The 72,089-nt window shown below is 32.0% G+C and overlaps 3 protein-coding genes across 3 annotated transcripts in view; 2 read left to right on the forward strand and 1 right to left on the reverse strand.

The window, feature by feature from the left end:
• Positions 1 to 5,173: 5,173 nt before the first annotated feature.
• Positions 5,174 to 24,308, reverse strand: LOC127712699 (serine/threonine/tyrosine-interacting-like protein 1). Its single transcript, XM_052219301.1, has 9 exons — positions 24,074 to 24,308; positions 18,144 to 18,205; positions 16,326 to 16,431; positions 15,914 to 15,982; positions 12,217 to 12,284; positions 10,896 to 11,041; positions 10,243 to 10,340; positions 8,614 to 8,726; positions 5,174 to 7,653 (listed from the first exon to the last, which is right to left on the reverse strand). Exons 1-9 carry the CDS (start codon positions 24,228 to 24,230, stop codon positions 7,522 to 7,524), a joined length of 951 nt encoding a protein of 316 aa, XP_052075261.1. The 5' UTR covers positions 24,231 to 24,308; the 3' UTR covers positions 5,174 to 7,521.
• A 204-nt stretch (positions 24,309 to 24,512) lies between these two features.
• On the forward strand, positions 24,513 to 35,779 carry LOC127712698 (malate dehydrogenase, mitochondrial-like). Its single transcript, XM_052219300.1, has 8 exons — positions 24,513 to 24,650; positions 25,496 to 25,754; positions 28,412 to 28,521; positions 29,271 to 29,396; positions 30,032 to 30,136; positions 31,186 to 31,257; positions 33,931 to 34,083; positions 34,757 to 35,779. Exons 1-8 carry the CDS (start codon positions 24,579 to 24,581, stop codon positions 34,883 to 34,885), a joined length of 1,026 nt encoding a protein of 341 aa, XP_052075260.1. The 5' UTR covers positions 24,513 to 24,578; the 3' UTR covers positions 34,886 to 35,779.
• A 16,858-nt stretch (positions 35,780 to 52,637) lies between these two features.
• The window catches only part of LOC127710829 (malate dehydrogenase, mitochondrial-like), a 19,873-nt gene continuing 421 nt past the window's right edge, over positions 52,638 to 72,089 (forward strand). The window contains exons 1-8 of the mRNA XM_052216791.1: positions 52,638 to 52,744; positions 58,272 to 58,572; positions 59,163 to 59,272; positions 61,670 to 61,795; positions 62,295 to 62,399; positions 63,357 to 63,428; positions 65,508 to 65,660; positions 68,230 to 72,089. The exon at positions 68,230 to 72,089 is cut by the window's right edge and continues 421 nt beyond it. Of these exons, the coding sequence (XP_052072751.1) occupies positions 52,673 to 52,744; positions 58,272 to 58,572; positions 59,163 to 59,272; positions 61,670 to 61,795; positions 62,295 to 62,399; positions 63,357 to 63,428; positions 65,508 to 65,660; positions 68,230 to 68,358 (1,068 nt within the window). The 5' untranslated portion in view covers positions 52,638 to 52,672 and the 3' untranslated portion in view covers positions 68,359 to 72,089. The remainder of the gene's footprint in view (positions 52,745 to 58,271; positions 58,573 to 59,162; positions 59,273 to 61,669; positions 61,796 to 62,294; positions 62,400 to 63,356; positions 63,429 to 65,507; positions 65,661 to 68,229) is intronic.

Below are 72,089 nucleotides of genomic sequence, written 5' to 3' on the forward strand. Positions count from 1 at the left end.
CGCCTGTGAAATATTCACACAACAATCTTGATGTTCATATAAATCAAGTTTGGATGCTTTACTATTCCTTAGCCATCTAATAATTAATTTTCTTGCACTATAACCTTCATATGGGCAAAATTCGCTGAGACCAAAAAAGCGAAACTAAAATCTAACAGTGCATTGCAGCCTACATCATTAACCATATATATGACAGCAAAAAAAAAAAAAAAAATTGGTGACCCCTTAATATTTTCATATTATTTACAGCAATAAAATGAAATTTTGAAACAAAATCTGAGGGCGGATTTTTGAGAAATCGTAAATTCAAGTGAAAACATGTATATGTTTTGTATATATTCTATACATTTATAGACCTATTTCACATTTTTTTAATTGACTGTATCTCTTGAAATATCGCCTAATTATATATAGTTTGCCTTGAGTTAAGATTTCTGTACCGTAATGGTCTATTGTCATCATTGGCACCCGTCTTATTAGATAAACTCAATTCTTCTGATTCAATGAAGGCTATGAAGATCTCACATGTAGTTGTGACGGTTGACATTAAAGTTTTACCCTGAAGACTTCAAAATGGAGAATAACGATAGGCAATGTTGTCAAAACTGAGTGACAGACAATAGGCAATATTTTAATATATTCTTCTGTTTATAATGGCCACAATAAACACTCAAATTTAAAATTTAGTATGGATAGTATAAAGGAAATGTTGGAATTAAAATGGCAATACTTTAACGTGTAAAACATTCAAAGTCAAATTACTGAGAGGGTGGGACCAAATAATCTCTAAGAAATCAAAAGTGCAAATACCAATACTACTGTATACCAAAAATTATTAACCTTCAACTAGTGGCATACCATAAACTGACCTTATCACAAAGTGATACATGTAAACATTGCAAAGTTTCAAAGTCAATAGACCATAACAGAGGTGGCAAGGCTAGATAGATCTTTATGGAAATGAAATAGTGATTCCCCATAAACTGACTTAATCACAAACTAATACAGGTAAATAATGTTAATGTTTCAAAGTCAATAGAATATATACGCCTAAGAGAGCAGACAAACAATCCAAATTGAAATGAGAAGTGCCAATACTTATATAACTGCATACCAAATATCATTTATTTACCACTAAAGGTTCCACATAAACCGACCTAATCATACACTAATGTATGTACATTTAGAAAACGCGTCAAAGTCAATAGATCATGACTGTGGGGGAAAAAAATCTCCTTGGAAATGAAATGTGCATAATACTACTGCATACCAAATATCACTGACCTACCACAGTGGTTCCCCATCAATTAACATAATTACAAATTGATACATTGTTGACGACGCAGCCGGAAACAGCACACTTACTTCTCGTTTTATCGACTTCGTCGAGGCGAGAAGGAAACGGTGAGAGAAACAAAATCAAAATAATCAAGAAATATTAAATATAACACTTTATAAATGTTATGCATCAGAGTCGCTTTTCTAGCTATGTAAACCAGATTGCATGCGATGTCTTGATAAACATACGTAAAGGCAACAGTATAAGTATACCGGTGTTCAAAAGTCATAAATCGATTGAGGGAAAACAAATCCGGGTTACAAACTAAAACCGAGGGAAACACATCAATTATAAGAGGAAAACAAAGGAACAACAGGAACACTGAAGTGCAACAATATGTTATATTTATCTTTTTAATACTGGTTGATAGATCCGTGTTTTTACTCGCTTGGCATGTAATATTAAAAAACTATATTTCGGTTCTAATTCTATATTTTATCAACTACACATATACAGTTATGCTACAAATCTACAACTCCACTCTGTTTGGCTACACGTGCTGTCTTATCTATAAAGTCATGAATATTCATCAGCTATGTAGGCGAGTCAAAATAGTATCATACGCGATAATGACCAGCCAGTACACACTGTATTATGATTTCATTAACCAGTATTACAAAGATAAATATAACATCCCGCCCACAATTTAGAAATTTCTAAAAATTTCTTACTGGTAAATGAAATCTGTATATATAAAAATTATGATTATAAAAAAAAAATCTGAAACAATCTATATGCAAATAAATTGTACTTAAACACACATAAAAAAAAATCAAAAGTTCTCATTAAAGGTTTGAGTTAATAATTCACAAATAGGTTTAAAAATAAATTGACCATCAAACCGGAATATTGAAGATATTGCCGTGGCACAAAATAATAATCTCTTGGTATATTTTTCAGATTTATGTGAATAGAGCTGTAGAGTATATAGAAGAGACAGTCTGTCAAAGAGAAGAACAACTAAAACAGAACTACTAAATTGTGAAACAAAGAAAATTAAACGAGAAGTGTTAAAAGGTTACAAATACTTGTCTTTGCTTTTTGTTGCTAAGACTAATTTTATATGTAGTGTTTTGTAAACTGTTTTCTTTTTTGCTATGGTATTGTCCGGTTTTCTTCGGCTCCTAGTTTTGTATTGTTCCTTTTGGTATCTTCTGTCTGTTTTGTTCTTCGGAGACAAAATATTAACATAAAAATATGGCGATAAAGACCACGGCATTTATTATACAGATTCAAAGGGTCGTATGTGGCTCTTAGAAATAAGAGAAATGGCTACAAAAGTTGGGCAGTATCCTTGTATCCTAAATGTTTTAAAGGATATTCTGTCAGATATTGATTACACTTTAGAGAGAAATGACGACGAGGTTTCAAAAAATAATTACCAATGTCTCCTCTTCTATGTACGATAGAGCAGCCACTATAGAACAGATAGTGAACTCATGGGATAAAGCACTAAGTAATGCATCAAGTTGCATCAAGATGAAATAAGGTAAACGTGTTAACGTAAACTACAGTTGCGTCACTAAATTTGCATAACAAATATATGTTAATTGCAATTTATAATTTTATCAAATCATGTTCAAAGTTTCAAGTTTAAAGTTTTTAAACAGAAGAAATTATTAAAATAAAGACTCCTTTAAGATAAACTTGGGTTCCTTCGTATACCTGGGACCAATAAAAAAAACTAGGAACCAAGTTATTTTGTCTCTCCAAATTTACCTGTAAATGGTTGTTTGAGGAGTATTTATGTTCTATTATAGGTATACTAATTGTCTAACACCTGACGATAGCATTTTGATAACCAAAAAATATACACTTAGGGTTTTTTCAAAACATTTGTCCTTATTGATTTTGATAAAGACATAAGCATGATGGATAGAAAGAGTAGTATTATAAAGGATTGTTATTCTATTTAATTTCCTATTTTTAGGAAACATGCTTTTTTTTTAAATTCACTTTTCCAACAAAATAATTTAGAAACTAATGTTTTATATTTTTTTTTTAAACCGAGATTCGTTAAAAAAAATCATTTCCTGAATTCATATATACAAATACCTTATACTGTAAAACCAAACAGTATAAAAGGGAATAAAAACAAGTAAAGTGTATTGCAGTTTGTTCAGGTAATGCTGTTATACTGTTTCAAGCAGTCACTGAAACTGCAACCTTAATTTAAAAAAAATATAAAGATCTTGGCACTGATTTTGTATTTCTTAAAAATTGGTTTTATTTTTTGTCATTTCCACTAAACACAACTTAATAATTTTCAATCATCCATCTAGTAGGCATAATTTACAGATAAAATATACTTAGTTTAAACAAGAGGCTCCGAAGAGCCTGAATCGCTCACCTGGCATTTTTTGTGTAGATCTTGCATCAATGACGATTTTGCTGTTTAATGTATATTTTAAATATGCCTTTAAAAGATTCTCTCTTTCCATCATTGCTTCTGTGTAACAAAACTAGAGGCTCTAAAGAGCCTGTGTCTCTCACCTGTATCTTCAATAATAGCCACATTTAATTTTAAATGAAGACAGATGTCAAGTGATTGCAATAGCTCAACATGGACCTTTTGGCCAGGTGAGCTAATGAAAGGAATTGATAAATAATTAAAATTTACCATGTTTATATTTCAACATCTAACATATACTTTTGGGGTCAAGAACAGTGTTTTAAGTTGTACATTGATTTGTGTAGTAAATTGTCTGTTGAACTTAAAAGTTTGGTATTTTAGTCAAGTAAGATTGACATTAAAGAGCAGGAGATTCCATTTTTGTGTCAGATTGTTTGTTGCTCAAGATAGTTGTCAATCATGCTGGTATTGCAACTATACTCTCACTGAATAAGTGCTGACATGAAATATCATTAATATGATCATATTCTTTAAATTTAGTTCACTAAAAGAGAGGCCAAAGGTTCCAAAAAGTAAAATAACAAAAATACCAAACTTTGAGGAAAATTCAAAAAGTCCCTAATCAAATGACAAATCAAAAGCTCAAACACATAAGTCAAAAGATAAACTGACAACACCATGGCTAAAAAGGAAAAAGACCAACAAACAAACAAAAGTACACAAAACACAATAGAAAACTAGACTGAGCAACACAAACCTCGCCAAAAACTGTGGGTGATCTCAGTTGCTCCGTAAGGGTAGGCAGATCCTGCTCCATGTGTGGCACCCGTCATGTTGCTCATGTTAGTACAAATCCAGTAATAAGTAATAAATGTTGAATAATGAAAAAAAAGTTTTTTTACCCATAGCCATTGATTGTTTTGGAAATTTTCAGTTTTAATGCTTTTTAACTTCATATTGAATTTCGCCTTCAAACTGTTTTGATTTAAGGGCCTCTGATGAGTCTTACCTAGATGAAACACATGTCTGGCATTCCAAATTATAAACCCTATATCTCTGAGTGATGAAAAAAAAGCTAGACATAAGATTGACAAAACTAACTTAAATAAACTGCTTTAATGTTATAACATCCTTGCCCAATGCACCATCAGGCATAGCAAGGACTAAATAAGTAAGTAAAGATATAACCCATTTTTTATACAATTAATTTGAGCATTTTTATATAAACATGAGAAATATTGGGAATTATATTTCAGTGTGAATAAATTTAGTGGCGAACATGGGTACTTCCTAGTGGATGAGGCAGATGTCTAGGAAAGATTTTTAAACACAGTACCATATCAATTGCCATCAATATTTTTCAAACAAAATACAGGAAGTTTAACCAAAAACACATCATTCAATTCTCAAAAATTAGACATCTCTTAAGAACTTTGACCTAGAATCTAAAAGTTAAAATGAATAAGTTCAATTACAATGAATCAAAGTAAAGAATGATTTTATTGATAATGATTTTAACATTAACTACATGCATATATCACAGATAAACAATCGTCATTATAAAACATGTAAAAATAAAAATAATAATACAATAATCTGTTCAAATTAATTGTTTTCCTGCAAAATGGATTTAAATAAAGTATAATCCATTCTGCAAATTACATGATTACCATCACTCATATATGGTTCAGTGATATTTCCCATTTACAATTTTAAAAGTCATTTAAGAGGGTATGAATGGGATACCCCACAAGACAAATGACGGTCAAATATTTGTCAAAATAACGACATATATTTTACTCCATTTGACCCTAATGGTAGCTACAAAATGAGATTTGACCAATGACGATAAAAAATTAAGGCTCATTTTACACTATAGGTAGCAAAAAATGGACTTTTGACGCTTGACGATAAAGGGCATTCCTACCCTCATTTAAGACCTCACATTAAAAGTAAAGCATATCATAAGACATCATTCTTTCCTAGGTACAGCCAACAAAACATTACATACAAATATAAAACCTAACCTGTCATTTATAAGAAAGTTAAAAGAGAATGAGAATATGTCCATTCCAAAAAATCCTACAAATAACAAAGAAAGACAATATTAAAACAAATATAACAAAAAAAATCTCTAAAAGGATAAATTGAACAAAGACTCTTAACATAAAAAAGAACACATATAGTTAAATTATTACTGAGGTTGGGTCTTGGTTAATCTATCAGATAATTAAAGGGCGTTATATTTCTGTATGGTCAATTTGTATTATCTACCCCCTTGTCTAAACATAGCTCTGTTAGATAAGAAATGTTTATTGAAATAATGCTTTATGGCTACATTTATCTTAAAATTTGTTATAAAATAATGTTGTGTGACCATAGCAATTTTGTCATGACTAAATCTGCATTTTTTTTCAATTGGAATAGGAAAACCTTAATGCAGTCTGGGATGCAAACCCAATTTGTAACAATGTTTCAGTCATTTATGTAACATTGAAAGAAGATTCAGGATAAGGTAAACTTCATGTAAAAATTCAGAAAATAAAATAGTAGGGGTCAAAAGTCCAATAAATCATTGATGAAGCAGACTTCAGTCATTATTTTAAACTCTATGGACAACTGAATTTTGTTCCTAGGGCTTTGCGTCCACAGCGTTATAGCTGAAGGAAACTAGAACTAATGGTAACATTTGGAGGACCTGTAAATGGTCGGAAAAAGACACAGCAATAGCTCTAAGACACCATTTACAAATTCTGTAATCACTGTCTGAACAGCTAAATGGATTTTTTAAATTCATTTTAGATGCAATGAATTTCATAGTACCATGAAAAAACAAGAGCATCATCTATAGGGAAAACAATAGTTCCTTCTTAACTTTATTCTCCACACACATGTTGCAGTATTAGTTATTAGGCTCAGTATACCCACTTTAATACTTTTTTTTAAATCATGGATGCTTACAGACCTATGTAATGTATTAAATATAACATATTATAGGCAGTACAAAACAAAACAAAATACAAATTTTGGCAGCTTATGCTGTATGTAAATGATATTGGCATTTGATATCTAAACTTGACTCAATGAGTGAAAAGCTCTGCAAGTCATTTCACAAAAAAATCTAACAAGTAAAAATATTTGTAGGTCATGAACATTTCAGTATAACTATAACTTAAGATCAATTTTAAATCAGATTTAAAAAAAAAAAAAGAGCCCTGTATTTAGCCATATTTACCAGTATGAATAATCTACAATGGTAAAGGTTAAATTCTGGTATCATTTACCTAGTTTTTAAATGTTTTCTGTAGTAAATGATAAATACAGTCTTCAAGAGTTCCATTATTCATTTAACTTTTTATCAAGCACATAGCATCTTCATAAGTGTACATGAATATATAATTAAGAGACAACTTTACATTTTTTAATATACAGATAATGAACAGCTGATGTATAAATTTACCTTGAGACAAAAAGTACTAGTTATTTTGTAGCTTCTCATTGAAATAAGGTTGTTCACTATTCTCTGAGGGTGACTTTTGTCTTATTTTAGGTTTACTTTAACAAAACAGATAAAAATCTAATTTAGTTTGACAATAAAAACATCCTGTCAGAATAAATTGCTTCAGATCAGGGCAACAGAATTGTATTAAGGTCAAACAACACAGCTATTATGGCTATAGTCTTTTTTCAGTAAAACAAATGTAGGCCTCTTCCTTTTTGTCCCTCAAGGCACAGCAAGACACTATTCACCCATATTGATGTAAATATGTTCCGTCATGATCTCTATTAAATGAATTTTACAAATACTCATTTTGGTGATGTCATGCATTTAATAATTTGGATCATCAATATTTGTTGTCTTTTTGCCAAGTACATCTTGCTCCCATTTAGAAAGTTGTTCTATAAATCCTCTGTACGGTCTTATTGTACTGCTACAACTTAATACCATAGTATATGCTTCCTAAAAATTAAAAACAATTAACATCAATTGGCGTGTAAAAAGGAAACATTTCTTTTCTTTCTTCATAATTAGACAAATATATAAATAGACATAAGAATGGTGAACACCTGTACCAAGAGGTATGCCCTTCTTATTTTTTCATTAACTGTCTACATAAGAGTCAATTAAACTACAAAACTAAATCTTGAGTTTTCAGTTAGGCATGTGCTAAATAGCCCAACAACTCAAGAGTATAATATTTGAAAATCTTCTGGTCTTAAAAATACTGTAAATTCAGAAATTATTGCGTGCATTTATTATTGTGAATTTTGTAAAATGGCCTAAAATGAAAGATTAATTATTGCGATTGCAAGAAAATATTCATACAATTATATGTATCAGATATAAGTGTGTTCTTATTATTGCGATACTCATTCAGATGCATTAATCACACTTATAAAAACCTCGCAATAATTTCTGAATTTACAGTACTTGACATTGTATAAAAGTGTTTATAATAAATTCATCATAGCAAATTTGAATTTGTGATATATTCTTCAATTGTTGGATTTTAATGATAAGACTGAATCTCATACTACTGGATGAAGAAATATAATAGTTTTCAAGGTTAAAAGGTACTAAAGGGAGGTTGTCATAAGATATTGTGTCGCATGCACCTTATACTACTTTTTTATAATTAAAGATCCACAACTCTGGAAAAAAAAAATCAGAAAATTTACAATATGTATTAAGTCTACTGAAGATGCTCGGACACATTGGACCGAGGGTAAAATGGATAACGGTTATTATACCATGATAATTATATTAATTACACATGAGAATAAACCTAGCTTTAGTTTCAATTCCTGAAAGAAAAAAATTAATAGGGTTATATCACTGTTTATCAACACTAAAACAACTTTCCAGAAATAGGGACTCACACAGTCGTTTTTTTTTTGTGCAAGTAATATTATTACATACCTCTAATGTTTTCTTGAAATGGCGCATTAAAAAAGCTACCACAACTGTAACACATCGGCTTATTCCTAAGTTGTCGAATACAAGGACAGCTTCATTCTTTTCTATGTGAGTATCTATAAAAATGATAAAATTATTAATGATTTAAAGGCAAATGCTTAATGTACAAAAAATGTAGATACAAATTCACAAGTTTACAGTTACAGTCAAACCTGCCTTAACGATCACCTCGTTAAAGAGGTCACCTGCCTCTAACGGTCACTTTCAGACACCTCCAAACATTTTCTCTATATAATTTAACTCGTTTCAGCTGTCACCTGTCATACACAGTCAGTGGTTATGTAACTTTTATACAAAATCGTCATTTCAACTTTTAACAACAGTCATTTTAATATTTTTAACTAACTTAATAATCATGAAGAAAAATATATTCCTTCAGTATCAAAGTCAAAATGAAAATCGGAACACGTTTGCAACAGAGCTCACGCAATGGGAGATGAATTCGTGAATTCCTCGTGTTCCACACCTGTCCATTTCCATTAAAAACCATATCGACTTAATTCTCAAAGAATATAAACATACTTCAAAAGTTTTCTTCAAATTTACAGCGCCAGAATCCGCCATTTTTTATTTCACTGCCGCAATTAAGATAACTATACAGATTGAAAACACTTAAACACTTTGCCCCGTTCCTGGCCTCAGGCGATGTCAGAATTGAAATACATATAATTCAAAACCTCAATTTAAAGGTCACCTCTCTTGAGCGCTCACTTTTGATACTTCCCAAGAGTGACTGCTTAATACAGGTTTGACTGTACTTCCAAACCTGACATTCTATATATGATTTAAAATAGAACTTCCAATATCTTTTATCAGTTCTGTTTAGATCTACAAGATTTTTTAAATCCAGATATGTCATTCTTAGGTACCAGTTTTCACTATGTAAAGGTGCTAAACTATGTCCAGACCAACACAATTCATAAAACATTTAATACAGCAAGAGAGGGTCTAAATTTCCATACTGTCTGTTGAATTCAGTTCGATTCTGAACACAACCATGTCCAGATTTTCATCTGTTGACCTCTACAGCTTGTTATTTTTTGTTTCATTGGGTTGCCGTCTCCTTGACATATATCCAACCTCTTTTTTTCTTCATAAACAAGGGAGATAATTCACAAAAGTCATCAACTAAATTGCCTGTAAAACTTATTGAGGCATGTCTGAAATAAGTATTTCATTATTTCTTAAAATACTTTTGAACATTCTCTAATTATATAAAAGGAACTCAGCATGTTTTATTGGCAATTACTCTTTAATTGAGAAATAGTAAGGGCTATTTCACAATTAAACGTATAAGGGGCATGGAAGGCACTTTTTTTATACCCCAACCACCACCTATAAAATAAAGTTTTCGATGTACTTATAACTCTTTCAAAATTCTAAGGAAAATGCAACCACACAATTAATTAATTTCAGTGCCTCCCATCCACTCACCACGATCAATTTTGGAACAGCCCTAAGTAAGCGTTCAGAAGTTTACAATTGGATAGAGGAAAACAATTGAAGATTGTTATATATCCTATCCTCCAAGCATTGTATATAAATGTTGAATACTAGATAACTTCTCCTTACCTATAAACTGACAGGCTGTTTGGAATTTACTATATAAATCAGCATCATTGTCATCTGATACTTGACAGTGTAATAAATGTGGACCAGGCTCTGAAAAACTGGAAATAAAAAAAAAATATATGAATATTGGTTCAAATAAAAACTAAGAAACATTGTTGACTTAAGTTGAGAAAATTCAATTAATATTATTGATGTTTTTTCTGTTTTATCACACAAAATACTAAAGAATAAATTAAGTACACAGCGAAAAATCTCGAATGAATATTTGCTGTAGAAGTCTAACATTATAACTTTGTATATTTATACTGTTGATACATTTTTCTTTGACGGCCTTTTTTACAACTTTAAGGACTGAACCTTCACAAAAAATGTTGTATTTTCAATGATTGCCCATTAAATATTATGTTTTTAAAAAATTATGACCAAATGGTTAAGCATATTTTCGATATTTAAAACATTTTTTAATGATGAAAATTCATCATGTACATTATAATATATATAGATAAGTTGAATTTTTTGTCTCATAGGAGTTCAACTTATGAATTGCTATTATCAAGTTGGATTAATTTATTTTCAAAATAACAATAAATCTATTTAACTGATTACTGATGACCATTGTAAATCAAGCATTTTCATTAAGTGAATGTTCTTACAATGTTTCAGCCTCTACACAACAGTTGACATGGCCTTTGATTTTAAGATCTTTCTGGATGTATTCAGCATTGCCTTGTTTCCAGTTCCCAAAGTACAACAGACCTGGTATAACTTCTATTGGATATGGTTTTATTTCATCCATTTCCTATATATAAAAAAACAGTGTTTTCAGAGTTAAAAGATGACATAAGCCATTTTTAGCAATTAATTTACTGAGTGTTTTTACATAATATAAAAGTGGAAATACCCATCCTTTCTTTTTTCATAAATTTTGTTCAGAACTGTAATAAGGACTGGTGTTTAAAGAATGTACAGTACACAGATCAGAAACACCTCAATCGAAAAGATGGCTTCAGAAAAATAGGGCATATATACATTTGTAATTTCTTTTCATGTATAAATGTTGTTCATTCATTTTATATGTTTGAAAGAAACTAAAAAAGATGTTAATTATGATAAATATTAGAAGATGTGGTATGAGTGCCAACGAGACAACTCTCCATCCAAGTCACAATTTGTTAAAATAAACCATTATAGGTCAAAGTAAAGCCTTTAACATGGAGCCTTGGCTCACAACGAACAGCAAGCTATAAAGGGACCCAAAAAATGACTAGTGTAAAACCATTCAAACGGAAAAACCAACAGTATAATCTATCTAAAAAAAATGAGAAACGAGAAGCACTTATGAACCACATCAACAAACGACAACCACTAAACATAAGGTTCCTGACAATGTCCATAATGGTGTAATATTGTTAAACCTATTCTTTCTGTATTAAGTGATTAAATCATAAGTGTACAGATACAAAAAAAAACCAAGTAAGACGAATCATCAATTGTTAATTATGGTTAGAAGAATTGCTGTTTTTTTTCAGTAGATGTAGAATTTTTCTAGGGTATCTCCTTCTCAAGGACAGTATGAGCCTTTGCTGATTATAGCTCTCTTTTGAAAATATTTGAAGAGCAGGATTATTTCCATTAACTCATAACTTTATACAGCATTGAATGTATTAGAGAATGATCTGTTGTCAAAGTTTGAACTGGATATTTGTGATAATCTTTCATAGCGTAGAATATGGTGCAGTCTACAAGCACTGATTGGTAAATGAAATAATAAAGTTGCATGCAATTAAAAAAAACAAGTGAAACTGTGAGCTACTGCTCACTGATGATACCCCCGCCCAAATACTTGACAGTAATCTTTTTTAAAGCGGGATTATAAAAATTTCTGGGTAAAAAAAATGACTCAAAACTAATGCAATCTGCAGCTTTTTCTATGCTGTGTGTTTAAATTTTCATTCATTAAAGAAAGTTCCTTACCTTAGGCATAAACATTATCTTTTGTGTTCTTAAAAATGGATATAGTTTTGAAAATTCCTCATATCCACCTAAAAAAGAAACATGCATATAGTCAAAGAACTGTTACATTACCCCAAAAAAAGGCTTTTGTAAGTAAAACTCATTTTTAACACTTTTGAGAAAGAAACTTTCACTTGGTTTGGTTTTAAATTCATAGTCAAATCCATTCATCTTCTCATAAATATTAGCTTTTATTTTGCATGAAAACAAGTTAACAGTTTAATCAAATTTATTGTAATTGTTATCAGTATATATAATAAGCATTCTAAAGTGTACAAACTATTTCTATGCGAATGTAGGACAGAAAGTCACAGGACAAAAAGTCACAGACAAAAAGTCACGGACAAAAAGTCACAGGACAAAAAGTCACAATTCAGTTTTGAGATTATTTTTCTTTAAACAAGAAAACACTAATTTAAAAAATAAAAGTTTTGTTTTTTCTTGAACTATTATATACGAAGCAACTTTGTAATTAACATTTATTCAATAAATATCAATAATGATCAAATAATTGTTATGAAAACAAAATGTCAAGGTGGCTTTGTACTTAAATGGCTTCATTGTGCCAAGAAATGGTGTCATCCTGGTTTGCCCACTTTTAATTACATGCATATGTAAACAAAGGGGGAATTGTTGTTTTAACAATTATAGTTTATTTCTGAATTATAGTCATATTTTTTACCTTTTATTTTACCTGTAAAATTTTATAAAAGATACTATATTCTGCTATTAAATCAAGGAAAATGTGCAAAAATATTCTATATTTGATATAGTTTTTAGCAGGAAAATGTATTTAATTTGACAAAAAGAAGGGGAAAAAAATAGGGAAAAATGTGTACAAAAATGTTTATTATTTTTACAATTTATCAACAAATAGTTTTAATTATTGGTACATTTAAAAAAAAAAAAAAAAGTAAAATAACGAGACTAAAGATTAGAATAAATGTCATTTGAATTTCTTTTTATTTATTCAACTTAGTTTTTTCAAATTTTTAATAAATACGCTGTTCTGAAATTTAACATAAAAAAATATCCAATTGATTCTAACAAATAGCTAATTAACAAACTTAAGAAGAGACTCCAACATGCCCACCCCAACATCTACGAGATCATTGAGTTACTGAAGAAGACCCAGGAACTAACAGAATGTAATATTATCCAGTATGCAGCAGGAGGAGCCCGCACACCAAAAAGACGAAGATACAGAGTAATAGACACCAGACTCCTACTACTGAAAGACAGATACCAACAAGGACTCATCAACGTTGTAGACTACTCTGACGCAGCATCCCATCTTCTCCATTTGAACTGAACAACTAAGTGAAATATTGTAATTTGTGACTTTTTAAATATAATGTTTTGTGACTTTTGATGTATATATAAAAGATTGTATTTCCCATCACTATACATATAGAGCCCCAAATTACTTATTTTACCATAGTGCTTTATTTATTTCCTTATGCAATGTATTTATAAACTTGATTCATATATTATATATATTATGTTTGCAATAAAAGAGAACTTGCATTGGTGTATTTATATCATGAAAATCATTCAGAAACTAATGAATTATAAAGACACTTTTATAACTGAATCTCATTGTTTTGTCATTAGTTGTACATGTTTGTTAAATGAATCGATTGAATTGATATTAAATTATTGAGAAAAAAATATTTGATTTATTTATTATTTTTCTATACAAATGAAAATGGAATTACAAAATAAAAAAAATACTTGAATATAAAGAAACACTAATAAACTATATACCTAAGTTGGAACAGACTATACAATTGTATGCTCATTAAACCTTTTGTCTTTTTTGTTTTCTTTACTGATAGATAATTGATATAATTAAAAGTGGGCAAACCAGGAGTAAACCCAAGAAATATATCCTTTGCATGATTAAAATTTAATAAATTTTCATTTATCAAGGCTTATGAACAATTTCCTAAACTTAAAAATGAATATATGTAATAAAAAGAAAATATTTCAAGATCTTTCTCTTATATATTCAAACAATTGTCAACAAATTATTTGTGACTTTTTGTCCTGTGACTTTTTGTCCTGTGACTTTTTGTCCTATCAAATTTGTGACTTTATGTCCTGTGACTTTTTGTCCTGTGACTTTCTGTCCGTTTACCTTTCTATGCTTGGTAACATTGGCTAGAGGTATAGGGGGAGTGTTGAGATCTCAAATAACGTGTTTAACCCCGCCGCATTTTTGCGCCTGTCCCAAGTCAGGAGCCTCTGGCCTTTGTTAGTCTAGTATGTTTTTTTAATTTTAGTTCATTTATTTGTTTTGGAGTTTAGTGTGACGTCCATTTTCATTGAACTAGTACACTTTTTTGTTTAGGGGCCAGCTGAAGCCCACCTCCAGGTGCAGGATTTTCTCGCTGTGTTGAAGACACATTGGTGGCCTTTGGCTGTTTTCTGCTCTTTGGTCGGGTTGTTGTCTCTTTGACACATTCCACATTTCCATTCTCAATTTTATTAGTTACTAACTTGTGATCCTTATCTAATAAACATATGTCTTTTTTTTAAATTGTAAAGGTCTCCACAGAAACCTGTGTCCAGCCTGTCATTGCTGCTGTCAGTGTAAAAGTGTAATGCTGGTTACCAAAAACTTAGTCCATTTATCAGTAAACTACATTAATAAGATTAAAAATAATCACACTTTTTTCCATGAAGGTTTTGTCAATGTTAGTGATGTCTAAAATATGTAATCCCAGACAGCAACTAAATGTTAACCGCATAAAAAATTAGTTCACTTATCAGTGAAATACAATAAGGGAAAATAATTTTTCAAAATTTTAATTCTGACATAACTCTTAATCATAAAAAGAAAATTCAGCCAAAGTTTCATATAATTCTCCAATGGTTTGACAAAATTATGATGTCTAAACAACTTTTAACCTCAAGCTGTATCTAAATGTTTACTAACAAAACAATTGAAGACCTTTTATCAACAAAATATGGAAAAATGCAGAAACAAAATTTGGAAATTTTGTTGTGGCTATTGTATTTTGATCATAAATAAGCAATGTCAAAGTTTGATAAAACTGCTTGAAGGTTTGACAAAGTTATGGATGTCTGAAAAACTTAAACTTAGTTGGAATCTTAATGTTAATTACAAAAAAATAAAGTTCTAAAGGACTTTCATCAATAAAATATGGAAAAAGGAAAAGGAAAAAAAATACCAAATGTTGCTGTGGATACTGTATTTTGATCATAAAAAAAGCTCTGTAAATGTTTCATAAAATTCCATGCAGTTTTACAAAATATTGATGTTTAAAAAACTTTAATCTAAGACTGAATCTAAATGTTACAGATGCCGACAGAATGTAGGATCACTATGTCTCACTTCTACAACAAAATATCGCAGACTAGTCATTAAAGAGATTTATAAATAAAATATGCAACAGCAGTGTGCAAGTAAATAAAGCAGACCTTTCATTAAGAGGGCTTTTCTTGTACTTTTACCCATCTATACTACTGATTAGAGATAAGTGTACATGTACATATACCTCCTGTTTTAAAATAAAACTGTACAAGGTATTCATAGAACATCCTTAAAATTGGAAACCTGTTCACAAAAATGATAATTATATTCCTGTAAAGGGAGATAATTTGTATACGTCACTTTAATAAATGTAATTACCTTTTAAGATTTTCACTTTATTTCTGCTGCCATTATCCCACATTCTCATACCACAAAGTAAAGCAGGAGCTAAAACATAGGTTTAAAAAGAAAAAGAAATATGTATGTATGTGAGACAAGGATATGCTTTCCTCAAATGAAAATATTCCTAATATATTTTAACATAGATTTTCCCATCACTCATAAAATTTTTTGTTTTGGAATTTATTTAAAAATAAATATTTTAATTAAGCACCCAAATCACTAGCACATCAATAATGAAATAAAAAAGGACAAATGCCACTATTATTCAGTCAATTGGATTTCATATTTCAAATATTTCAGTAAATGTCCTGCAAGTCTAAAAATGCCATGACTTCGAAAAGCAAATAATTTCAGATTTCCATTCACAATTAACACATTGAGTACTTACGAAAATCTTCTTCTCTAAGGGTTGATGTTTTACTATCATACACAACAACATTCTGTTTACATTCTAATTCTCCATCGTATGGCACCATAAAATGACCTGTTTTATCCTGCAAATATCATATTTGAAAATTGACTCATGGAAGTTTAATGAAAAATCTATAGTTTCATTAATTTTATTATGAGATTTAGTAATGAATAAAGAAACAATTTGGCAATACATGTAAGTTCTGAGATAATCATAACAAAACATTACAGCTCAGCTTTTTCTTTTGATCTTTAGTGAGGTCACAAACATTAATCCTTGGTTTTTATTTACATTAAAATTGTGCTTTCTTAGTCATAATATGGATCACTGTTAATTTTCATTTTTTTCATAGCTGTTACAACATGGATCAATGGTTACTTGCATTGACATTTGATGATTAACCTTTTGTACTTTCTTAGCAGTCAATGGAGTCGAGTCATGGATCAATGTTTATGATTTACTTAGTTTTGTACTTTCCAAGCAGTCAATGGAGTCGACTCATGGATCAATGTTTATGATTTACTTAGTTTTGTACTTTCTTACCAGTCAATGGAGTCAAGGCATGGATCAATGTTTATGATTTACTTAGTTTTGTACTTTCATAGCAGTCAATTGAGTCAAGGCATGAATCAATGTTTATGATTTACTTAGTTTTGTACTTTCTTACCAGTTAATTGAGTCAAGGCATGGATCAATGTTTATGATTTACTTAGTTTTGTATTTTCGTAGCAGTCAATTGAGTCAAGGCATGGATCAATGTTTATGATTTACTTAGTTTTGTACTTTCTTACCAGTTAATTGAGTCAAGGCATGGATCAATGTTTATGATTTACTTAGTTTTGTACTTTCTTAGCAGTCAATAGAGTCAAGGCATGGATCAATGTTTATGATTTACTTAGTTTTGTACTTTCGTAGCTATAGCAGTCAATTGAGTCAAGGCATGGATCAATGTTTATGATTTACTTAGTTTTGTACTTTCTTACCAGTTAATTGAGTCAAGGCATGGATCAATGTTTATGATTTACTTAGTTTTGTACTTTCGTAGCAGTCAATTGAGTCAAGGCATGAATCAATGTTTATGATTTACTTAGTTTAGTACTTTTGTAGCAGTCAATTGAGTCAAGGCATGGATCAATGTTTATCATTTACTTAGTTTTGTACTTTCTAAGCAGTCAATGGAGTCGAGTCATGGATCAATGTTTATGATTTACTTAGTTTTGTACTTTCTAAGCAGTCAATGGAGTCGAGTCATGGATCAATGTTTATGATTTACTTAGTTTTGTACTTTCTTACCAGTCAATGGAGTCAAGGCATGGATCAATGTTTATGATTTACTTAGTTTTGTACTTTCTTAGCAGTCAATTGAGTCAAGGCATGGATCAATGTTTATGATTTACTTAGTTTTGTACTTTCTTAGCAGTCAATTGAGTCAAGGCATGGATCAATGTTTATGATTTACTTAGTTTTGTACTTTCTTAGTAGTCAATTGAGTCAAGGCATGGATCAATGTTTATGATTTACTTAGTTTTGTACTTTTCGTAGCAGTCAATTGAGTCAAGGCATGGATCAATGTTTATGATTTATCCTAGTTTTGTACTTTTCGTAGCAGTCAATTGAGCCAAGGCATGAATCAATGTTTATGATTTACTTAGTTTTGTACTTTTATATCTGTCAAAACAATAGATCAATGTGTATGCTTTACAAATGTACATTTTAATTGTAATTTCTTACTTTTTTTTAGCTGTCACAAGATGGATCTACATGTATAACAATGTTTTGTTGTTTATGACTTACCTTTTGTGCCTTTTTCGCCGTCACAACATGACTCTCATTGTATTCATTCTTGTCTCTTGCATCTATTGAAATAAAAAAAAAAAAAAATTTTTATATTGTGTGCATACATATATTCAATGTTACAATCAAATCAATTAAGGCCAAAATGTCTTTCCATTCAGGGTTTGATTTATAAATAATTGATAAAGGATCCAGAAATTCATATACATACATGTATGACACAGGGTTCAGAATTCCGTAACATATGATGTAGGGGAAATTATTCATTCTTGAATGAAACAGAAGCTAATTACAAGTTTTGTTCTATAAAAATAGCCTTTGTAAAATTTCACCCAATCAATTATAATTATGGATATGTCCTTCAATGATGAAATGACATTGGCTGTCTTGATTGGTTTTGAAAAAATCTAGTATAGTGTATGAAGAAAAGGACTACTGTTTAAACTACACCAGTAGGAGATCAAAGGAGGCATGTTCAAAGTTTTGATTTTTCTACCCTATATACCACATTGCCTCACATTCTCATTAAGAAAAAATTCACACACCTAATTAAATGGGCATTTAAAAAGTCAGAATGTGAATATATATGTTCTAACTCTTTTAGGTCATTTTTTAGTAGCAATAAACAAAAAAACTATGTCAATTGGACATGCTTTGATACTATATATGCCCTTGAATTTTTACTAGATAACATTTTTGTTCGCTTTGGAGATTCCGTATATCGTCAGGTTATCGGAATTCCAATGGGGACTAACTGTGCACCACTTATTGCGGACCTTTTTTTGTATTGCTATGAGTTACAATTTATGACAAAAATCAGCAAAGACCCATCGAAACAACATCTGATACACAAATTTAATAATACTTTTAGATATTTGGATGATATTTTGGCTCTCAATAATGACGACTTCAGTATGTATACTAAAGAAATTTATCCTGTTGAACTTACTTTAAATAAAGCTAATACTAACAATGACCACTGCCCTTTCCTCGATCTTGATATCTATATCATTAATGGAAAGCTTAATACTAAAATATATGATAAAAGAGATGATTTTTCATTTCCTATCGTTAATTATCCATTTTTAGATGGTGACGTTCCCTTGTCACCATCTTACGGTGTTTATATATCTCAACTTGTACGATTCGCTCGTGTATGTAACAATATTTTAGATTTTAACGAGAGAAATTTATGTATTACTGAAAAATTATTACACCAGGGTTTTCGATATCACAAACTAGTCAAAACATTTACTAAATTTTATCATCGGTATAAGGACATCATTCGTAAATATAGCTCAACATGCAGACTTCTTATACGTTCAGGTATTTCACATCCAATTTTTTATGGAAATATTCTTTATAAAGCACAAAAATGTCAGTATTCACCTCTGAAGCTAACAAAACCTTTAAATAGACTTATTAAGAAGGGATATAGTTACGATACTGTTGTCAGGTCATTAAAGATTGCATATTTTGGCGTTAATATTGATTCACTTATAGGGTCTTTGCATCGGCACTAAACACATTTTTTTTAAAAACCAGTTGTTGGCATGACACGGGTTATGTTCTTCTCATATATGTTATGATGGTATGATACTAAACCCCTAACGGGAAGGATTGTGCCTGATATTCATATGATGAAGACATAATCTTTCAATCAGTTTAATTGAAGTCTGGAGCTGGCATGTCAGTTAACTGCTAGTAGTCTGTTGTTATTTATGTATTATTGTCATTTTGTTTATTTTCTTTGGTTACATCTTCTGACATCAGACTCGGACTTCTCTTGAACTGAATTTTAATGTGCGTATTGTTATGCGTTTACTTTTCTACATTGGCTAGAGGTATAGGGGGAGGGTTGAGATCTCATAAACATGTTTAACCCCGCCGCATTTTTGCGCCTGTCCCAAGTCAGGAGCCTCTAGCCTTTGTTAGTCTTGTATTATTTTTAATTTTAGTTTCTTGTGTACAATTTGGAGTTTAGTATGGCGTTCATTATCACTGAACTAGTATATATATTTGTTTAGGGGCCAGCTGAAGGACGCCTCCGGGTGCGGGAATTTCTCGCTGCATTGAAGACCTGTTGGTGACCTTCTGCTGTTGTCTTTTCTATGGTCGGGTTGTTGTCTCTTTGACACATTCCCCATTTCCATTCTCAATTTTATATATATAAAAACAGACATGAGCCTTCATTGAAGTCAGATATATTATAAATTTGCAGAGGATACAACTTTCTAGAATCAGCCCAAAAAATTGTGGGAACAATACAAAAAAAAAAAGAATACAAATCACAAGGAAGTACACCACTAATTCATGGCCCCATTGCTTTCTATGTTAAATTCCTTAATTTCAAGCAGGCACAACTCTTTTGTTTTAAGTTCAAATAAAGTGACAATCATTGCATGTCAAAGCAACACTTTATGGTGCCTTGTACTAAAAAAAATCAACATACCTTTAATGGCATATAAGAAAGAACTGGTTCCCGGAACCTCGGATGTACCAAAACAGGTACTCCAGATCTGACAAACAGGCAAAATGTACCCTCTTTTTAAAATATCATGCAATTTTTTTATTATTTAAACTTATAAATCAAAAAGTGTTCTACAATGATCACCAGTCATTCAGCTTTCATTTGATACAAAAATTGCCGAAATATTCTACATATTTTGAAAGTTACACCCATGCGTATACTTAGGAACTATTTTGTGTTAAATATGTACTACTTTCTGGTATGTGCTTTCTAGCCGGGCCCGACTTAGTGGTGTTACACTGATGTTGTGTTTTTTGTACTTTTGTTTGTCTGTTTGTCTTTTTTGTTTTTAGCCATGGCGTTGTCAGTTTATTTTTCTACTTATGAGTTTGAATGTCCCTCTCACAGGTATCTTTCGCCTCTCTTATATATCATTGTAAAAACCAAACGTTATTGCAATGGTAAGAGCACATGTCTTTTAAGTCTAACCACTTCACCCTATGATTCTGAAGTAGTGTGGGCCAGCCTGGCAGGTTGTGCTGTGTGTACTCCTCAAAGATCAATACTGTTTAAGTGAAATTTTCATGGTAGTCTTAAATACTATTGAAATTCTAGTATTTTTCAAAACAAGGATGAATTGAGGGAAACTAATTAAAGTTTGTTCCTTTTTTTAAATTACAAAATATCAAATTAAAACATAATGAAATCTTTGAGCATATCAACACTGACAAAACTCAATACATTTGTTGTACATTTTTCAAAATAACTCTTTTGCTTTTTTTCTCTTTTCATGTATACATGGTTTTATCTTCATTGCATTTACACTACTGTTAACACATGGTTAAGTGTAAATAATATTTTATTGTAAAAAAAAATATATAATCCACATACAATATAAATTTATGTATATTTTTTTAATTTTAGTTCATTTATATGTTTCGGAGTTTAGTTTGACATCCATTTTCACTGAAGCCCGTCTCCGGGTACGGGATTTTTTATTGCTGTGTTGAAGACCCATTGGTGGCCTTGGGATGTTTTCTGCTCTTTTGTCGGGTTGTTGTCTCTTTGACACATTCCCCATTTCCATTCTCAATTTTAATCAAAATAATTAAATTAATTTTTTACCATTGGATTCAGAAATAAGCATATTTGTTAATATCAATTCAATCCCCCCCCCCCCCCCCAAAAAAAAATGACAACTTTGTTCAAAGACAAGTAAAAGTGAAATTAGTACAACAGTACAGGTACAAATGATAAAACAAGAAAACATGTATAATTTTTGACATATATTGGCTTGTCAAATGAAAGTGCCAATGAGAACTATCAACTGAAAACCAAATAAGAAACATTTTTTTCATTCATAGAAAACCCTGTGACACCTTAGTCAGGTGGTGTTAAAAGGGTGATCGATGTAAAACCCTGACTATTGAAAAAATAAATAAAATATAAAAAAAAACTGTCATTTATATTATATCAAGGATTTTTAAAGCAGGAAGGATTGGAATATTGTGTATCATCAGATGTACATAATATTATAAGTACTGGTATGTAATTTGACCAACCCATTTGATAAGGAAAATATCTCATTTCTTGTCAATATATAAATAATATCACATTTACTATTATAGTTGAAAAGATAAATATCTTTCATAGCTGAAATTGAGAAATGGGAAGTTGCTGGTGTGCAAAAAATGTCACATAGTTCACTATTGAAGGAGAGACTTTCTTGCATTTGATCAGATTAATCAAACAAAAAGTTCAGACAAATAATTTTATGCGCTATTACAGTTTGATATCAAATATCCCTCTGGAGGTAAAACAGTGTATTAGGGAAAACACTGATACTAATTTAGATAATTTTACTCCACATGATAATACTGGAGCAAATTACCAGCAGCAAAAATATCAAATTCATATATAATAATCTTATGGTAAAACGTGCACATCCTCCAGTTGTAAAATTTTCCAACTGGCAGGATGAGCTGCATACTAACATTGAACACTGGCAAAATAAAATTGAGAATGGAAAAGGGGAATGTGTCATAGAGACAACAACCAGACCAAAGAGCAGAAAACATTTTTATTTAAAATAAAAATCAAAGACACAAAGTTATGTTCTTTTTGTAGATGTGAAGATGAAACTATTGGACATTTTATGATTGTCAAGTGACATCAAGATTTTTAGCTTTGTTCTGTGTTTGCCTGAAAAATTTCTTTGTAAACAATGAGTTCAACAAAAAAAACTTTTTTCTAGGTTTAGTAGTTATAGAAAGCTTATTTTTAAATTTTTTTGTTATTTTTGCCAAAAATACAAATCCAAGCTAGAAGAAAAGCTTTCTAATGTACTTGAATTGAAAAATAGACTGAAAAACTTTTATATTAAATTTAGAATTATATACAGCAAGAAAATACAACAGAGTTTTTGCACTTGAAAAACTTTAGGCCCCTATGCTAACTATTTATCCTGAATGGTAGCCTAACACAACTATATTGTATTAACATATATCTATTTATTTATGAAAACAAAGCAAACATTACATGCAATATATATATACACAGCACAATAAAGTCTGTGCAGTATATAGTGGTTTTAATATAAGCCACAATTTTATTTCAGAGTTAATATATTTTATTTTTTCTTTTACTTTTCAATTGAAAAAAAACCATCAAGATACAGAAAGCTTATGTCAAACTTTTCTATAGATAATTATTAAAGATACAGGAACTTTAAGAAAAACATTTTATTTTTTATTATTTTGGCTTTCCATAGATTTAAAAATTGCATTGTCTCCTTTTGACTTGAAGTAATATAGCAGACGAAATATTTACAGAAGGGATGCACACGGAAGTAAAGAGGCAGAGTTACCAGACGGACGGAATTACTGGACACGACTGTATCTATATGGTAAATATTAAACAAAATATATATATTTCTCAAAATTCATGAAAAAACAAGGAAATATCTAAAAAATTACGCTTGTTTTGGAGCATTTAATGTTCATAGTTACATGTATGATGTTTCTGATCTAACTGATTGTTGTATCAATTGTCTTTGGGGGATTCTTAATGAAATAAATAAATATTAGACTAAGTTTATCTTATAATTCATGTAATTTGGTTTGAATCTTTGACATGTCAACCCTTCCGACTACATAAGTACTGTAATGAAAGTACACTTATGTTTAAAAAAATAACAGCCTTAATGCATGTTTCTATTTTTTATTTATTCTAAATAATTATTATTAAGATTTATTGGCGCTAAATTAGTCTTCTTGTCGCTAATATGTGAGATCCACAAATTTTAACATACTCTATTCAAATTATAACCATTATTCAAACAATTCAAAAAAAATAAAAAATAGGGCGATTGGACCCAGGGCGAACAGTTACTTTGGCTAATAGACCCAGATTCGTGGCCGCAGGGGGACAGACCTGGATTTTAGTTTTTACACAACCTTACCTATAAGTAGCAGAAAGTTTGGGTCACTTAAATTGGAATATACAGTAGATTGCTGCAATAAGTTGTATAAATCAGTAGGCTCCAACAACTCTAGATTTTCGGTACACTGATTTGCGAACTCATGCTTATCACTGTATTCTTCCCTTCCATCTCCCATTTTGACCGTCTACTGTATTTTGGCTTTATTCACATGTCAAGACATAGCACGCCGAAAATATACAAATGTTATTGCGCATAAAATATAATTCTACATAACAATCTCGTTTTTGTTCATTAATATTGAACACCAATACCAGAAAAAAACAAGTATCTATTTTTCATCTACATTTTGATCTCAAAATTATTTACAAACATATCATCAATCCATCAAAACTATTTTTCAGACATCAGTTTGGTCGTCAAGTGCGGATAAATCTTAAAATTTTCGTACGCATGTCGCAACTTTTCATTTCCACTTCCTGTCATTCAGCAAGGACACCGGCTAAAGTGCTAAGAATACTATAAAATGTTTTCAAGGCTAGCAAAACCGAGTACTGTCACATTTTTTGTTAGCAGGTCATTCTGCAAAACTTCACAGGTATAAATCAAATGCAAATGGTTGCCAAACATTAAACGGGAATTAAAACACGTGTAAAAATGCATATCCTTGACAGTTGCTGTCTGTTGATGATGCAGAATTATCACATCCTGATCATCAAGACAAGCCAAGTTATCCTGATTCACATCACACGAAAATGTTCTGCCTTAATTTTTAGTAGAGTGTGCAGCATATGAATGTCTCTTTATTTGTAATATGAGACAGTTGCTACCTGATGAGCACATGAACAGCTGATCCTGAAGGTTATTGCCAATATTGGTACGGGTTACACTAATGACTGGAGCGAATGACAGGACCAAAATGAAAAATGCTAATAACTTTTTTATTTCTCAAAGGATTTATCTCAAATTTGAAATAAAATAGGATTTCATTATTTAATACATAGATTATAAGAAAAAAATATAGATTTTTTTTTAAAGCTCTTGAAAACCTGTTCTGACCAACGCTGACAATGAAAAGGACCAACCTTGACAATGACAGGACCAAATAAAAATACTAATAACTTTTTTATTTTTCAAGGAATTATCTCAAATTTGAAATATATTAAGATCTCATCTTTTAATACAAAAATTTAAGAAAAACTATAGATTTTTTTTTCAAAAGCTTGCATGGTTGCCAATGAGACAAATATCCATCTTAAACATGTTAAAAAAATGTATTAAATTAAAGCTAATAACAATTACAATATTCAATTATTCCATATCAGGAATATACATGAATGAGCTGTTATGTTAAATTGTTCCATGTGTATGTTATAACTAGTATTCATTATTATCAGTTCAGTTTCAGAATATATATATATATCATCAATGAATTTCTTTTAGGCTTGGCAGTCTCCAAAAGTTGCTGTTCTTGGAGCCGGTGGTGGTATTGGTCAACCTTTATCTTTACTTCTAAAAAATTCAGCAAAAATAGCCAGTCTGTCGTTATACGATATTGCTCACACACCAGGTGTTGCTGCTGATTTAAGTCATATTGACACGAGGGCAGTAGTCAGTGGTCATCTTGGTCCAGCATCATTGGAAGCATGTCTGACAGATGCAAGTGTTGTATTGATACCAGCCGGTGTTCCAAGAAAACCAGGTTTGTGAAGGATTATTGTACAACCATACAAATGTACATTTAAGACATATTTATTTGCAATAGTGAATAACAAATAGATGATAATTTGGGAATTTTCTTCCCCTGACAAGGTTTTCAACTTCATTTTAACTTGAATAAGGAAATAAAAAAAATATTTATAGACGTAATTAATTAAAGAATTTAAAGGAATTCAGTGTTCTCCCCAGGATTTTTGGATAGCACCAGGGTAACGCGTGTGGACAGCTTGGTGAAATGATTCATACAATCAGTTGTGTCGTGTCGCATAGCTTATCTTAGCTATATTTGTAGTTACTGCAGTATGTCTCTTGTTTTGTGTTAACACTGTGGTTGTGTTATGTAGACATTGAGTCAGAAAATTATTGGTAAAAAAAGAAGTAAATCAATAAACAGTTTGTATACTTTAATATTTTTTTTAAATAAATAAAACATGATTGATTACAAAATATTCATCTAAATTTAAAGTAATCAAATCTTTTATAAAATCCATGATCAATAAAAATAAAATATCATTCAAAGGAGACCAAAAATGTTCAATTTAAAAAAAAACTTTATAGTATCTAGAAAGAAAGTTGTTGTATGTGAAAGGATTCTTGTCATAAGGAGATATGAAATAACAAGAACAAATATTGATTTATTGTTTGAACCAGTTTCTATCTTAATTTAAAAAAAAAAGAAATTTTTCATAAATTTAAAAACATTTTGCCATAGATTTCATGTAAATATTAACCTTTCTTGTCTTTGGTGATAATCAAACATTGATACAGACTTAATACTGCACTGAAATCTAAATCTTTATTTGTCATGATCCATTTAGAAAGAATTCCTAAATCTATAAATTTATCTTAGGTCTATAAGTAACCATATTCAATGTCAACAACAAAGTCTCCCTATTTTTCCCACCTAAATGACAGGAAGTAGATATAAATAGATTTAACATGTGCTTATGGATAAAATTTGCAAGATTACTTCTGTTATTCATTAATTGTGGATATAGTTTTCCAGTTTGAAGGTACAGTCATACATTTTATTTATTAAATAGAATAGATTGCAATTAATTGCAAATAAACTTTAATATTCTACGTGAACTAACTGGGTCATGTGATATGTCCCCTTCAAAGATACTATAGTTTGAAACTCGACATCATGCACTAACTATGTCATAATTAAAGAAAATTTTGGCCATGGTTTAATCAGACCAGTGATATTGTTGTCTTTTTTCAAAACTACCTCTACCGTTTTTTATTGGGAAAAATGCATATTTTTTATTGAAATTGGGAAATTTGTATATTTTATTCTAAACACATCTCCGATTTTTTGCTGACCTTTGCTGTCTTTTTTGCACTGTTGTTTTCATGTATATTTTGGTTGTCAGACATTTTCAACCTGAAAGATACTTTTCGGAGAGGGGAAAGAAACAGAAGCAATGATGGTACTTAATGCATTGAAAACCACATGTGTTACAAACACCATGATGATTCTGATCAGAAAACCGGATCTCAAAAGTGCTTTCTTATATCAAAATAATAACATGAATACGATATAAACAAACATTACTACCAATGCCATCACTGTTTGGGGAAAATGTAAAACTTTTTGGGAGGAATTTTAAGCCATTTTTTTTGAGTAATTGGGAATTTTCTCTAGGGGAAAAAGCCGAATTTCGGCTGTAATTTGAGGCAAACAATATCACTGCAGACATATTATACTATACTAATGAGCCAACTTTATTATGTACAAAAAATGTACAGGCGTGTGTGCAACTGTATCGGGTCACACTGTGTACAAAGTATTTGCAGACTTGTCACAGGTCAGCGCTTGGGTTGTGAGTGAAGCCATAAAATAGTTATAAGTGATCATAAAGTTATGAACTCCTAATTAAAACACAAAAGAATAATGTAACAAGTGTTAATTACGTCGATTAAATCCAATCAACAAGGTTAACCTCATAAGGTAAATCGATCATGTGGTGTCAACAATCTGGGTAAACTGGTTTGAACTGGTCAAATTTCACCTGGAATTTTATACTGCACGGAAAAGATTTAACAAATCGCTTAAAACTTTACCGATTTACGATTTTTTTTACTGAAAATTTTAGCACCACGGTAAAAAATTATATATCGCGGTAAGACCGATACCACCATGGTCAAAAATTATACATCGCGGGCCCGCGGTCCTTTAAGGGCCTGGGGAGAACACTGGAATTGCAACTGTGTATTGTGTCAAATAAACTGTCAAAATGCTTTGTAGTGGCATGTCCATATGGTTCTAAGATGTGTACACAATTTCATTTACCCTAGGCACATGCTCTGATGACAGGATAGAAACAAAATAACCTCATGAACATGATGAAAAGAAATCTTATGAGGTGTGGTATGGTTGCCAGTTAAATTAAACTACTATCCATAAAAGTCAAAAAGGTGGTGAAAAAAGTGGTTCTAAACGTTAACATCCAACATAGAGACAATTTTCTATGGTTGAAAACTCCCAAACTACACATGTATACTAGAACATTGAGTGACATTGTCATGAGCAAACATACTAGAACCTGACATTATTTTATTAATAATTGTTCCTTTAAATAGGAAGTGTGGTAATGTTATAATTACTAGTAATAAATCATTGTTTTAATGTTGAAGGAATGACAAGAGATGATCTGTTCAACACAAATGCTGGAATTGTCAGAGATTTAGTGTCAGCCATTGGAGATTTCTGTCCAAAAGCAATGATCTGTATCATTACCAACCCGGTAAGTATAAACATGATAAAAGTGTTTCTACCCCTGACACCTCAACACATTTTGTGTACAAAATTTACTAAAAGTTGTAATGTTAATTGAAAGAATGCAAACACTTTATTATTGGGATTCATGTGGCAAAAATAAATACATCAATTCCAATAACAAGACGTTTTTTAATTGTGGATTTTTTTTTTCATGCCCCACCTAGGGGCATTATGTTTTTCGGTCTGTGCATCCGTTCATTTGTCCATCTGTCCCGCTTCAGGTTTAAGTTTTTGGTCAAGGTAGTTTTTGATGAAGTTGGAAGTCCAATCAACTTGAAACTTAGTACACCTGTTCCCTATGATATGATCTTTCTAATTTTAATGCAAAAGAGTTTTGACCCCCAATTTCACGGTCCACTGAACATAGAAAATGATAGTGCGAGTGGGGCATCCGTGTACTGTGGACACATTCTTGTTTTAACTTAAAATAATGAAATGGTCAAAGGTTAAAAAAAAATATAAAATGAAAAACAGCAAGATCACATATAAAGGGAGACTAAAGCTAATTCTGAATTCCAAAAAAAACTTTTACAAAACTCACTTGCAAGAAAATTTAGTGAAGATTTGATATGATATTGGTTTTAACTTTTAAGATAGAAGAAGTCACAAGTAAGAGACCAATAGATCTCTGATATTGATTAAATAAGAAACAGTGTTAAGTAGTTGTATAAGCAGAAATTTATTCGTAATATTTGATTTTTCCTTCTTACCAAGGTTAATTCCACAGTGCCAATAGCAGCAGAGGTTTTAAAGAAAAAAGGAGTATATGATCCTAGACGTCTATTTGGTGTTACAACATTGGATATAGTTAGATCAAATGCATTTGTAGCAGAAGCTAAGGTATAAGTTTTATATATAACTCATTTGATTTATGAATATTATTTTTCACATCAAGTGAATTCATTCATTTGACACATTTGACCAATACTGTGGATTCATTTATTTTCGTGAATGGAGAAAAACATTGTATTTTAGTGGATATTTGATTTCGTAGTTTTGCCAAAGGTTGCATATTAGCTTATAGAAAATTTGTACTGCGTTGACTATTTAAATGTGTAGTCAAGCCTTTGACAATTAAAACAAATTATTGAGTAGTGCTCAGTTTTCTGTTATGTAACTGGAGGCCTTATAGAGAGGGAAAGTCAATTTCTGTCCTGACCAATGATTTGATAAACAATTTCCATTTTGACTCTGTGTCATTTTTTTCTAAAGTTGAATATCTAGGAGCAGCCAAAAAAAAAAAGAAACTCATCAGTCTGAACATAATGATTAAAAGACCATACTTTTAACATGATCATAGTAATATATATTATCTATATAAATTAATTTAGATTGTAGTCGCATTAGTAGGTGGTATTATACTAAGACAATCTTTTTATATTAACATGGCACATCTTTGTCAATCAAGCATATTTACCTTTTGTATTATGATTATGAATTAAGGTGAATAGAGTGTAAATTTGTTTTCATTGTAGGAATTGGATGTATCTAAATTAAATGTTCCAGTTATGGGTGGACATAGTGGAGTAACAATTATACCTGTCATCTCACAAGCAACACCCAGTGTTTCATTTCCACCAGTAAGTATCACTGACACCTGTCTGTCATCTCATAAGCCACACCCAGTGTTTCAATTTCGCCAGTAAGTAAAATTGACACCTGTCTGTCATCTCACAAGCCACACCCAGATTTTTATTTCCACAAGTATGTAACAATATCACCAATCCGTCTGTCATTTCACCAGCCTCACCCATAGTCTCCTTTCCACAAGTAAGTAACAACTACACCTATCCATCTGTCTTCAAACAAACGGCATCCAGTGTTTCATTTCCACCCTGTAAGTAACAATTAACCTATCCGTCTGTCATCTCTAAAGTCACACCCATTGATTCATTTCCACCAGTAAGTAATATTGATATCTGTTTCATCTCACAAGCCACATCCAATGTTTCATTTCTACTTTCAAGTAATATTGATACAATTTTACCTATCTGTAGGTCTTCTCAAAAGCCACAGCCAATGTATAATTGCCACCTGTAAACGCCTGTATATCAATTATATATGTCTGTCATCTCAAAAGTCACACCTATTGTTAATTTCCAGGAAGTGCATGGTACTAATGTCCATGTGATCAGAGGATTAAAATGAAGATTTTTCAATGATTTTCTTTCTCTCTTGTACATTTTCACCTCAGTGTCCAGTCTAAAATAAGTTATAAATATAATTGTCAGGTAAACATGTATTAGGCAACACAAAATTATATCTGGTAGTGCAATAGTAAATAAATTGTGATTGATTCCTGTTGTATTACAGTTAAATTTCCACTAAAGCTAATATTGTAAACAAATTACTACTCTTAAATAACATACAATATTGAATGAGGGACGAAGGATACCAAAGGGACATTCAAACTCATAAGTTGAAAATGAACTGTCAACGCCAGGACTAAAAAAAAATACAAACAGACAAAAAACAGTACGCAAAATACAACATAGAAAACCAAAGACTGAGCAACATGAACCCCACCAAAAACGGGGGAAGACTAATGCACTACATGCATTATTATGTTATGTTTCATGATTCTGGCAGTAATTATTTTTTCATCACTGCATGTAACACTGTTTTTCAGGAGGAGAGAAAGAAGTTATCAGAGAGAATACAGAATGCTGGAACAGAAGTGGTAGAGGCCAAGGCTGGTGCTGTAAGTTACTCACACAAGCTTTATATATATCCATGCCAAACTTTGGTATAGATTGTAAAAAAAATCTGTTTTCAGGAGAAATTTATTGGTAAACTATGGCTGTTCCATTTAAACATACCATAGTAGCGATTTCAGAGTGTCTTCCGTTTGGAAAATATGATGTCACTGTGATACTTTTACTTTTATTTTTATGCCCCTGTAGCAAGGAGAAAGGGCCGTTAAGTAATAACCTTGACTGTCCGTCTTTCCGTCTGTCCCATTTTCGTTTGAAAAACAAGCTTAAGCAGGGGCATTCATGTTCTCAAACACATGTTTCTTTTATTTAAATGCAGAACTTACAATGAAGTTGAATAACCTTCACACTATTTAGACATGTGGGTCAATTTATATTTCTATATAGCATCAAAATAAAAAATTAAATAAAAGGAGTTAATGAGTAAACCCAGCACCACCAGTGTTGCAACTAATCGTCGGACCTGGGGGGCAGAATTTTAGAGGGTCCGGCAAATGACGTCTTTGTGTCAGACCCAATGACCGGCAAATATTTTTACTGTTTGGGGCCGTCAAAATTGAAATTTCTGTTGGTTCTTGTAACCTTGGCTTCCAAATTAATAATGTAGTTGAAAGGCATTGAAAACCAAAAGTTCTAATGACACATTTATTGCCGGTAATAGTTAAACGTGCTGATGTAAACATATTTCGATCTTCTTTGCGTTTATCCAATTAGCGTAAGTCATGTGATCATAATTATTTTCCTATTTCTCGGGATTTATTATTACACATAGCAATGAAAACGAAAGTAAATTTCAGGTAAAAATATTGAGTAGAAGCATGTTTTCAGCTTCTTTTTGATAGCTGAGGGATAATTCTGATGATTACAAGACTCAGCAAGTGTTATCAGACGCGTTCCTCGGACGCACGGTTCATGCAATGGCGCGTCCAGACAGAAAACCATGCGTCCATAGCACCAATAAGTCGCCATAACGAGAACATTGTTAGTATGAAAAAACGAGTTTCGTCTCCATATGACACATCAGTGGTGCATGAACAGTTAGAACAATAGATGGTCAACTCATTTATGTAGTTGAAAAGCACTGAAAACCAAAAGTTCTATTAAGGGACAACTAATGTCCTAATGACCACATTTAAGTAAATTAAACAAAAACAAGTATTATTTTAGTTTTCTAAGAGTGTTTTTTTCTTCACTTCATTTTAGTTAATTTATGAATATATTTATTCGTTTTGATGTACATATGTAGCTTGCCACTGTCTTTGTTTTTGATCTAATTGTTCTTGTGCCAATTATTGGCGTAAGAACAATTAGATTATCTTGTGTCAAAGTACTCCTGTGAGGAATAACTCTTGGGTCATCATTTATGTATTAATATATTGAATAAACTACAATGTTTATGAATATGAATCACAGATTACAATAATATATAACAAAATAAAAATTAATTATTCAAAAGCGTCTCATTTTATTTTTGAGTGAAAATATAGGTCTGGCAAAAATTTGATGGGTCTGGCAAAACTTACTACCCTGTAGGCCCCAATGTCTGACAGGAAAAAAAACTGTTTGCATCTCTGCACCACAATATGTCAATATATGATAGATGGCTGCTTAGCACCCAGTGGCAAATTAATATTCATATTCAGGACAAGAACATGTTAAAGTGTAATATGAATATTAGCCCTGCTTTGTACTAGACCGACACGCTGAACTGGATTTTTAACGTGCTAGTCTACAAGATAAAAGTCCACAGGAAAACATGTCTCCATACCCAAACACATTATTCTGACTCTGAGCAGATCAGTCTTTGCTCTTACTCCTTAATGCCGCATACCCAAGACCTCCCGCACTCGAGGCCAACATGCTACCACGAGACTACCAGGGTGGTTTCCACAAAAATAGACATTAATTTGTCACCATATGGTCCTACAACAAATCTTATTGCTAGCTCTAAATGGTCTAGTTGAGTATACCTTTTTCATTAATAATTTTCTACTCTTCAAGTAATTCTGTTTCACATGAATATATTAAAGGCATTGATGAAAATGACTTACAAATGCCTCACTGATTTAAAGTTATATCCCTTTATCTACGTCTATCTATTAAAAGTCCATACTATAATTGATCATTCTATCACTAATAAATCACAAGATATAATAAATTAGTTTAAGAGCGCTTACATTACATTCTAATTTCAAACATTTAGGTTAGTGAATAAAAATACGAAGATGCTGTATGATTGCCAATGATACAAATATCCAACACGTACAGCAAGCTATATAAAGCCAAGACATGACTGATTTTGATTTGATTTTGGGTGTTTTAACGTCACTTTTAAGCACCGCTTTTGGGCTATTTCGTGGCGGCCAGTTTTTATTGGTGGAGGAAGCTGGAGTGCCTGGAAAAAGCCACGACCTTTGATAGGAAAACTGACAATCCTAGTCAATTAAGATTGGAGTCAAGTGCACCCCCACGAGCGGGATTCGAACTCACATCCTCAGTGTTGACTGGCTAGTGATTACAGTAGTAACTACTTAGACCACTCTGCCACCGAGGCCCCTCCAAGACATGACAAAATGTTAAACAATTCAAAAGAGAAAACCAACTATATATGCGCACAGCAATAAATTTCAACATTGTATAAATACTTTTTGTTTTTACAGGGATCAGCAACCTTGTCTATGGCATATGCTGCAGCTAGATTTACATTTTCATTGTTAGAAGCTATGGCTGGAGGTGAAGGACAAGTAGAATGTGCATATGTACAGTCAGAAGAAACAGATGCTGCATTCTTCTCAACGCCTCTCTTATTAGGTGTAAGTATAAGACAGCTTTATGATGGATGTGCATGCTGTTTTTATAGTATTATTTTTTTTACACAAAAAAACAACAAACAAAAAGACATAAGATGCAAAGTACAGATCTGAGAGTACTCACAGTTAATGAAAGCTTGGTCAAAGCATAAAACAACTAATATAAAAATAATGCATCTAAGACTAAAATATCAAATTTACATTGAAATAGAAATCTTTTGTAATATTTTTAATTGATCAGTTAATTATTATGTGTGGATTAGTACTTTTTATAGAACTTCTGTGCTAAAATGTAAATTAGGAGGAATTTCAAAGGAAACCAGAAATATGTTTTTGATATTTTTTAATTTTTTAATATTTTGGTATTTTAAATTGTAATTTCTTTCTTGTAATGATTTACCAGAAAATATGAGAAAGGTAAGGTACTTAAACTATTACTTATTGTGCATAATTTGCATTAACTGAGGATGAATGGCACAAGTATATTAAACATCCAACATTCAATGTTACAGGAATATTAATTATACAAAGATCAAATGCTCACTTTAATCAATACATATTTTATCCCTTTATTGAAGTAAAAGTTGTTTATCTTAGTATCATTCACTATGTTTATCTTTGTCCTACATGACTGGCACTTTTAAATTTACAAATGTAATTTCTTTCTTTTTTCCAGAAAAATGGTGTTGAAAAGAATCTTGGTAGAGGTAAACTCATCGATTATGAAATGCAGCTCTTAGATGCCGCTATGCCTGAACTTAAGAAAAACATTCAAGCTGGAGTAGACTTTGTAAACAAATCATAGTGTCAGTTAAATTATACAAACAAAAATTTTACGTTATTATCTGAGGGTAAAGTGGGGATTCCGATTTAATGCAATCCAAATATTTTCTTATTTTGAATTTATGATTCTTTTTCTATAGCAGTCGTAATACCAGTTTTCTTCAACATATGGTCCTATCTAAGTGTAATCTTTTTTTTTTAACTGGTTCTTTATTTTTATCTGTTAGGCATGGTGCTTTAGTCATAACATCAATTGTTTACAAAATAAAAAGAAAAGAAAATAGTATTTTGAATTATCGATACATATTTTGTTGCCATTACCGAAAATCTAAAATTTTCAATTTTTTCACTTGTTACCAGTCATATTACATTCACTTGATTAATTGGTGAAACAAATTCGTCTGTCTCCAATGTCCAAGTTAGTTCATCCAAAGTAATTCAATATTAAATATTTCACATACCGGTATGTCTATTTATTTATCACATGTTAGTGGTAGAATATCAGGTATTTTGATATTAATTTTTCGACCTAGATTTTTCCATGACATCAAAATACGATTTTCAGTTAAACCAATATTTATTATTGAATCTTTCTGGAATTCTTCAGAACATTTTTCGTTTGGATTATGGGGTTATTCATATAGACAAATCATTTTCTGCTTTACATCATACCTGATCAATTTTTGTTCTCTTGTGAAAGCTTTGCTGTGAAAGTATGCATACCAAATGTCTGCATCCTCAATGATTATTTTTTACTTTTTGATGGTATTTAGTATAAGCACTATGTAAAATGTTACATTATTGAGAGATTATATAGTATAGTGCTGTAAGAAGACTTTTTGTGTGCTGACTTTTGTTATGTTGTGAGATATCATAGAACATAGTTGTTATACCACAATAAAAAGAATTAATTTTATTGTATTGTTTGTTTTTGATTAACCTTATTTTGACAAATAAGATTTCTTTTTGCCTTGACTGATACAGAATGGATGTTAACCCATCAAAAGTGAGGAAGGTGTTAACTGTTTGTATAAACCTTAATATATCAGAAGGTAGAAGACCTGGATGTTTCATACCATGTATATAGATCTCTAATGTAACATAGTTCCTGTTATATTTCCATTGTCCTTGACCTGATTTTTATGGTTCAGTGACAGTGTACAAAAAATATATTTGTTTTGTAAAATAAATTTCACATTTATTATGGGCAATTGGATAACTATATTTGGTAATTGGATCCTTGCCAGGGCTACATCCCTTTCAGACAAGATTTATCTGACCTTGACCTCATTTCATGGATCAGTGATCAAGGTTAAGATTTTGTGATTAGGTAGGTTTCTCAGATACTATCAGCAGATGGTCAACTACTATAGTTTCGTTATTATTGTGGGATACCAATTTTAGTGGGTACAGGTGAACCACAAATTAAAATATATAACAAATCAAACATTTTCTATAAGCTTGAATGCAGACTTTGGTAAAACTATGAAATCTAGTAATTATTATCCACTACAAGGAAATTTTCCATAAATCCACAAAAATAAATGAATCCACAGTATATTTGTTGTATAGAATGATTGTAAGGTGTACATGTCAGTGTTGCAGGTATCCTCTCAACTTTTCTGTTTCTTAGATACTATAAACAAAGGTAAATTAATTTTGGTGTATGGAATGTTTGTATGGTGTACATTTCTGTCTGTGACAAATATTATAGGAAGATATATGCCCCTAAGTTGGCAATTTCATAAATTCTTTTTTGACAATTTTTCATCATATTTCTTGACCTACATGACCCATGGTTGCCACTAGATGCAGCTTGCTGTAGCCTGCATACATAGTGGGCCTCATGAACAACTGAATCACAAAATTGGAGAGCTTTGAGGAAAAGAGTATAGTGGTCTACAGAAGGCCAATTTAATCATAAATCTAGAATTTGCATTTTTTTTCATCTTTTTTAGCTCACCTGGCCCAAAGGGCCAAGTGAGCTTTTCTCATCACTTGGCGTCCGTCGTCCGTCGTCGTTCGTTAACTTTTACAAAAATCTTCTCCTCTGAAAACACTGGGCCAAATTTAACCAAACTTGGCCACAATCATCATTTGGGTATTTAGCTTAAAAAATGTGTCCGGTGACCCGGCCAACCAACCAAGATGGCCACCATGGCTAAAAATAGAACATAGGGGTAAAATGTAGATTTTGGCTTATATCTCTGAAACCAAAGCATTTAGAGCAAATCTGAAATGAGTAATATTGTTTATCAGGTCAAGATCTATCTGCCCTGAAATTTTCAGATGAATGGGACAACTTGTTATTGGGTTGCTGCCCCTGAATTGGTAATTTTAAGGAAATTTTGCCGTTTTTGGTTATTATCTTGAATATTATTATAGATAGAGATAAACTGTATATAAACTGTATACAGCAATAATGTTCAGCAAAGTAAGATCTACAAATAAGTCATCATGGCCAAAATTGTCAGTCGACCCCTTTAGGAGTTATTGCCCTTTATAGTCAATTTTTATCAATTTTTGTAAATTTTTGTAATCTTTAACAAAAATCTTCTTCTCTGAAACTACTGAGACAAATTCAACCATACTTGGCCATAATCATTATTAGGGTATCAAGTTTAAAAAAATTGTTAGATGACCCCGCCTTCCAACCATCAAGCATTTAGAGCTAATCTGACAGGTGGCAAAAATGTTCATCAGATTTAGATTTTTCTGCCCTGAAATTTTCAGACGAATCCGACGTTGTTGGGTTGCTGCCCCTGAGTTAGTAATTTGACAGAAATTTTGCAGTTTTTTGTTATTATCTTAGATATCATTATAATATCTAATAACTAATACTATTAATTATGATTTTAACCTTATTTTACATGATTTCCAAAGCATCAGTAAATACAGGTGAGCGACACAGGCTCTTGAGAGCCTCTAGTTTTATTTTACTGGGACCTGCAAGCAGTAGTAGCTTTTCCAAAAGCATATAAATATATTGTTGTCACTTTGTGTAGTTATATTCCTACAGGTTCAGGTCAATTTTTAGGCAGTTCCAGACCGTTACAGTGTAAGCTGGACAATTAGGGCTGACAAACCCCCCTCCCCCAAATTTTAACATGGTAAGGTATAGACATAGACAGTTTGAGTAAGAACAGTTGTTAAACTTTGTGATTAGGTCAAGTTGATAGTGTCATGTAATGATAAATCAGTGATATTTGGTATTCATCTCATGCTTCCAGATTAAAATATTTTTGGGACATATAGTCGTTGATTTGTCTGTTTGTGGGTTTGAAACAAATACCTTCTGGTGGTAACTTCAGTTTCCATTGCTTATTTGAAATGAAAAGTGTACAGATGAAAAATACAGGCAAGGGAAAGAATCTTACTGAATGTGGGCCAATAGGACAAAGTTCAAGGTCACTTGGCTCATAGAGCCATGAGCTGTAGACGTCATTTTGTGTCCTTTTGTCATTCAAAAAGCATTTTCATCACTTTTTTCAACCCATGGCCGGCCACTAGGTCAATTTGAACCAAAATTGGCAGGAACAATAAATGGAAGGCTTTATAATAATTCCTCATTTGACTGGATCAAATGAAAACATGTCTATCGAAGGCAAACTTTGACAATTTTCCAGGTTAAAGGTTACAAAGATAAAATGTTTTGAAATTAATTAGGTGATTCATAATTAGAAGACCCTTTACAAACGATCTCAGTTTAGGTTGATCTGCTGGCAAACGTGCTGTCATTGGTGGCACATAAGTCCTTCTAACCCCTATGGAAAAATCACCTTTTTATTATCTCTGAAATTTGGCAGGAAAGGTGTATACAAGGTCCTCTAAACACAATCCTCATTTGATTATGATCGGATGACAAGAATGGCTGCTAGATGAAATCTTTGGTTCTGTTTGGCCACTTTTCAAAAATCTTCTCTTCTGAAACATTAAGTCGAAATGTTTTAAAATTTTAGGAAATGATTGGAAAACCCGCTATAAATCAAATCAAAATCAAATCAAATCAAATATTTTATTTTTCCAATCAGGGTCCCACAGGGGGCATTTACAATTAACAATTATGATAGTATAAGCAACAAAAATGAGACATTGTACAGTATATAACGTGACAGATATTATAATAGACAAATGAAAATAGCATAAATAACAAAAATACATTAAAAGTACTCTTGAGTACTTTTTTTTTTGGCAGCACGTTTGCCAGCAGATCAACCTGAACTGAGATCGTTTGTATGCTATAACGTATAACGTTTTTTTAATGTTTTCTGGTCTGTCCGTCCGTCCGTCCGTCTGTCCCGCTTCAGGTTAAAGTTTTTGGTCAAGGTAGTCTTTGATGAAGTTAAGTCCAATCAACTTGAAACTTAGTACACATGTTCCCTGTGATATGATCTTTCTAATTTTAATGCCAAATTAGAGTTTTGACCCCAAATTCACGGTCAACTGAACATAGAAAATGATAGTGCGAGAGGGGCATCCGTGTACTATGGACACATTCTTGTTTTCATCTGGTGGCAAACATGGCATCCTTTGTGACACATAAACTCTAATGGCAATCACATTCTCATCATTTCTGTAACAACAAGGCTACAAGGTGCTTATCTTGCAGACAGACAAATCTACAATATGCTACGAAGTAATCCTTAATACTAGTAATTGATTGGACAGACAACAGAAAACATCTGCTAATCATGAAGACAGACAAGGGTACACTCTGCTAATCTTTAAGGCAGAGAAAGCAAATACTTTGCTAATCTTTAAGGCAGAGAAAGCAAACACTTTGCTAATCTGGTAGACAGACAAAGCTACAATATGTTTATAGTGTAGATACACAAAGCTTCAATCTGATAATCTTGTAGACAGACAAAACTTCACCCTGTTTATCTTGTATAGTACACAAATTATGGTACACTCAGCTGATCTTGCAGACAGACAAAGCTGGAGTCTGCTCATCTTGTAGACCGACAAAGCTACAATAATCTAATCTTGAAACATACACTGCAATCTTCTAATCTTGAAACAGACAGCTGCAATCTTCATATCTGTGTTAATCCTGCTGATCTAAAAAGTAGGAGAAATTCTTTCTTGCTTCTACGGTGGACTGGCAATGCAATTGCCTGACAATTTGCTCAAAGGGCACAGCTCAAACCTGATAATCTAATAGACACTGTAGCTGAAACCAGTTATTTTGATTACTAAGCAACAGGCAAAGCTGCAAGTTGTGTTTTTGACATACAGTCAAAGCTACAAGTCGCTAATGTGGTAGACAGGCAAAGCTGCGAGTTGTTAATTTGGCAGACAAGCAAAGCTAACCTAGAAAACAGATAAAGCTGCAGGTTGTTAACTTGGCAGACAGGCAAAGCTACAACTTGCTAACCCGGTAGACGGGCAAAGCTGCAGGTTTATTACATGGCAGAAGGGCAAAGCTTTAACTTGCTAATCTGGTGGACACTTTCTTAATTTGGCAGACCGACAAAACTACAACCAGCTAATCTGGTAGACAGACACAGAGCTAGGCATCTTGCTACACCTAAATAATCTGCTAGACAGGCAAAGCTGCAGGTTGTTAATCTTATAGACAGGCATAGCATTCACTTACTTATCTGACATGCAAGACCAGATATTTGTTGATCTGGTAGTCTAAAGCAACAATATGTAATTATATAGCCAAAAAATAAAGTTCCAGTCTGCTAATTATCTAATACCGGTATGCTTTGCATAGAAGGACATAACTGATGATATGAGAGGGGTTTATAACATAGAAAATAATGGGCATGACAATGAAGAATAGAGAAAAATAGGCCAAAAATAAAATAATTGAGAATAATGGGGTGCTGAAATATAAAGAATAGAAAATTGCGAACAAAATTTATCAAGAAAAGAGAAAAATAGTTGAAAAAATAAAGATAACAGATTGAATTAAGGACATCCCGCTCACCTAGACCCTCATAATTAACAAAACTGAATATGTGCATCTGAAAGACGTGTTATTGCTTTATTTTCGATAAAATTTTGATTTCGGTTGACAATATCCTCCCCATTATTTTTTTTAAATACTCAAAATTTGTGAAAATCAATTCAAATCATTGTTATCGGCCATCTTTTGAAATTGATAATTTGATAACCTGTGCAGAAATACAAACAATGATGTAAGAGAGTTGACTGAGTAAACCATGAAGAAGCTGAAACCTTTGTTCTTTTTTTTAATACCGTTCTTTGTTATACACATATTCTCTGGTTTATCTTAACTTTTTAAATCAATCCGTGCACTTCTAATACCAGTTAATTTAGAAATCTAAAATTGAAATAACACTTCCTAATCATGATGAATTGCCATTTTCATGCACCCCAGAAAGGAGGTAGAAAGCAACACATCACTATAGTTTTCTTTGAGCGGATGCTAATTTCCGCAATCCCGCTTTTTCAAGTTGTAATTTTTCACACTTCCCATTTTTCACTCTTATATTCCACATCCCCGATTTTTTTACCGCCTATATCCAACATCCAAAAAGCATGTCAGCCCTCTTTTCTGTGTATTTCCAGAATTCTAGCATAGAGGGTATACTAACGACTGAGCATGTGTTTTTTTTTTAAATTTTGTTTAAAGAGAAGCCCAACATTTCACGTAGCTGTCGATTAGGAAAATCGAATGGTTTTTATACATTGATAAAAAAAATATGCTTAAGATTTTTTTTATTATATTTATCTTTATTTAAGTTATGTGGCCGAGTATTGTAAGTAGATCTACAAATATTACTTATACTAGCCTGTCATCACTGAGGGTGTGAGTTCGAACCCCTCTCATTGCATGTGCGTTTGAATTCAATTAATTGACTACGATTACTAGTCAAGTTTCCTGCCGAATATTGATGGTTCAACTTTTGTTTATATTCTGTTTTTGCATCTTTAATAGTTAAATCGGTATAGGAAATATATTGTCTTTAGTTACTATACAACTCACTTGGAAAATCATTTTAATCTCTGAAATATGAAATATATTTGACTTTGACCGGGTGCATAGGCGCCTAATGCCTATGAGCAAGGTATTACAATAACAGTAATTCACATATATGCATGCTGCCCCTCTATTTTGCAGTTTCCACATGGAAAATAAGATTAGAGGATATATATAGTAAACAACTATTATTGTTTACTAGAAAAAATCATAAGATTAAGAAAAAGAAAAAAGGGGATCCATTTCTTGTCAGTGCTTCGGTGTCTTAAAAATAATTAACCATACTATTAGCAAATGTTATAAGGACACTGATAATTGAGACAAAGTGCCTTATGTTACCAATTTTTTGTAACGGTGTATATTAGTCCCAGGTATTCGTTTGGTAGATATGTCCTATTTTCGGTGCAAAATATAGTTAGGAATTATTTCAGTATTATTGGTATTGGCAGAAGTCCATTACTAGACGTGTGGTAATGGACTTCTGGTATTGGTGACTGTTCTAGAGGGATGTGTCCGGTGCCTTCACAATGCCATAGAAAATTGTATCTATATAAAATTTACCGTGATTTCAAGTGTGGCATTTTACATTAGAAAACGATCATTTGTATTAAATTAAGCCTAGAAACTGAATTGTTTGAGTTTAATATTCATAATTTATCATTGTGTGCGTGTGTCCGGCTACAAAATGCAGGGTACCTGTAAAGTGCGAACTGAAATAGAAACGGAACGGAACAAAACAAACCGAAACGAAACGAAACAGCGCAAAACGAAACGAAATACAGCAAAACGAAACGAAATGAAACAAAATAAACATTTTTTTTACAATTTTAACTTAAATGTCACCGCTCAATGTCTTAATTTATATGTACCAATATTATAGTGTTATTAACTGGCTGTTTCTGTATTGGCACTGGTATAGATTCAAGGTTTGCTGTATTGGCCTCGAGACCCGTAGGGTCGAGGGCCAATATAGCTGACCGAGAATCTATACCAGTGCCAATACAGAAACAGCCAGTTCATAACACTTTTATTAAATGATTATAAGAAAATCAAAAACCGGAAGTGAACGTCCCGTATTAGCCCATGGGCCAATACGGCTTTTTTCCCGCTTTTTTTCTGTATTGGCCCTGTTTTTTCCGTTTCAAAACTTTTTAAGACGTTACAAAACATTGCACATCATTTAACCTGTTCATTTTATGATTTTAATTTAAAAATATTATACAAATGTTTTTATGCATAACGATACTTCCAAAGTTAAGTAATGGCGTAAGAAAATTGAAAACCGGAAGTGAACGTCCTGTATTAGCCCTAGGGCGAATACGGCTTTTTTCCCGCTTTTTTCTGTTTTGGCCCTGTTCGAAGAGCAATATTAAATCTTGATTTATATCGACAGTGGAACGTTTTCAGTGTTGCACATGCTGATTTATCCGTATTAGGGCTTATTTGCTCATATCATTTAATAAGTCTTTATATGTACCAATATAGGGAAAGACAGCCTGTGAACTGATATATATGGGTCCGAAAAGTGGGATTATCGGGATATAATTGAGCGGTTAGAATGTTTTTCTGTGGACTGTTTTTTTGTGTGAGCAGGTTTACACTCGGCTCACTTACATACTTTTCAGTGATATTTTTTAATAAGGCAATAACGAGCAGGTCATCTATACATATTTCATAGTTGATACAACCTCGGAGATAAGTAAGATAGTAACTGTATAAGTGGTGGTTCTTTTTTTTTTGGCCCAGACTGCTAAATACGAATATAACTTTGTTGAGGAGATAGATGCACCAGATAAGTTTTATGAGAATTCTTCAGGTCAGAAAACAACAATGATGTAAACATACGTGATTACACCTTTATAAATATATATACGTTTTGGGGAGGATATATTTCTTCTTGCTTTTTGAACTTTTTTCGTATTTCCTGTCTATTTGTATTACGATTTTGACATTGGTACGGATATTTCATTGTGTTCTAGCAATGTGCAATTTAAAACAGAGGCGGATTTTTTTTTTTTTTTGGGGGGGGGGGGGGTCACAGGGGGCTCGGGCCCCCCTTTTGTGGGAAAAATTTGGTTGATTATATAGGGAATCACTGAAGCATGACTGGAGTGGGCCCCCTCTTAGGCAGTCAGTGGGCCCCCACTTATGAAAATTTCTGGATCCGCCACTGTAAAATGCATGTCCTATACTTTAATTTCAATAGTTTGGGAGTGAAATCATAGATTTTTTTATAACGGTCAATTAAATTCAATTACTTATTTTCATTCTGTGTTTAATTTGGGTGCAACAGTACGTGAAGGTAAATTCCTGGGTGAAAGGGCAAAGAGGAGGGGGGATTATAAGTGGCACGATCATATCTATTTCTATCCCAGGTAATTCCGCAAATGATAAAAAAAACTTCCCCAACGTTTAGCCCAAAATTATTAATTTTCAATAATATTAGGATTGAAATAGTTTGCTTCAAAATCTTTCAAGCTACTCTCATTTAATGAAGGTTAACTATTTATTTCTCAATCACGGGGAGTGGGAGTAGATCTAAACATGGGATTTTGAGTACAGTAGTGCAGCGGGGAAAACACCCAAATTTCATAAATTAAAACCTTGAGAAAAAATCACGACACTTAATATGTTTCCCATGGCAAAACCATGACCCATTCATAGTTTTCTCAGTAATCACAATATAAATAAGAAGATGTGGTATGAGTGCCAATGAGACAACTCTCCATCCAAGTACAAGTTTTGATATCTTAATTTGAATAAAAACGATAAAACAGTATCTAAACAAACCATGCAAACGGAGGATGAAAATTACTGACCCATTGACATATTTGACCTCAGTGAAATTCAGTGTATGGCATTAATATAATTTAAATATAAAAAGGGGACCCATTCCAGCGGCACGTCTGTGTATACCTTCATTTGGTCATAGAACCCCACATCTAGATTGAGACCCACGTGCGTGTCCTCAATATCCCAGTTCTGAAAACGTTTGCCCCTCTGCCGGCGTTTCATTTACTTACTTATAGTTACTTATAGTTGATTTCCAGTACAGGACCCCTCAAGGTTCCTCTTCACCAGACTCATAATTTAATGTTTTTCTATTACTGTTTTGTCCGTGACTTCCGGATATTTCTGCTCTGTAGTCATTATAGTATATCTCTTCGTCTGACCAAAATTTGTCTAATCGGTTTTTAAATGCATTTATTGATGGTGACTTTGTTATTTTATCTGGTAATTTGTTCCAGGTTTTAGCAATTCTAACAGAGAAAGAGTGTTTACGGATATTTGTTTTGAATCTTTGATGAATGACTTTATTACTGTTGGTCCTGCTACTGAATCTTTGTTGAGAATCATCTGCCGTTCTTAAAAATGAGCTTACTTCTTTGTCGTAGTATCCATTCATTGTTTTGAAAGTTTCAATCATATCCCCTCTTATTCTCCTATACGATAATGTTGGTAAGCCTAGTTTTTTAAGTCGCTCTGGGTAGCTCATGTCTTTGAGACCTGGTAATTGTTTTGTTACCCTTCTTTGGACACCTTCTATTTTGTCGATATCTTTTTTCCTGTATGAGGACCAGACTGAGCTGGCATAATCTAGGTGGGTTCTAACCATGGTTTTGTACAATGGCATGATTGTCTCAATTCCCAAGTACTTAAATGTTCTTCTAAGAACTGCAAATATAGAGTTGGCCTTGTTCACTTTTTCACTTATGTGATTTTCAAAGGTGAGTTCTGAGTCAATAAGGACTCCTATATATTTTTCCTCTGTAACTTGTGCTATTGGATGGTTTAGAAGACTATAATTTGATGGTTGGTCAGTGCTATTAGATTTCTTACATATTTTCATATATTTACATTTTTCCGGGTGAAATTTGAGTAGCCATTTGTCACTCCAGGATTCCATCTTGTTAAGGTCTTCTTGTAGAATTTGTCTGTCTTTCTGGGTTTTTATTATTCTAAAGATTTTGGTATCATCCGCAAATAGGTATGCATCAGAATCCACTTGGTCTGGAAGATCATTTATATATAGAACAAATAGTAATGGTCCTAGTACTGATCCTTGGGGTATCCCAGATGTAACGTTAGCCCAGTCTGATTCTTCACCATTCACTATGACCTTTTGTTTCCTATCTTTTAAGAAGCTTGTTATCCACCCTACTATATCTTCACTGACACCTAGATTTTTGATTTTGGCTATTAATCTTTTATGAGGTACCTTATCAAAGGCCTTCATAAAATCAGTATATATGCAGTCTATGTCTAAACCTTGATCTAATGCCTCTGTCCACTTATCAATCACTTCTAATAATTGAAGACCAGTTGACCTCCCTGCAATAAATCCGTATTGCTTTTTAGAGAATAAGTTGTTCTTTTTCATATGCTCTATAATAAATTCACGCAATATCTTCTCCATTATTTTGCATACTACAGATGTCAAACTGACTGGTCTATAATTTTTGGCTAGTGACTTATTACCCTTTTTAAATATAGCACTTATCATAGCAATTTTCCAATCGTTAGGTACTGTCTTACTTTCAAGTGATTGATTATATATTATACATAAAGGATTTGCCAATGATTCAGCGATCTCTTTAAGCAGCCTAGGGTGTAGTTTGTCCATACCTGGAGATTTATCTATTTTCAATGCATTTAAGTGTTTCAGCACTACTTCTTCCTTTATTTTCTGATTTGACATTACATTAGTTACTAATACCGGCGTTGGTGATGGCACTACTCCGTCAGGTTCCTTGGTGAATACGCTGGAAAAGTATTCTACTAGTAATTTGGCCTTCTTGCTATTATCCTCCGTTTTATCTGATTTTGTGTCTTCTGGATCCAGGTGTAAATCCCCAATTCCTTCTTTGGTTTTAGTTTTTGACTTGATATAACTCCAGATAGCTTTTGGGTTTTCTTTAGCTTTTTCAGACAGATTTTTCTCATATTCCCTCTTCAACTTATTTACTCTACTTTTTACTTGATTCCTTATCTTATTGTATTCTTTCCTCACATCTGGGTCGTTATTATGCGTTATCTTTTTTGAGAGGATGTTTTTCCTTTTAATTTTATCTATGGTGTTTTTATCCATTGGAAAATTGTTTTTCCCTCTACCGATTTGTTTCCTTTCTTTTGTTGGTATATATTTTTTGTCCATATCTTGAATTATACTTAAAACTGATCTCCAGTTTTCGTTTATATCATTTTCTTTCTGTAGTAATTCTGACCATTTAATGTTATCTAGTTCTTCTTTTATTTTTATGTAGTTTCCTCTATTAAATAATTTAATTATTTTTGGTTTACTTTTAATATTTGTATAGCAACTAAAGTCAAATTTCATAGTGCAGTGATCGCTTTTTCCCAGTGGACTTTGGTATTCTAAATTTGAGATCATATTTTCCTCATTTGTTAAAATCAGGTCTAGGGTATGGGGTGTATTTGTACCCCTCCATCGTGTTGGTCTTGTAACATGTTGAAATAAGAAGTTTTCTTGTAGATTCTCTAAAAATTTGTATTCATTACTTTCTGTACTTTCACCTGGTGAATTCCAACTGTCCCAGTTTATTTCAGGAAAATTATAATCTCCCATTAATAGGATATGTGAGTAGCCTTTACTACAAGCTTCAGTGGTAAGCGTATTTAATTGTTTAGTGTATTCCTGTGATCTGTTTGATGGTGTTCTGTATATTAGGCCTAATAATAGCTGGTCTGACTGGTTTAAATTAATCTTAATAAATAAGTTTTCTTGGAATTCTGTATTCATTTGGACCTGTGATGCGTCCAGTTGTTTATCTATGTACAATAAAAGACCTCTGCCTGTGTCAACGTCTAGGTTTTTACCAAACATGTTGTAATCGGATACATCGGCTAAAGAATATTCTGAAATTCCTGGTTTGTACCGATTATTTTTAGGTTTAACCTCTGTAATACCAATTATTTTTGGTTTATCGTCTCTTGTTCTTACTGTTAATTCAGGCAGCTTGTTGAATAACTGATCTGCATTTGTGTATATACAGCTTAATTTGGGTAAAACTGTAAAATTATCTGTTTTTACATTTTTAAAAACCTTTTTACCATTAAAATTATTTACATTCTCTTTTCCTCTTTTATCTTTTAGGAGTCTAGCTTCCTTAATTTGACAACCTTCCTTGCCCAAGGTGGGCCCCTTACTTTGAAAAGGGTAGTCCCCCGAAATCTCTTCTTCGGTTTGTCTTCTCGCTTGATCCCACAATCTTTTCTCTTGCTCTCTTTCTGCTTGGGTTAGGTCGTTACTGACTCCCACTTTTTCGTATTTTGGGTTTGTTTTTATATAATGGATGTTTCTAAATAGGGTGATCTTAGGTTCTGCACTAGGTAATTTTACTAGGATTGGTCTATTTAGCTTTACTTTGTTAAATTTCCCAAGTCTTTTAACCATTTTCAAATTTTCCTTATCCAGTTTTATTTTGCAGTCTGTAAAGAGCTCGTTTAGTTTTTCTTTGTCAGTATTATCTCTTACTTCTTTGCTCTCGTCATCTATTTCAGGGATCCCAAAGACGATCAGGTTATTTTCTCTTGCCTTTCTCTCATTAATTTCTTCAAGAACATTTGTTACAGTCTCCTTTCTTGTTATAGGATTGGCTGCTATATCTATCTCATTGTTTGTGGAATCGCTATCTCCTTTATTCTCGGGCTTTTGTATCTTGCTTATTTCTTCTGTTATTATGGCTTTAACTTTTTCCTCATTACAACTTTCTTCTATGATTGGTGCCTCTATTTTGCCAACTTCCTCTTGTACCATCAATTTTACCATATCGTCATTGCAGTTTTTTATTTCCTCTCTAACAATCTCCTTGACTTTATCCTCGTCACATTTATTTTCAACTGTTTTTTCAAGTAATGTAATTCTTTCCTCATAACTCTCCATTATCTGTTTGCACCTTCTTTCTATTTCAATATCGGTGACTGCATGTTGTTCCATGACTATTCTGCATTTCCCACAAAACCACATTGCATCTGTTTTACATAGCATGCTGTATTCCGCTTTTGTTTTCTTTAGACAGGTTATGCAGAAATGTTCCTTACACCTTTGGCATTCCATAAGTTGAGCCTCTGGCTCCCTGAAGATTTTGGTACATTTTGCGCATGTCCATGCTTCATCCTCATCTTGACTTGTTTTTTGTGACGATTTGGGGCCTGTGGTACTGTTTTTTCTGGTTGACGCCATACTTCTTAATTAATAAAAATAGGGCTTCCCTTTTTTTTTTTTTTTTTTTAATTATTATAATTTTTTTTTTTTTTTTTTTTTTACCTGGCTGAGGAATTGTATAAGGATTCCTTACACCAATTTATTTTTTAGTACTTTATTTTATTCTACTTTTATTTAAAGGACAAGGCTACCCTATCCTTGTCTAAAGTTCGATTTCAAATGAAGCTAGACTATCCTAATTTTGACAGGGCTTCCCTATCACGTGTTTAATTTATTTTGGGACAAGGCTTCCCCATCCGTTTGACATAAACTGCACTCTCAAATGATAGAAATAGGGCTTCCCTGTTTCCTCAATAACTATCTCTCTTTACTTATTTTTCAGGACAAGGATTCCTTATCCTCCTAAAATTTTTAGCACTGACCTTTTTAATAAAAACAAGGCTTCCTTTGTTTTTATTTCTCCTTGTTGTATATATTCCTTTCCCTTACTCAGAAGACAAGGCTTCCTTGTTTTCTGTTCACGTTTTAAATAAAACTAGGCTTACCTCTACGTAATAGGGCTTCCCTATTACTTTAAATTTTTTTTAATTTTTTTTTTTTTTTTTAATTATTATTTCTCTGTTAGAATATGCTTTTTTGCTTTAAATTTGAAGACAAGGCTTCCTTGTCTATGGAACTGAAGTACCTATCTATAGAGTCAATATTTCACTTCGTTATGTACAGAACAGGGCTTCCCTATTCTGTCTTGCCTCCCCAATAATTTACTATGCCCAGACAAGGCTTCCCTATCTGGGTTTATTATATATATATATATATAATAATAACAGTTCCCTTTTACTTTATGCAACTGAAACAGGGCTTCCCTATTTCAGTGACTCCTCCTTAACAGGTTTCAGACACTTCTAGGGATAGCTCCACCATTTTGTAAACCCATAGTTTAGCTAGCGTTCTATTTGGGTGGATGCCGTCTGACAATAACTTATAGTTTTTCCTGTACCTCACCCTGGTTTTGTTTTTGGGTTTGTTCGATATTATTTGGTCTTGTGAAAATCTGGGTGCTCTATACTTCTTATTAAGTAATTTTAATTGACTATTATAGTAGTCTACTTGGTAGCACAGTTCTTTATCCAAGCTACTCGCTTGTGTTACTGATCTAAACCCTTTTGACTTATCAATTACTAATGCCGGGTAATGCCTCTTGTTTCTTTCCTTTTTTGTTACAATTCTGGTACCACTATACTTTTTCACTACTAAGGACCCGTATGAAATTATAAGGCGTATTACGCCTGGAAATAAGGCGTAAACCAGGCGTAAGTGGTAGTTACGTGTCTAGATCCAGGCGTAAGGGAGCAGGAAACGTACATTTGTAGTCCTTACTGCGTAGAAAAAAGTGGTAAACCTGGCGTAAATTGAAATAAGCAAGGCGTAAATTTTCTTACGGGCGTAAAACTGTTGGTATGGCGTAAATCATAATACCCATAATGCTTTGTTTGAAGGATCATGGGAATTTTTTTTCAAAATTTGGCTCTTTGGTTTTAGTTTGCAAGAGTTGGACTTAATGCAGCTTCATACATTCAGGGATAATTAGCTTGTTTTGTGCTTTTTGGAAGAATTTGGAAATATGGAATCAAATTGATTAATAAAAATTGTGAAAAAAATGGAAACTAATACATGGTAAATAATAATTATGCGAGTATATTACCTAAGTTATTAAGTTTTAAGTTCTGACAGTAATTTTGAAATCCCAAAACCTTTATCCTTGGATAATAACATTAAAATCTTTTAAGTGAAGTAAAATTGCAGTATTATCATTTATATTTTAAAGGACATTAATTTATAAAAAACTTAGTTAATCAAAATGCTTAAGTTTTATTTCAAGAAAAATTAATTGTCATAATTCTTATTTAAACTTAAACTTATTTGAGCCAGTGTCTGTCTAAAATGTATTTATTTATATATTAGCTTCTTCAATGGTTAATATTTCCAGTTTTATGTCAAATAATGAGAAATTAAAGCAACAGTACAGAAGTTTGCATTAAATACACAAAAGTACACAGCTAGGGTAATACACTGATTTGAAATAAGTGTAGTATTATTTAAGGATATTACGCCTGGTTTATTTATTGACCAGGCGTACTCATTTGCATATTACGCCTGGTTTTCTCTGGACCAGACGTACTCATTTAAATATTACGCCTAATTTTACGCCTGGTTTCCGCCTCAGTTACGCTTGGTTTCCGCCTGGTTTACGCCTGGTTGACGCCTGGACATGCATTCCTTAAACACTGCAATGACGCCCGGATAAAGTATGATTTTTACGCCTGGTTTCCGTGTCATATACGGGCGTCACAGTTCGTACAGGGAGTAGTTTGATGGTTTTTTCTGATTGTTGTTTTGTTCTAATATGTCTTTATTTTTCTTCCCTTCTCTGATTGTTTTATTAAATGTGGAAATTGAATAATATGGGCATTCAAGAAAGATTATAGTGACATATTTGAATCTTGTAAGTATTTTGTCTCTTAGTTCTCTATAGCCTGTTAGTATTGACTCTATATTTTGATAGGGGTAATTTCTTAGGTATGTGTATTTTCCCTTTGTGGTAATCTCACAAGTTCCAAACCAGATTAGAAAAATTGGGTCTTTTTGTTTCAGTTCTTCTAGTTTTGCAAAGAGGTTTTTTAGGTGCTCATCAGTGGTGGCTGTAGTTCCGCTCTTGGCTATTATGTGGAACTTGTCACGGACGCTGTCTGGGACCACTTTATCTACACTAAACCCCTTGCTGTCCGTGAAAAGCACGGTTTCTCTTGAAAGGCCCTGCCTTTTAAATAGGTCATAAACCCTTTTGTATTCTTTTATTATCTTGTTCACTGACATGAATTTCTATTGCTTATGCAATGTCAAAATTCGGATATACAAAATTTCAATTTCAAAATAAAAAAAAAAAAAAAAAAAAAAAAAAAAAAAAAAATCCAATATGGCGGCAACAGGCCTAGTGTCAATGCACAATTTTCAAAGAGGATTTTTCACTATTCGTCACTAATTAATCCATATTTACATTTATATACAGTTATTTATGGCTTATTTACTGAAAATATTTGACTTATTTGACAACTGACTCACAAAAACACACAGAAAACTTATCTTTTTTTGACTTTTTGCAGGAGCAGAAAAATCTTGACCATGCCGACCGGAAGTCACGTGGATTGTTTGATTAGTTCAAACGAAAAAAAATGAAATTCAGATGCATGCAATCTTTGCAACACATAAACATATTGTATTGTAAGACATTTGGCCGAGATTTAAGTTAAAATTATAAAATAAATATTCATTTCGTTTCATTTCGTTTCGTTTTGCGCTATTTCGTTTGTATCGTCAGGAACATATATATATTGATATATATTAGATATACTGTTCCCAGGTATCGTTTAGTTTTGTTTTGTTCCGTTCCGTTTCGATTTCGTTTCGCACTTTACAGATACCCCATAATGCATGCAACTTTTTTTGCACCGGAACCTTGCCACCAGAGTCATATAATATACAATTATATTATATGTCAATGATTTTGGTCACCAGTTTGGGCTCATCAATAGTGAGACAAATTGAGTCTGTTTCTGTCCCCTACATCAAGCATCCCCTGATTCCCGATTACATAATTTTAGCCTATCAAAATGTTTTGCCGTCTTGCAAAACCAAATGACATACGGACAATTTTACAGAAATCATTTTCTATATCATCTCAGGTAATTTTAAAACTCCACACCTCAAACCATACAATGCTTTGCGTATGATAAAGGTAACGGGTGCCGGAAAAAACGAACCTGGGTCCGTTCGCCCAAAAACACGTTCGCTCCCATTCACGCTCGCCCCTTTTCACGTCCGCCCCCTACACGTTCACACCCTGGTCCGTTCGCACCCTTTTTTATTTTTACTGTGTTAAATAATTTTTCAATCTTTTTTGGTTAGTTTATTGCTATAAATATTTATTTTGTTCATTGTTTCAAAATGACGTGACTTTCTAAAAACGATTTTTGTGTTGAATAATTTTTCAATTGTGTTTTAATTGGTTATTGTATCGGTATAATAATTTTTTTTTCATCGTTTCAAAAAAAGTGATATGTTTTGTGTTGAATATTTTTTTGATTGTGTTTTGGTTAGTGTATTGCTATAAAAAAAAATTCCATTGTTTCAAAATAAAGTGACTTTCTAAAAAGGTTTGTTGTTGAATATTTTTTTAATGTTAAGATACAAAACCGCTATTAAACTCAACAACAACATTTTGAATTTTCATTGTTTTTGGCGAGCCTTCGACTTTTGTCTAAAAAGCGAGACATAGCGATCCTACATTCCGTCGGCGTCCACAAATATTCACTCTGTGGTTAAAGTTTTTGAAATTTTAATAACTTTCTTAAACTATCCTGGATTTCTACCAAACTTGGACAGAAGCTTGTTTATGATCAAAGATAATATTCAAAAGTAAATTTTGTAAAAAAAAAATTCCATTTTTTCCGTATTTTACTTATAAATGGACTTAGTTTTTCTACCAGTTAACATTACATTCACTCTGTGGTTAAAGTTTTTAAAATTTTAACAACTTTCTTAAACTATCCTGGATTTGCACCAAACTTGGACAGAAGCTTGTTTATGATCATAAGATAGTATCCAGAAGTAAATTTTGTAAAAAAAATCCAGTTTATCCGTATTTAACTTATAAATGGACTTAGTTTTTCTTCCAGTTTACATTACATTCACTCTGTGGTTAAGGTTTTTTAAAATTTTAACAACTTTCTTAAACTATCCTAGATTTGTACCAAACTTGGACAGTGGCTTGTTTATGATTAAAAGCTAGTATCTAGAAGGAAATTTTGTTAAAATTTTGTTCCATTTTTTCCGTATTTTACTTATAAATGGACTTAGTTTTTCTTCCAGTTAACATTACATACAGTCTGCAGTTTAAGTTTTTAAAACATTTATTAGATTCATAAACTATCCTGGATTTTTACCAAACTTGGACAGAAGCTACTTACAATCAAAAGATAGTATAGAGAGGAATATTTTTATTAATTTTTTTCCTCATTTTTGTTGAGCCTGCGATTAACAGCATAAGTAGGCGAAACACTGGGTTCCGCAGAACCCTTACAAATTTTTACTCATACCAAGCTAAATTCATGCTAACTACATGCAGAGTTAGTCATCAAAGCTAGTTAAAACAACAATCATGATTTTCAAACACATAACAATAACACCAAGTTTGGCTGTGTAAACAACATATTAACAGTAATCATACATAATTAACATATAATAATTAATCATCAAATCAATTTAAAACAATATTTCATTTAAAAATTCAAGAATTTTTTTTTATGACATCTTATAATTCATCAGGTTTTTGAATAAAAAAAAAAGGGTGCTAATGGACCCAGGGGGCGAACGTGTGGGGTTTCGAATGTGTAGGGTGCGAACATGTATTGGGCTCGAACGGACCCGATACTGGAAAAAACATGATACATTTTGAAGGGATTAAACAGGGGAAAAAGCATTATTGTGTGATTAAAAAGAAATTTAAATGACATTTACATTGAAATGAAATATGAGAAAAAATCTCTTATAAAATATTTTTGGAAAATGAAAAAAAATAGGGATCTAACAACATATATATGAGGCAAGTGCATATACATGTCCTTGTCTCTGAAAAAAAAATGTTTGCCTATATACCTTAATATAACACAAGGTACTAAATTCACATTTTTGAAAAATGACAATTGGTCACAAACTTTCGTTATATTTCGATTCATGGGTTGTCTACCCCACTAAAACTTGTTACGCCGTAAATCTACATTGATTTATCTACACAATGTTGTATGACATGCCTACATTTCTTGTCGGAATCATTTGTAGCAGGCCTCCCAAGTATGCATACCTGTCAAACTCTGAAACTGAAAATGCAGGTCATCACCTGCATTGAAGAAGAAAATGTCAGGTCATAATGCGTACAAACTTTTTCGGTCCAATATTAGTATTGAGAGTTTTTTTTTATTACTATAACATATACATGCACCACTGAGTTTCCTAAAAATAATCACTTTCGTATTTGTTAAGTATATAAATATTTATCATTAATTAAATATCTTTCTAAAGCAATGCTTTTATTCAAACTAGTTTACTTCTTTTTATAAATGAATGTCATAAACCCCAGCTATACATGTAATTAGAAATCAATTATAGCTAATGTGCTCCTATACACAGGAGGAAGATAAATAGAAAGAAGTTAGTGTGTTTCCTTTCAGTGGAGTCAGTGTAATATCTAGAGCATATGGATTTTGATTTATAGCATTTACATTTAAGTGATAACGAAATTATTCTCTCCAAAAGAAATGTATTAAAAGGTTCAAATTGTTTTAAAATGATTTTTACAGGATATTTGATATTTGTAAATGGCAAATCTTTTAATCAGGACATAGAATTGTATGTCAAGCTTGACTGGCTTCAACTTTCTGGGGTACAATTACCAAACAATCCTCAAAATTGTTACTTTTCAATCAAATGTAATGTTTTGATAGCGGTCATTGGTATGGTACAATAAGCAAATTCTAATTTTAATTGTTTACCTTTTCAAAGGAAAAACGCAGAGAAAACCGAAAGTATATTTGATTTCTAAATACCAGAAAGAATACTGCTCAGAAATACGGGTGAAAACAGGTCATTTTCTGAAACCCAGGGTTATTTGAATACCCGGCGGGTTTTTAAAAAATCCTGTGTGAAGGGGTAAATTCTCGGGTGTAACCCACAGAATATGGGTCAGTTGACAGCTATGCAAGTATGTCAACTGTAATTATTTCGTCTTCTCTTAGTCCTTTGGAAATATTTATCTTGCTGTAAAGGGTTAATTTAATATAATTGTCCCTTTGGTATCTTTCCCCTCTCTTATACACATATCGGTTTTAGATTTGGTCAAATCTTATTGCTAAAAATAAATGTTTTTGGAGTTATCTCAATTTTATATGTAGATTCCAGAGAGAGTCTGAATGACATTGATGGAATGGGAAAATTTGAGTCTAAAAATAGAAACTTGTAACTCATTAGACATACCAAAAATATTTATTATTATCTCATAAATTCATAGATATAAAGTTGTTATATATAACATGTATAAATTAAGAAAAATAAAAAAATAAGTAGAAAAAAAAACAATAGATTGTGGTATTCAGATATGTACAAATTTACGAGAAATGATCGATACGATCCAAAGATACAAATTTAGGGGAAATAAAAGCATGCTGCTGTATGTTGCTTGAGGAAAATTCTGAAATAGAAGAAAACATTTCTGGCATTCTCATAATTGTCATCACATGACAGACGAAGTTTATCATTGCCATATTTTTGAAGGATTTTTTTCGGGAAAAGTGGTATAAGGACCCAAGTGGACACTTCTACCTTAAATGCACCCTTCAGAAGCATATAATACAAAATAGAATATTAACCGTACATTCCATTTTAAAACTAAATTATCTGAGTTATATCCCCTTATAATACTTAGTTGAAAAAAATAATTATACAGTTAACTCTCTTTGTCTAAAAACTCGGTTGACTAGAAATTACGGATGAGTTGAGGTTTTCACGTGGTCCCGAACTTAAATATATGTATTTTGACTCCTGATGAGTCGAAATTGGATGAGTCAAAATTTCGGTTGACTCGAACTAAATTTCGGTCCCAATCTTCACAAAGGCATTCAAAATTTATTATTTATCTCGAACTAATACACAAATGTTAAAACATGACCTTGGGGATTTAAATGGATTGAAGAGTCAATCTGACAATACACGTGTAATTAAACTTCCTGTCACTGACCACTGTATTGATTTATGACATTCTTTTTCCACGAGTGTTTTAAAATACCTAAGATTGTCTTTGATCACCATGATAAATAATTAGTGATACACTGTTGGAATAGGATCCCAGTTACAGGATACTAGTCCAGTAGCCACGAATGAAGTCCCTTAATAAATCTACCATCTTTTAAATGGGTTATTGTACCGGGATGAAAATTATGTAAAGATGCTTAAATTTGTAGTATATCTAAAGGGTATTCATTAATTTTTCAACTTCTGTTAAATTTTAAGTGGTTCTGAAATGTATACAAATGGTATAGGGTGGATGATTATCTGAATAAATGGTCCAAATTTTATTTTCGATTTTAACCAGGAAGTTAATAAAATGACCCTATTAATACTCAAAACAGTATCGGTCTCTTAAATGCCAGTCATGAACTTTCAAGAATTCTCTGAGAAACCATGAAGGGGTCTACTAGTATGAGAAATTAATTGAAATTTTGCAGACTAATAATATGGAATAAAAAATCTGTCCCTCAATTTTGATAAAATTGCATTGAAGTAATGGGGGAAATAATTGGGTCCTCGTTCCTGTCAAGGGTAAGGTACACCTGAAGGAATTAAGCAACAAAAATATTTGAAATACTTTAAAAACAATTAACCTTAATCATACACTAATGAGCTTGGTTGTGTATGAAGTAGGGATTAAGACTTTCGTTGGTGATCAACTCAAAACTACTCAATGGGAGTCTTTAATCTTTTTGTATTTTCTCTTGCCGAAAAGGATTGAAATTAATAGAAAATGAAAAGAAATCTAAATTTTCTAAAATCTCTTGTATACAAGAAAGAACAATTTTGTCAACTTTAAATAACACTAAGATTGATTGTAAATTACTCTCTCGGCTAAAAACCACAGGAAAAAATAATAACTGTAAAAAGAAATAGATAAGAGACGAAAACATAAAATGTTATATTGATCCCTTACCCATATTCATCCAGTCTTAATTTTTGCCTTACTAAACTAAGCAAGTGTTGTGTCCCTTTGTCTGTCAAACTTCCGCTTTTCGCTTCAGTTTAACTACGGGTATCTCGAAATATTTCTCTGGTCCGGCTGACTTCGAGATAACGAGAGTTGACTGTATTTTAATTTTTTGTCTAAATTGTAGCTTATTCCCCTTTTAATAGATATTATAGGTTACAAAATCATTATCCACAATGAACATCAAAAAAAAGATTCATCATATCATTGTCACTGTATTTTTGTGAAAACCCTTATCCTACATCCATTTGTATTTGAATCTGTGGGAATATTATATCTAGTAACCAAACCACATCATCATCTCTCAGTAATCATGATAATGGTGTTTGAATCTTTCAAGTGATAACTCATAACTTCAATCTACATCATCACCTCTCAGTAATGTTATTTGAATTTTACAGGTGAAAAATAATCACAATCATTCCCATCATCAACATCCTGTCCACCATCCACCACATAAAGTCACAGTACTGGGAGCAGGTGGTGCTGTATCTCAACCATTGTCTCTTCTACTGAAAAGTTCCTCCAAAGTCGGCAAGCTATGTTTGTACGATATTGATCACACACCAGGTGTTGCTGCAGACTTGAGTCACATAGATACAAAAACTGTTGTAACTGGTTACCTAGGCACTGAACAGCTGGGGCCCTGTCTTACAAAATCTGATGTTGTACTAATAACAGCAGGAATCCCTAGAAAACCAGGTAAATTAAATGATTATGCAATAATCAGCAAAACACTACATAAAAAACTAATCTTAAAGCTTAGCAACAAAACTATACCAAAAACTGGGAATGAAGTAATTAGTTCCTGCTCCATTATTCATTGTAGTCATTTCATGTCATGGATTTTTCTAGCATTCCACAGAGTCCATTATTCGGACCCCTTCCCAATGCCAGAACCCCTAAATTTTTCCCAATTTTGGAAGGAAAAATTCCCAGACCATCTCAAAATTTCAAACAAAAATAAATCCAGAAATTATGCTAACCGAAACTACGCTCTTCACTTTGAAGGTGAAAAAGGCAGTAATTTCTTATCACATGCGCCCTTTAAAAAGTCTGGTATTTTGATACTAAAATAAAATATTTTTAAAAATGTTTCTGTTATTGTTATTTTCACCAAAAGGATCATTTCTAATGAACTATACACACTAAAAACTCACATCTGGTATATTTGTTGTTTTCCCCAATTTGATTGAAAATCTCGCAAAAATTTCCCAAAACTGCCCAGGGTCCTGTTTCTCTACATATCCTTGTTTGATAATCAGAAACAGATTGTTTTCTCTTTTAAATAGGTATGACTGAGGATGAACAGTTCAACACAAATGCTGGAATTGTCAGAGATTTAGTGTCAGCCATTGGAGATTTCTGTCCAAAAGCAATGATCTGTATCATTACCAACCCTGTAAGTACAATAAATGTAACATGATGTAAGTCAAGAGCTGAAAACAGGAATTCAAAGTTATAGTAGTAACAGCATGTACCAATTTTTATTCAGAAATCAACATTTATTTCATCATTTATACTAATTATTATTTGACACTGAACGTCAACCAATCAACAATCAATCAATCACCATTACTCTCCTTATGAGAGGAGCAGCCTAGTGTGCAAGAAATCATTGGTTTTTGCTTCAAGCAAGATTTATAAAACAGATTTTAGTTTTATATCAATGTAGCATTGTTTGCACTTATCATTGAAGTTGAAAAATACTGATAAATCTCATATAAATCTATGAAGGACCCTCTTGGTTACTTAGTTTTAAGAAATTTTGAAATGGGATAGTGAAATAATATGGAAAAGGTAGGCACTTCTCAGGTGAAACAAGCAATATTGTATCACCTTAACATATCAATTTGATATATCAATAAAAAGAGATGTGGGAGTATAAATGAGTGGTGTAGCTACTATTGATGCACTTGTATGCGCAAACAAAAAAGAAAGAAAAAAAATGTTGAAAGATTTTTTTATTAAAGAATGATTGAGAAAGAGGGAGAGAGAATCGATAAATACAATTTATTTGTTGATACCTTTTGTACTAATAATAATACACTGACTTCCATATTTCACCATCAGTTACATCAGTTTTTAGACCTTCTTCTAAACGTACTTAGAGATCGATTGGTTAATTCAGAGGAAAGGTTTCTTGCCCAGCTACAAATTCCACAAGATATTAAAGAGTGAAAACGCAAAGATCAGTTGTTTACATCATGTACATGAATATATCAAGCCTATGAGCCTCTCGAGATCCAAAGATGGGCTGCTCGTTGGAATATTTATCCCTCAAAGATACCAGATCAACTATGGGAAACATTGGAAATGACAAAACAAAGAATTGTAATAAGTACTGTATTCTTCAAATACTTCTTACGATGCCACCAACAGCTGCAATTGCAACTAAAACGGGTTAAAACCTATCTCAGATCCATAATGGGACAAAAATGGCTATCTTCTCTAACACTATTGCACTTTCATGCTGATTTGTTATTGACATATTTGATTATACCAAACAAAGAAAAATGTTGCTTGCATAAATGAAACCAGTAAATTGTTGTTATTTGCAAATCACTTATCAGTGAACAAGTTAAAAACCAGATGTTGACCCCTAGACGTCTTATATTATTTTTTTGTGTTGTTGGTTGCTGTCTTATATACCCCACATCTTAGTTAATTCACATTAAAAAAATTGGAGGCTACAAATTTCAAAAATTTGTTTCACATTGGTATGTGATTATGTTCTTTATCCAAGATGAAGTAAGAAGGTCAACTGTTCTATCTTAATGATTTTGTCATTTTTGAAATTAGGTGTCAATGAAAGATTGTTGATTGTCTCTGCAGCTTTTATTCACAACTTTCTTGCTCGGGCCGGTTTAGAGCTTGATATATATAATTTAGACAGTTGTCCATTGTTGAAGGACGTTTGTTAATATCAATAAACTGTTTATGCCCCTGTCGCAGTGGAGGGGGCTTGAATGTTACCCTTGTCTGTCTGTACATCTGTACGTCCTTAAGTATGTCCCAAAATTAGTTTCTATCCTCTAATTTTAGTGTGCCTCAACCAAATGTTATGAAACTTATACACAATGCTTATTACCACAAAACACAGATCAAGTTTGAATTTGGGTGGCGTCACTTTTACCGTTCTAGAGTTATGCCCCTTTACAGAGGGAAAAATTGCTGAATTTTCGTTTTCATTTTCATACTTTAGTTTGCCTCAACCAAATGTTATGAAACTTATACACAATGCCTATTACCACAAAACTCAGAATAAGTTTGAATAAGGTGGCATCACTTATACTGTTCTAGAGTTATGCTCCTTTATATATGGTAAAATTACTGAATTTTTCGTTTCCGTTCTCTTACTTCAGTTTGCCTAAACCAAATGTTATGAGACTTATACACAATGCTCATAACCTCAAAACTCAGATCTAGCTCAAATTTTGGTGGCATCACTTTTACAGTTCTCTAATTATGTCCCGTTATAACGTTACATGCAAGCAGGGGTGTCATATGTGTCCCATAGACACATTCTTTATTTAAATATAACAAATACCAAGTTTTAAATAATTTTTTTTTAAACAAGTAGTGAATATTTAAAGAGACTGCCAAGTAATTTTTTCGTCAACATCAAAATTCTTAAAAGTACAAACTAAAATTTAAACAAAAACTAATTTTAAAACATTTAAGATGCAATGATTTCTTAACAACAAAGATATGAAGAAAAATAATTAAAGGACAATTCTCATTCTTGATTGCTATATAAAATAATATTACCTTGAAACGATGAATTGACATGTTTTAGGTAAATTCAACATTGCCTCTTGCTGCTGAAGTTTTAAAGAAGAAGGGTGTATTTGATGAGAGACGTTTGTTTGGAATAACATCATTAAACTTAACCAGGGCAAAAGCATTTGTGGCAGAAGCAGTGGTAATGACTTTTTAGCTAACCTGGCATGAAGTGTTGTAACCTGGCTTACTATGGTTCTTTGATTACAAAGAACTTGCAATTTATAAAATAAAATTCTTTGTTAAACAAATCAAAAGTTTAAAACATAACAAAACATGTCTACCTATATACACATCACTGCTCAGGAAGATTTTTTTCAGTAAATTAAGATAATAAAAGTAAATTTATGCAGTTAATCTATTTGGAGATCACTTTTGTTAATAGACTTTTGCAGTGAACCTAGGCCTAGTAAAGAAGAGATATTTTTACCACGTACATATGCAGTTTGGGTCAAAATATCAGTTTTTAAAAAGTAAATAATCAAAGAGTTATTTTGTTTGTCATATTTGTATAGGTTTAAATATCATACAAAATCATTGTGAATGTATTTAAAAAAAATGTTTGAATTATTAATGTTGAGAGGTAGATAATATATAAATTTAGGTCCATATGGATGTTTATACATGAGCTTAATTTTCAGGGATGCAATGTCGCCAAACTAGTGGTACCAGTTGTCGGAGGAAATAGTGGTATTACTATTGTACCTTTAATATCACAAACTATACCTCCTGTAGATTTATCACAGGTAAGTACCAGTAATTATTGTCACTTAGTTCATCTGATTGATATCTATGGAAACTATGAAGCTGATGTCAATAACTTAAATTTTCACGGATGGAGTGTGTCTGAATTACTGTAAATTCAGAAATTATTGCGATGTTTTTATTATTGCGAAAAATGCGAAAGGGTTATAATCGCAATAATTTAAACTCGCATTTTGAAATTTTGTATATGAATTAAACAGGATTTTTCTCAATATCGCAAAAATTTAAATCGTATTTTAGTCTAAAATGACAAAATCGCAATTATAAATGCACGCAATAATTTCTGAATTTACAGACATCTTTTTTGGACAAAGTCCCACACATTGTCACTCTTCCTGCTGAAGGTCTGTGGTTCTCTCTGGGCATTCCAGCTACTTCCGCCAACAAAAACTGGTTGACACAAAATAGCCAAAAGTGCTTTAAGTGGTGTTAAACAACACCAATCAATCAATCCATCTAACATGTACACAAACTTATTGCCTCCAAACCACTGTCAGTTGAATCTTCAGTACCTGTAATGATTTCTTAAAAACGTTTGATTTGGGGAAGATGCTTGCCATCTGTCCATAAATCTTAAAGGCTTAAAAGTTTTCTTGATTTCAAATTCTCTTTCTACTTTTCTGTGACATCTGAGTGTTAACTCCTGTTAGTATTTATAATTACTTGGCATTATTTTTATCATTGCTGTGTTTACAATCTGATAGAACCTGTACCATCTTGACCTCTGTCTGTCAGTCAGTCCGTTCACCCCTACGTCCAACCGTGCCATGAAAAACATACAATTAAGAGCCTTCTGAAATTTATCAGACTTCATTTAAACATGCTTGACCATGTGAAGTGTTTTCAGATTCATCCCTCATCAACTTCCTGTTTACTGATTTCTTAAAGCTGGGCTATCATTAGTGAGCAGTAGCTGACAGTTTTACTTGTCTTTTCAGGAAAGCAGAAAGAAAATAATACATAAACTACAAACTGCGGATACAGAGATTTTAGAGACAAAGGCTGGGACTGTAAGTAAACTTTAAAAATACTTGTATCACTTCACAATTAGTTTCCCTGAGCTTGAGGTGTATACTCTTATATTTTTACAGTTATGATGTACTTTCTTGAGGCAATCTCTCTGATGTGTGCCACTTCATTGTCATACTTTAGACCAGTTTGTTTAATGAAATATCTATGCAGTCCACCCAATTACGCACCCTATTCATACATAATTTCCTGTCAAGTTATCTAACAAATATACTGGTGCCTGTATGTATATATTGTATGTGTATTTTAAAGGGATTTTGTTTGATGATTTATGATAGTATTTGTTAGATTTCTTTGACAGATATAATATGTAATATGTTGATATAACCCTGCAGCTGTGTTCTTCAATGGACAGATGTAGCTTGATTGACATTAAGCATAGAATTTCCCTTAAGGGCATACGATACAGCTTTTGCTCCGTCTTGAAAGCCTTACTGTGAGACGAACCATATCCTTTTACTTTCAAAGTACTTTTATTCATGGGTATCAATTTTCATGGTGTGATCAAAAGTTACATGTTCATGGGTTCTAAATTTGTAGATTTTACTTTTCTGAAGAAAAAAAATAGTGTGAAGAATTTGAAACCATCCCAAAACAAAGATTTTTGAGAATAGTCATATGTTGTTTTATAATAATTTGTTGGACAATGCAAAATAAGGTGTTCATTTTCACTTACTTCATCGTATTTCATTACTGAAAACATTCATCATTTTTTTTATGAAATAATTGCTTTTGGAAAAAACTGATTTATCTATGTTTACAAATTGTCTCGATCAAAGGAAATTGCAAAGTAAACATTTCAATTGTTGCACACGTGTAATCATAAGTTATGACACTGATTAACCCGAGATCGATTGATCAACAGATTACCAATCATCAAAGGTGTTAATTGGGCAATAAACATGTCACTTAAAGAAAACGGTTACATAAAAATGTGACATATGTACTTTGAATTGTGGAATTAATTCTTATGAAATAGAAAAGCAAGCCCAATATAATTTTTTTTTTTTCGTATGAAAATTATGGAGGTAAAATGAACACTCCATGGTCGCATATCATCACCGGAAGTCTGACTTTCATCGATTAAAACTATTTTTTCATGAGAGTTATAGGTTTAGGATTTTAAAAGATTAAATGGGTAAAATCCTGTCTGAAGTTGTAAAAATAGTTCATAGTGCATTTCTGATAGTTGATGTATTCTCTATATTATATGCCCATATCCATGTAGTCAAAATTACATGGGGATCTTTCCATGTTTTGATTTTAAATTAGACAAAAGTTATTATATTCGTTGGAAACTTAAATTAGTGGATAAAGCATTCCACGAAAACCACGAAAATTGGTACCCCACGAATAAAAGTACTTTCACAATATTTCCATTATGTGAAAGGAATTGTTGTATTTGAAGTACAGAAGACACAATTGTACAATCTACAAGAATAAAAGTTGCCACAGCAGTTGTGTATGGAAGCTTATCATTATAAATTCTCTATGAATTAGAACTCCATGAGATGAACCAACAACATTGTGGTTACTTTCAAAACAGTCTCCTGAAGTGGATACTTTGGTATGCAGGGTTGTCAATTAATGGAAACTACTTCAAAGTTTATGAATGTTACAAATTTTGCTATCAGTTATATTTTATAGTTAAAACAGTATGTTAAACTTCTGGTTTCATCTAGGGTTTGGTGCTGTCAGTGTTCAAAAGTGCTTGTATGATTTGAATTATACTTTCTGCTTTCTCTGAATTATCTATATTAAAGAAGAATCCTGCCCAATACAATCTAGACCTTGTTTTATGCAGGGTAGAAATGAATGAAAATGCAGTCAAACAATTTTTTTCATACAAGGTGAACTTTTGAAAAACTTGTAGATCTACAAAAATATCACTAAAATCTCCTAAAAAATGTTCTAATTGTATTAAAAGGTATTTTTGCAACACTTTGCTAATATAGAAATAGGAGTATAATGTAAATATTAAAAAAAAGAAGACTAAAGTGTTATATATATATTCTTTTAAATTGGATAACAGTATTTTATTTAAAGCTTAAATTTAACAGGGTTCAGCAACTTTGTCTATGGCACATGCTGCCTCCAAGTTTACACTTTCCCTGTTAGCAGCTATAGATGGAGAGGAGGGACAGGTAGAAAGTGCATATGTAAAGTCAGATGAAACAACAGCAGCTTACCTGTCAACACCACTGTTACTAGGGGTAAGTATTGGGGAATGTATATTCTGATGAAACACCAGCAGCTTACTTGTCAACACCATTGTTACTGGGGTAAGTATTGGGGATGTAAAGTCAGACGAAACAACAGCAGCTTACCTTTCAACACCACTGTTACTGGGGGTAGGTATTGGGGAAAGTAAAGTCAGAGGAAACAACAGCAGCTTACCTTTCAACACCAATGTTACTGGGGGTAAGTATTGGGAAATGTTAAGTCAGAGGAAACAACAGCAGCTATCTTGTCAACACCATTGTTACTGGGGGTAAGTATTGGGGAATGTTAAGTCAGAGGAAACAACAGCAGCTTACTTGTTGACACCACTGTCACTTGGGGTAAGTATTAGGAAATGTTAAGTCAGAGGAAACAACAGCAGCTTACCTGTCAACACCACTGTTACTGGGGGTAAGTATTGGGAATGTAAATTCAGAGGAAACAACAGCAGCTTTCTTGTCAACACCACTGTTACTGGGGGTAAGTATTGGGGAATGTTAAGTCAGAGGAAACAACAGCAGCTTACTTGTTGACACCACTGTCACTTGTGGTAAGTATTAGGGAATGTTAAGTCAGAGGAAACAACAGCAGCTTACCTGTCAACACCACTGTTACTTGGGGTAAGTATAGGGGAATGTAGAGTCAGAGGAAACAACAGCAGCTTACCTTTCAATACCACTGTTACTGGGGGTAAGTATTGGGAATGTAAGGTCAGAGGAAACAATAGCAGCTTACTTGTTAACACCACTGTTACTGGGAGTAAGTATTGGTGAATGTAAAGTCAATGGAAACAACAGCAGCTTACTTGTCAACACCACTGTTACTAGGGGTAAGTATTGGGAATGTAAAGTCAGAGGAAACAACAGCAGCTTACTTGTCAACACCATTGTTACTGGGGCTAAGAATTGGGGAATGTAAAGTCAGAGTAAACAACAGCAGCTTACTTGTCAACACCACTGTTACTGGGGGTAAGTATTGGGGAATATAAAGTCTGATGAATCTAAAGCAGTTTGCATTACAACATCACAGTTACTGGGAGTAAATGTAGGGTAAGATAAAGTCTGATGAAACTAAAGCAGCTTAAATTACAACACCACTGTAACAGGGAGTAAGTATGTGTGGAATTTAACATCAGATGATAAATGCAGCTTACTTGACAACACCACTATTACTAGGAGTATAAGTATATGGGGAATTTAATGTCTGATAATAAATGCAGCTTACTTGACAACACCACTGATACTAGGAGTAAGTTTATGGGATTTTAACATCACTGTTACTGGGAGTAAGTATATAGTCACCACAATGTAAAATTGGCATCCGGTTTTTGATCAAATATTTTTGAATTATCCATTGTGTTCTTTTGAGATGACGTTTTTGACTTTGCAGAACCTAAAATGATCTAAAAAAACACTACTGACCTACAATTTATTGTGATTGTACTGTATAATCCTTACCTTCACATTTTTCGAAACTGTTTTCTATTGTAAACCTACCATCTTGGTTTCTGTGAGGATCCTTTACTGTCAATTCAGAAATGATTGCATGGTTTTCATTATTTGGATTAATGGGAATGGGTGAGTATCGCAATAATAGTAATTCGCATTCTGATATCTGTTACATATATCTATATGCAGATTTTCTTGAAATAGCAATAATTAATTTGCAATTCAGCTATTCTTCAAACATTGCAATAATACTTAAATGCACACAATAATTTTTGAATTAACTGTATTTACATGACATACGTTACTCTCTGGTAATATTTGTGTCATTTATGTGATACAGTTTTCCACCCTTTTTAATAGCCTATCGTCTGCAATAGAATATTTCTCTTGACTTACCCTCTAATTGAACAAAAGTTTTGAGTGGTCTGAAAAATTTGTAAATAAACTGAACGTGAAACTCCACGGCAAACCTTTCTGGTGAAAACAATGTTGAATACCATCATAAAAAATAGTCTTTGATAATGTGAAGGTAAGGATTATGCAGTGCAATCACAATAAATGGTAGGACAGTAGTGTTTTTATTTTACTGTTAGTAAGTAATACTGCATAGCGTGTGTATAATTTCTAATGAGACACACACAGCTTATATGACAAAACCTGTGTAACTATAGTGTTTATAAGTTCTAAGGAAACACAAGGAGCTTATATGACAACACTTGCATTACTAGGAATAAGTATAAAGTTTTGATAAAAGTCTGATGAAACAAAAGCAGCCTAGATGACCATACCACTGTTACTGGGAGTAAAAATATATGCATGTGGTTGATACATTAGAAACAAAATCATCAAACAGCATTGTTTTACTGCCTTTCCTTTAAAAAAATCAAATAAAAGATATACATTTTTGTTTTATATGAAACTTTTATAATTTAGTTTTGATTAGAAAATCTGAAAGTTCTTTTTCAATATCCACTAAAGGATTTCATTGAAAGCTTTAATAAGGACAAACTTTAAAAAAAAAGGGAAGATTTTTGTATTGCAAGGAAGAGGTTTAAAACATGAAAAAAAATTTCATTTAAAGGACAAATTTTAAAGTAGAAATGCTTTTTTTCAGGATGAAGGAATAGTAAAAAATCTTGGTTTGTCGAATTTGGATGAGTTTGAGACAGAACTGGTGAAGGCAGCCATACCTGAATTAACCAGAAATATTCAGAAAGGAATAGATTATGCTAATAAATCATAATTGAACCAAATAGAATACTGTTTAATGTATGATATATCATAACTATGCAGTGGTTGTGCCTTATTGTGCCATTATCTGTGATGTTTTTTCGGTAAACAAAATATATTCACTTATGCTTTTTTTTTTAAGATGTACAGTTGGGAAAGTTATTTAATTTTATAAATAAACTGAATTAGCCATAATCATTAGTAAATAAACTGAATTAGCAATAATCAGAGTAGATATGAAAATGATAAAGTTTACAGGATCAAGTAGTCCTATCTCCCAAAATTTTGACTGGGCTATCAGATTTTTCAGGGACAAAATTTTGAAATGAGATTTTTAGTTCATTTCATAAAGCAGGTATTATAAAAGATTTTTCAGGGATTATTATATGTAGCTGACTACCACTGGAAAAGTTTTATGCTGGGTTGCTCTAAACAACGAATTATTTTATTGTTTCTAAGGAATACTTTACTTCCTAAAACATAATTGACACTTATAACTAGGTAAATAAATACTTGCAACTGCTGGTATATTTAAGGACTTGACAATGTCAAAAGTTTCCTGTGCAATATTCCAAATGAATTCAGACACTTTTTTTTATTTATAATTTGTAAATACACACAGATTCTTCTTTCCCTCTGACTAAAATCTGGCAAATTTCATCAAAATGATAAAGGAAACTGTGATGTATTTAAGAGCAAATAAGTATTTAATTGGTTTTTCTAAAATATTGTAAGGTGTACATGTTGTCTACTTTCAATGTACTATTCAATTATACTTCAATTGAATTTTCATTGCTGTCCTCTTTTGTTGATGGTTTATACATGAGACCTCTCCAACTTCAAATCATCGAACTCTGGACCATAAATATGACAACTGTAATTAATCTTTATAACATTTACTGTGATATCATTTAACTATGTGGAAGATACATGTAGAATTTAACGTTTATCATTTGCTTCCAACAAAACAACTAAAAAGTAGTATTATATGTTTTTGCATATATAAATAATCCATGAATAATAATGAATTATGCAATCCAAGAACAGCTACAGAAGTATCGTATATTTTGTACTTTTACTTTCATTGTGACATATTTATCGAGTCAAGATAGTGCAAAATCTAAATATAAACACTATCTGATAACTTTCAGGTTGGTCTTTTTTTCAAGAAGTTTTTTTGGTGCATTTATTTGATTTCATGTTTTTGTAACACATTTTGTATCATGACAGCTACTTTACCTCTTATACAGTGATTTACTTTGTTTTATTATTGTTTATACTTATTCAATCCATGTTGTATCAAATACTGGTATAAAATATCTTGATTTATATATTTAAACAAGATATGTAATCAGATTTTTGTTTTTGTGGTGCATTTAGCATTGATATGTGTCTTGAAACCTTTTAAAAAGGGGAACTTGGTGAGTGGAAAGGGGGATGGGGAGCTCATTTGCAAAAAATTAACTGCAATCAATGTGAATGTGGTTCGAAATAAATGTGGAAAAACATGAAAGTAAGACAGCAGAAAATTGGGGATAAAATTGGAGCAAAAATGTCATTGTATTCTATATTCTAATCATGAAGAAAAGTGGTAATTGATGTATATTAGATTTTTTAAGTGATCTGTTTCTTCAAATAAAGGTTTTGTTTGGACTAATTTTAAAGATTATAGTTCTATACATTTCTGAATAAGTGCCAAAAACAATGGACCTTTTTTTTGCAGAGTGGTGCATTTATTTTATTTGTTATAGTACCACTAAAATTAGTCTTTAGTGATGTATACATTGAGAAAATCAAAAATACCTGTCTTTTAATGCCTAAATTTTTGCAAACATTTTGTCTCAATATTTTTTTTATATCATTAATAATTTTACAAAACAATTCCTTTTCTAATGCCTTTATATGATCTACTGGTATATGCTTTTGAAAAAAAAAACATCCATCATTATTCTCTGCCAAACAATTCTTTAAAAGACAGTTTTTGACTGAATAGATTTTGTCAGAACATGTGTTAACTTTGAACATACCGGTAGTTCAGGTGTACATTTGGTATTCACTTCTGTTTGTAAAATAAGCATGTGTTATAAGATCTAGAGAAGGTCTCATGATTTATATTGCATAATTCTTCAGTTTTAGTTTTAAACTAAAAAAAATTACCAACCATGCAACCCCCACCATTTCTTTTGAGCCTGCACTCCTGTTGTTAAGGTGGTATGGGTTCGACTGCAAAATAGCAGAACACAATAGGTTTAGATTTTTAATTAAGTCAACAAATTTCAATGCAGGGCTACAATCTAATAAAGATGAATTTTCATTTAAATGCACAAATTTATGTGATTTATAGTTATAATAAATCGTTGTTTTTTTTACAAAAGTGGAATATTTTTGCCCGATTTAAATTTTTTTAATGTCGCACATTAAGGGGAGGTAACTCAGAAATAGTACACTTTAAAATGGAATCTTATAAGAAATATTTCTGTTTTTTGTTATAGTGGGAAAAACATATGGTGACCCCATTTTTGTGGAGCCTGCGAATTTTATTTTGCGAAAGGGAGACATACAGATCCAACATTTAGGTTCAGTCTGTGTAAAAGTTGTTTTAGACATCAATAACTTTGTCAAACGTACATGGAATTTTTATGAAATTTGGACAGAAGCTTGGTTGTTACCAAAAGACAGTAATCAGAGAAAAATTATGAAAATATATTTTTCATTTTTCTGTATTTTACTGATAAATGGATTTAGTTAATTTTACATTTAACAAAAAGATACAGTCTGGGGTTAAAGTTTTTTTACATATCAATTTCTTTATCAAACCTTCATAGAACTTTATGAAACTTTGGGAGAAGCTTTTTAATGATTAAGAGATACTGTTTGAAGCAAAATTTTGAAAATATATTGTTTTTATTTTGAGTATTTTCTGATAGATGGACTTAGTTTTCTACAGTTTACATTTACAGACAGTCTGGGATTAAACTTTTCACATGATAAATTTGTAAACTTTCATGGATTGTTATGACACCTGGATAGATGATAATCTTCAAGACCATGAAATAGCATCTAAAGAAAAAGTTTGCATTTTCTTTTAAACTCTGTAAATTTACTGATAAATGGACTCACTTTTTAAGTCAAAATTACATTTTTACACGGACAGTAGCAATCGCAGGTTAGACACAGGGTGTCACAGAACCCCTCATGAATTTTTTCTTTTAATATTCTGAAAGCATATTAGAACTATCGTTTAGGTTTTCTTCAATTCTTCACATTTTATGCTTTTTTTCATTATAATCCATACAAAATGTGTCATTTTGTCACCATCTGTAGCTTGAAAACAAACACATGGCACTTTTATTATATCGTTGAACATATCACAATATATACTACATTTGACAAAGTATTTTTATACTCCCTTTCCACCTTAAGCAGATTTTTTATGCATACAGTGATTGGTTTTAGCCTTTATCCAATCATTGCAGTTTATATAATGACCAACATTTAAAAACTAATATCAATGTCCTTTTATTTTATTAGGCTCAAGAGACAGTTAGGTGTATGAGACCACATTTGTAAGTTAGGTGTATGAGACCACATTTGTAGTCATAGATTCTGTATGTTTTGCATATCAAAATACTTTAAGATATTGATGAAAATTGATTTAAATAAAATTTTCAAGGCTATATACAAGTAATGTTGTCATAATGGCATCATTAGTATCAAACTAGTACAATAAAATTAGACACATCT

Source organism: Mytilus californianus, unplaced genomic scaffold (assembly GCF_021869535.1).
Source record: "Mytilus californianus isolate M0D057914Y unplaced genomic scaffold, xbMytCali1.0.p SCAF_8, whole genome shotgun sequence".
Taxonomy (NCBI): Eukaryota; Metazoa; Mollusca; class Bivalvia; order Mytilida; family Mytilidae; genus Mytilus; species Mytilus californianus.

Bases quoted from the DNA above. Each gene is read 5' to 3' on its own strand.
- LOC127712698 (XM_052219300.1), top strand. From the start codon at position 24,579: ATGTTTTCAAGGCTAGCAAAACCGAGTACTGTCACATTTTTTGTTAGC. The intron at 28,522-29,270 runs GTAAGTATAAAC...CTTCTTACCAAG, and splicing joins TCTGTATCATTACCAACCCG to GTTAATTCCACAGTGCCAAT. The intron at 31,258-33,930 runs GTAAGTTACTCA...TTGTTTTTACAG, and splicing joins TAGAGGCCAAGGCTGGTGCT to GGATCAGCAACCTTGTCTAT.
- LOC127712699 (XM_052219301.1), bottom strand. From the start codon at position 24,230: ATGGGAGATGGAAGGGAAGAATACAGTGATAAGCATGAGTTCGCAAAT. The intron at 12,285-15,913 runs GTAATTACATTT...TTTCTTTTTTAG, and splicing joins TAAAGTGAAAATCTTAAAAG to GTGGATATGAGGAATTTTCA. The intron at 7,654-8,613 runs GTATGTAATAAT...TTTAATTTTTAG, and splicing joins ATTTCAAGAAAACATTAGAG to GAAGCATATACTATGGTATT.